This window comes from Durio zibethinus, chromosome 5 (genome assembly GCF_047325235.1).
Source record: "Durio zibethinus cultivar Kanyao isolate XHJ-2024 chromosome 5, ASM4732523v1, whole genome shotgun sequence".
Taxonomy (NCBI): domain Eukaryota; kingdom Viridiplantae; phylum Streptophyta; class Magnoliopsida; order Malvales; family Malvaceae; genus Durio; species Durio zibethinus.
The window spans coordinates 21,388,948-21,461,036 of record NC_143166.1 but is presented as its reverse complement, the minus strand read 5'-3'; the positions used below and the strand labels follow the sequence as shown (position 1 = coordinate 21,461,036).

General features: G+C 35.9%; 1 protein-coding gene, 1 non-coding gene and 3 pseudogenes across 2 annotated transcripts; 3 read left to right on the top strand and 2 right to left on the bottom strand.

Moving 5' to 3' along the window:
* The first annotated feature begins 27,529 nt into the window (after positions 1 to 27,529).
* On the top strand, positions 27,530 to 29,339 carry LOC149518790 (18S ribosomal RNA; annotated as a pseudogene).
* Positions 29,340 to 29,630: 291 nt separating this feature from the next.
* Positions 29,631 to 29,785, top strand: LOC149518789 (5.8S ribosomal RNA; annotated as a pseudogene).
* Positions 29,786 to 30,004: 219 nt separating this feature from the next.
* Positions 30,005 to 31,863, top strand: LOC149518788 (25S ribosomal RNA; annotated as a pseudogene).
* Positions 31,864 to 32,923: 1,060 nt separating this feature from the next.
* On the bottom strand, positions 32,924 to 36,171 carry LOC149518787 (25S ribosomal RNA). Its single transcript, XR_016342525.1, has one exon. It is a non-coding gene; the product is annotated as a 25S ribosomal RNA (ribosomal RNA).
* A 3,934-nt stretch (positions 36,172 to 40,105) lies between these two features.
* Positions 40,106 to 40,666, bottom strand: LOC149518786 (uncharacterized). Its single transcript, XM_089760392.1, has 2 exons — positions 40,635 to 40,666; positions 40,106 to 40,553 (listed from the first exon to the last, which is right to left on the bottom strand). The coding sequence occupies exons 1-2, from the start codon at positions 40,664 to 40,666 to the stop codon at positions 40,106 to 40,108; spliced, it is 480 nt and encodes a 159-aa protein (XP_089616518.1).
* Between the last annotated feature and the right edge of the window lie 31,423 nt (positions 40,667 to 72,089).

Genomic DNA, 72,089 nt, shown 5'->3' with positions numbered 1-72,089 from the left:
TATGCAAGCTTATGTTGAATAAAATAATATAAATTTATTAAAATTTCAAAAATTAATAAGTAAAAATTTAAAAAATAAATATGTTTTCTTAACTAGTTCAAATAGTTGTAACTATTTAAGCAATTATCTATTTCAAATCATTATGATTTTTTGTTTTGTCATAAACAAATTGTTTCTGTTCATACAAGTTTATTCGTAATAAAATAATATTAATTTATTAAAATTTTAAAAGTTAATAAATAAAAGATTTAAAAAAATAAATCTGTTTACCCAGCAAATTTAACTAATTATGATTATTTGAACAGTTATTTATTTCAAACCATTATAAATTTTTATTTTGTCATAAAACAATTATTTCTTTTCAAACAAGTTTATTCAAAATAAAATAATACTAGTTTATTAATATAATAAAATTAATGAGTTGGAAACTTAAAAAATTAGTATGTTTATTGAACAAGTTCAAAAAGTCATATCCATTTGAACTATTATCTATTACAAATCGTTATGACATTTTGTTTTGTCATAAAACATTTGTTTTTATTCATACAAAATTATTTAGAATAAAATAATATTAGTTTATTAATATTTCAAAAATTACTATGAGATTTAAAAACTAACTCTATTTACTAGACTAGTTCAAATTGTTATGGCTATTTAAATAATTATCTATCTTAAATTGTTATGATCTTTGTTTTGTCATAAAGCAATTGTTTATGTTCATACAAACTTATTCAAAGTAAAATATTGCTAAACTAATAATATTCTAAAATTAATAAGTAATAGATTGAAAAATGTGTTTACCAAACCAGTTCAAATAGTTAAGACTATTGAACAATTATTTATTTCAAATCATTTTGACCTTTTGTTTAGTCATAAAATAATTGTTTTAGTTCATAAAAGCTTATCCAAAAGAAAATAATACTACTTTATTATTATTTCGAAAGTTAATATGTAAGAGATTTAAAAAATAAATCAGTTTACTGAATAAGTTCAAATAATTATGGCCATTTGAAAATTATCTATTTCAAATTGTTATTACCTTTTGATTTGTGATAAAACAATTATTTTTCAACATACAAGCTTATTTGTAATAAAATAATACTAATTTACTAATATTTCAAGAATTAATAAAAGATTGAAAAAATAAATCTATTTACAAAACCAATTTAAATAGTTATGACTATTTGAACAATTATCTATTTCAAATTGTTATAACCTTTTGTTCTATAATAAAACAATTGTTTCTATTTATACAAGCTTATTCGTAATAAAATAATACTAATTTAGTAATATTATGCCATTAATAACTAAAAGATTTAAAAAATAAATCTGTTTGTCGAATCAATTCAAACAGTTAAGACTATATGAATAATTATTTATTTTAAATTGTTATGACTTTTTGTTTTATCATAAAACAATTATTTCAGCTCATTCAAGCTTATTTAGAATAAAGTAAAACTAATTTATTAATATTTCAAAAATTTATAAGAGATTTAGGAAATAATTTTATTACTGAACCAGTTCAAATAATTATAATTATTTGAGCAATTATCTATTTCAAATCATTATTACTTTTTATTTTGTCACAAAATAATTGTTTTTGTTAATATAAGTTTGTTCAAAATAAAATAATACTAATTTATTAATATTTAGAAAATTAATTACTAAGAGATTTAAAAAGTAAAACTATTTACCAAACCATTTCAAATAGTTTTGACTATTTGAATAATTATCTATTTCAAATCATTATAACCTTTTATTTTGTTATCAAACAATCGGTGTTGTTCATACTATGTTATTTATAATAAAATAATACTAATTTAATAATATTTCAAAACTTATAACCAAGAAAATTAAAAAATAAATCTAATTACTGAATCAGTTCAAATAGTTGAGACTATATGAATGATTATCTATTTCAAATCATTGCAACATTTTTTTTTTGTCATAAAACTATTTTTTTTGTTCATAATGGTATCCCCAAAATGTTTTGTTAAGAATAAGGATCCATCATAGTACGTGAAAAAGTCTTGTTTTACAATGTATAAATGATGTGAAAATGTACCTTTTTTTACATGCTATTTAGATTAATGGCCTAAGTTTCTGCCATACTATTTTGTACAAACAAGAATTGGTGTTTGGTTTTCAACTCATTTAGACACCCAAAATGGAACCAAAACTTGTTGTCAAATTGGCAAAGAGAAATGGTTGCACTTAATTAGTGAAGAAATGAAAACGTTGAGGCCATAGCTTTACATTTGCAGTAGTATAGCAAGAGAAATTGTGATGCAATTAAACTTAGGATTCCCAATTGCCTTTGCCATCAAAATTTTAGGTTAAATTCAATGTTTAATTTCTACTATGTAAAGATTCTTCAGAATTTCACAATGAAAAGTAATTAACTTATTTTTTATTTAACTAATAATATATAAAATATATTCATTGTCAATGCATCAAATATAATTTCACTATACATGAACTATATGATCTTCAAAAACTATAATTTCACTCTAATTTTTCATTTGTGATCATTCACCACAAGCCTAACAATTTATGAATCTCACAATTAAATGAAAAATTAGGATTAGAATAAAAACTAAATAAAAAAGGAAAAAGTAAATGAAAGCTTTTATACTCTTTAAGGGAGTATTTCACATTGTTCTGACCTTTTGTTTAGTCATAACGATTTGAAATAAATAATTGCTCAAATAGTCATAACTATTTATTAAGTTTATTTGGAATAAAATAATCCAAATTTATTAACATTTGAAAAATTAATAAGCAAAAAATTTGATGAAATAAATCTCTTTACCAAACAAGTTCAAATAGTTGTGACTATTTGAATAATTATTTATTTAAAATCATTATGACCTTTTGTTTTAACATAAAATAATTTTTTCAGTTCATAAAAGCTTATCCAAAATAAAATAATACTAATTTCTTAATATTTCAAAAATTAATAAGTAAGAGTTTAAAAAATAAAATTTTTTACCAAACAATTTCAAATAGTTACGACTATTTGAACAATTATCTATTGAAAATCGTTATAACCTTTTGTTTTGTTACAAAACAATTATTTTAGTTCATACAAGTTTATTTGAAATAAAATGATACTGATTTATTAATATTCCAAAAATTTAATAAGTGATTTAAAAAGTGAATCTATTTACCAAGTGAGTTTAAATAATTATGGTCATTTCAACAATTATCTATTTTAAATCATTATTACCTTTTGTTTGGTCATATAACAATTGCTTTTGATCGTACAAGTTTATTTGGAATAAAATAATAGTAATTTATTAATCTTTCAAAAATTAATAAGTGATAGATGTTTATCGAACCAATTTAAATAGTTATAACTATTTGAATAATTATATACTTCAAATCATTATAATCTTTTATTCTGTCATAAAACAATTATTTATGTTCATACAAGTTTATTTGAAATAAAATAATACTAATATAATAATATTGTGAAAATTAATAACTAAGAAATTTAAAAAATAAATTTGTTTGTTGAACTAGTTCTAATAATTAAGACAATATTAGCAATTATCTATTTTGTTTTGTCATAAACAATTTTTTTCAATTCATACTAGCTATTTGGAATAAAGTAAAATGAATTTATTAATATTTTGAAAAATAATTTTTTTTGCTTAACTAGTTTAAATAATTATGACTATTTGAACAATTATCTATTTTAAATCATTATAATCTTTTGTTTTGCCATAAAACAAATGTTTTTGTTCATATAAATTTGTTTGGAATAAAAAATACTAATCTATTAATATTTCAAAAATTAATAAAAGATATAAAAAGTAAATTTGTTTACCAAACCAATTCAAATAGTTATGATTATTTGAGCAATTATTTATTTCAAATTGTTATTTTTTTCTATTATAAAACAATAGTTTAAGTTCATACAAGCTTATTAAGATTAAAATAATACTAATTTATTAATATTTTGATAATTAATAAGTAAAAAATTTCAAAAGTAAATATGTTTATTGAACTAGATCAAATAGTCATGACTATTTGAATAAATATCTATTTGAAATCGTTATGACATTTTGTTTTATCATAAAAAATTATTTCAGTTTATATAAGCTTATTCAAAATAAAATAATACTAATTTATTAATATTCTAAAAATTAATAATTAAGAGATTTAAAAAATGAATCTGTTTACCCAACAAGTATAAATAATTATGACTATTTTAATAATTATCTATTTGAAATCGCTATAACTTTTTGTTTTGTCATAAAATGATTTTTTCTATTCATACAAGCTTATTTATAATAAAATAATATAAATTTATTAATATAAACACAATTAATAAGTAAAAGATTTAAAAAGTAAATCTGTTCATAAACAAGTTCAAATCTTTATCACTATTTGAACAATTATTTATTTCAAATTACTATGACTTTTTATTTTATCATAAAACAATTATTTCTATTTATACAAGCTTTTTTGGATTAAAATAATATTAATTTATTAATATTTTGACAATTAATAAGTAAAAGATTTAAAAAATAAATTTGTTTTATGAACAAGTTCAAATAGTCATGACTGTTTGAATAATTATCTATTTCAAATCACTGTAACCTTTTGTTTTCGTAATTTCAAGCTCCTTTAAGGCATTATTAGCAATGTTATTAGTAGTGACTTTTGTTGCTTTATGTTATTGGCTGTGAAAATGTGGTTTAGTGCAATACATTCAACTGCAATATGCAACTAGAAAGTAATATAAGGCAATCTAATAATATAGGCAATCTTATAACAAAGCAATTTAATGAATGTCAACATAAAGTGTTCTTACACAACATTTAGCGCAAAAAACATTCAGCCAATAGAAGGCTGAATAGAATGTGTTCTTACAAAATTAACAAGAAAAAAATACAGTTAACATCAGTAGCTAGCAACAATAGTCAACAGAACAGAATATCAACTTCTCAAATTTTGTGTTTAGCCTTATTTCTTTAAGAAGCAAGAACTTGACTTTCTTAAGTACCAATTACATCATTAACAATCTTCCTCTTGCCTCAGCTTGTCGCAACTACCATTAGTTTCTAACTTCTTAGTCTAAGCTATTGAGTGACATTTATCAAGTTGTAATTGGTAATATTTAAAGAAATAAAATAAACAATATTTATGTTTCATAATAATTATGGCTATTTCAACAATTATCTATTTTAAATCACTATTACCTTTTGTTTGGTCATATAACATTTGTTTTTGATGATACAGTTTATAATGAATAAAATAATACTAATTTATTAATCTTTCAAAAATAAATAAGAGATTTAAAAAATAAATGTGTTTACCGAACTAATTCAAATAGTTATGACTACAATTGTAAACTTCAAATCATTATAACCTTTTGTTTTGTCATAAAACAATTATTTTTGATCATATAAGCTTATTCAAAATAAAATAATACTAATCTAATAATATTCCAAAAACTAATAACTAAGAAATTAAAAAATAATTTTGTTTGCCAAACCAGTTCAAATATTTAAGACTACATGAACAATTATCTATTTCAAGTCATTTTTGTTTTGTCATAAAACAATTTTTTCACTAGCTTTAGTTTGGTGCAAAGGAGGTATCCCCAAACTATTTGAACATATTCAGATTAGTTTATTTTGAATTGTAAATAATTATTCTAATAGTTTTGTTGTAAATCGCTCTAACGGTTTGTTTTGTCTCAAAACAAATGTTTTTATTCATATAAGTTTGTTCAAAATAAAATAATATTAATTTATTAATATTTCTAAAATTAATAAGAGATTTAATAAATAAATCTATTTACCAAACCATTTTAATAAGTTATAACAATTTGAACAATTATTTTTTCAAGTTGTTATGACCATTTGTTTTTTCATAAAACAATTGTTTCTATTAATACAATCTTATTCAAAATAAAGTAATGCTAATTTGTTATTATTCTAAAATTTAATAAGTAACGGATTTAAAAAAAGAATCTATTGGCCTGACTAGTACAAATAGTTATAATTGTTTGAATAATTATCTATTATTTTATTTCAAAAGAAAATGTCATAATGATTTGAAATAGATATCAAATAGTCATGACTATTTGAACTTGTTCGGCAAACATATTTATTTTTTAAATCTTTACTTATTAATTGTCAAAATTTAGCTCATTTTATAACAGGTCTATATGCTCTAGACAATTCTTTCTATTCATACAAACTTATTTGAATTAAAATAATTTTGACAATTAATAAGTAAAGATTTAAAAATAAATATGTTTGCCGAACAAGTTCAAATAATCATGAGTATTTGATATCTATTTCAAATCATTATGACCTTTTTTTCTAAAATAAAATAATTATTTCAATTCATATGAGCTTATTTGAAGCAAAATAAAATAATTTATTAATATTTCAAAAATTAATGAGTAAAAGAATTAAAAAAAAAATCTGTTTACCGAACAAGTTCAAATAGTTATCACCTTTTGTTCAAATAGTTATAAAACAATTTTAGTTTAACAAACTAATAAAATAATACTAATTGAAATATCTAAAAAATCTTTTATACTCTTTAGGGGGTGGTTCTTTGGGGCCCTCTCTCCCCCCCCACCGAGGGGAGTAGATGTACGTGATGGGCCTGTTATTCCATGCATCTATGGCAACATCCCTGGAACAAAATCCAAGATGGAGTTTTTGTTCAAATATTGAGTAGACAATAAAGTGTTTGTAATGGGAACACTTTTTTTCAAACAAGCATATCTCGTCCAAGAGTCTGCAGGTGTCGATAGTGGTCGAGGCATATGCCTACACCAAGGCCTAACACATAATGAACAAGAGATGAATAAGTTAGTCTACGGCAACCAGCTTGCCCCTCTATTTTAGCTCTATGACTAAATAAGAATGACATCACACTTTCTATATTGTTTGCACTTTCTAAAATCAATTTAACCAAAACTATACAATAATAATAATTTAGTTCTTTTATCCATACTTTTAAACTAGCTTGTGTAAATTATCAAGTAAAGAAACTTCTTATTACATACCAATATGATCAAATTAATTGTTCTATATTCTGTAAAAGCACGTTGTGTTATGTGTGGTATCAAATGAAAAAAAAAATGATCAATTATACATGTGCACATATTAGTATATGGTTACTTATCTTCATATGCCTATTCTAAACCAACATAATTTAATTAATGATTGTAACATAGTTAATCAATTAATTAAGTCCTATGATTATTTATTTTCCTTTCTTTTTGACGTTTTTCTTAGTTTCTATTACCTATATTTAGCTACACTAAATCGAACAATCTCTTTCAAAACAGAAAACTACAAATTTGCTTTAATGGATGAGAATTTTTGCTTTGAGTTTTGGGTCAAATGGTTTTATCGGTTGGATTATTTAAGTCAATATTCGGTTAATAAAAATATTTAAAAATATTATAAATAAAATTACAGAATAATTAAAAATCAAGCAGATTATTGATTTTTTATTTTCTTTTCTAACATTTACATAAGATAAGGTCAGCTGTCTCAATGACATTAATAAGGTTTGTTTTGAATTGTAGGTATGGTAGCTGCACTTACACCTTTACCTATTATCGGTGTCCCTGTTCGTGCTTCTACATTAGACGAAATCGATTCCCTCTAATCAATTGTATAGGTATGCTCTAACTTGTAAGTGAGATTACATTTTTCGAATGCAGGATGTTTATTCATATTTTGATGATGTAGAAGCCAATGGGTGTATCAGTTGCAACAGATGCTGTAAACAATGCTACCAATGCAGGATTACTAGCAGTAAGGATGTTAGGAGTTGGTGATGTTGATCTATTGGTGAGGTAGGTTCCCCTCTCACTTTATAAACATAAGATGGATAGTTTTGCCATGTTTACTCCTATCTATACAAATTGGAGTATAAGCTTGGGTGGGCGAACATAGTGATTACTTCATAAAAGGTTTCATGCAAATTCATATAAATTTAAAACAAGTTTAGGGTTTTAATTAAATTTGGATTAAAACTTGAAAGAATTTACGAATCTCACTAAAAGTCTCCAACATCTAGGCAGACTTTCGGAGCAAGCTCATTTTTATAATTTTCAAATTTTATTTCTTATACATTTTTAATAAAAACTCATTTTATATAAGTATTTCTAAAAATATATATTTTTGTATTTTTGTATTTCTTTTTCCTTTTTCATTAAAAATTTTATTATTATTTATTACTCTTTTATTATAAACATGATAAAAAATGATATAAGCATGCCAATTTAAAAAACTAATACATACATAATTATTTGAACTGATTTTTTGGGAATACCTCCTTTGCACAAAAAAAAAAAAAAGAGTTTGTATCTATTTCAAATTATTGTAACCTGTTGAAGTTATTGGATTTGATGTGATTAAAGGACTCTATGAGGTAGACACTTACTTTGGCCAAATTTGGGAAAAATGCAAGTAAGGACCACATAACTAGTTTTTGTTGCATGATGGATGCCTCTTCAAGGCTAACAACCTTTGCATTCCCTCATGTTTCTTGAGACTAACCTTAATCAATGAGGCTCATGATGGTACCCTAGGTGGATACTTTGGAAGGGACAAGACGCTTGCTCTTTTGCAAGACAGGTTTTATTTACTGAGAATGAAGAGGGATGTGATGAAACACCTTGAACGATGTAAAGTGTGCCACATTGCCAAGAGTCATGGTCAAAACATTAGATTGTATACTCCATTACCCGTGCTTAATGCTCTTTAGGAGGATATTAGTTTAGACATTGTAGTAGGACTACCGAGAACTTAAAGGAACAAAAACTCTATCATGGTGGTTATGGATCATTTTTCCAAATTTAATTAAAACCCTCCACTACCAAGAACTTAAGGGAACAACACTATGTATAAGAAAATAGGTCTTTTCATAATTATGATATGAGGGCATTGTAGTATATATGGCCACATGTTAATTTTTTTATCATGCAATGAAAAGGGTGTTTTCGTAATTTCAAGCTCCCATGGGGCATTGTTAGTAATCATTTGGCACTTTCTTGTAAATGTTTTGTCATAAAACAATTATTTTAGTTCATAAAAGGTTATCCCAAATAAAATAAAAATAATTTATTAATATTTCAAAAATTACTAAGAAAGAGATTTAAAAAAAAAAATCTATTTTTTGTACATAAATTCAAATAGTTATGACTATTTGAAAAATTGTATATTTAAAATCCTTATGACTTTGTGTTTCATCATAAAATAATTGTTTTAGTTCAAAAAAGCTTATTCGAAATAAAATAATAATAATTTTTTATTATTTCAAAAATTAATAAAAAAGTGATTTAAAAAAGGAATCTATTTACTGAGTCAATTAAAATAATTATAGCCATTTGAATAATTATCTATTTCAAATCATTATGAACTTTTGTTTTGTCAAAAAACTTTTCCTCACACAAGTCTGTGCAAAATAAAATAACACTAATTTATTAATATTTCACAAATTAATAAGTAAAAGATTTAAAAAATAAATTTGTTTACCAAACTGGTTCCTATTTGAATAATTACGTATTTCAAATCATTATAACCTTTTGCTTTATTGTAAAATTTAGTTCATACAAACTTATTTAGAATAAAATAATACTACTTTAATAATATTTTGAAAATTAATAACTAGGAGATTTAAAAAATAAATCTATTTGCTGAAGCAGTTCAAATAGTTAAGACTATATGAATAATTATCTATTTCAAATCGTTATGACCTTTTGTTTTATCATAAAACAACCATTTCAGTTCATACAAACTTACTTGAAATAAAATAATACTAATTTATTAATATTCTGAAAATACGAAAGTGATTTAAAAAGTCTGAAAAGACCTTATCAAATAATAATCCATCACATTCGATTTGAAATACTCTTTTGTCATTTGGTAGTTATGGCTATTGGTTTATTATTAAGGTACCTGCAGAGGAAAAAAACAAAAGTGAGTTAGTGGCTTATAGGATAGTCAACATAAAGGTACCGAAAATGTTTAAAACCATATTAAAAAAATAATACTTATTCATAGTTATGACTATTTGAATAATTATCTATCTCAAGTTTTTACGATCTTTAATTTTTGAAATATTAATAAATTAATATTATTTTATTCTGAATAATTTTGTATGAATAAAAATAATTATTTTATGACAAAACAAAATGTTATAACGATTTGAAATAAATAATAGTTCAAATTGACATGACTTTTTCAACTTGTTCGATAAATAGACTAATTTTTTAAGTTTCCATCCCATTAATTTTATTATATTAATAAATTAGTATTATTTTATTTTGAATAAACTTGTATGAGTAGAAACAATTGTTTTATGACAAAATAAAAATTTAATGATTTGAAATAAATAACTGTTCAAATAATCATAACTAGTTGAACTCGCTCGGTATACAGATTTATTTTTTAAATCTTTTACTTATTAACTTTTGAAATTTTAATAAATTAATATTATTTTATTATGAATAAACTTGTATAAACAGAAATAATTGGTTTATGACAAAACAAAAAGTCATAACGATTTGAAATAAATAAATAGATTCACTTTTTAAATCACTTATTAATTTTTAGAATATTAATAAATTAGCATTACTTTATTTCAAATAAACTTTTATGAACAGAAACAATTGTTTTATGACAATACAAAAGGTCATAATGATTTTTAATAGACAATTGTTCAAATAGTCATAACTATTTGAATTTGTTAAATAAACAAATTTAGTTTTTTAAACTCTTTGAAATATTAAGAAATTAGTATTATTTTAATTTAGATAAGCTTTGATGAATTGAAACAATTGTTTTATATCAAAACAAAAGGTTATAACGATTTAAATAAATAATTGTTCGAGTGTCATACCTATTTAAATTTATTCGGTAAACAGATTCATTTTTTTAAAGTTTTTGCTTATTAATTTTTTGAATGTTAATAAATTTGGATTATTTTATTCCAAATAAGTCTGTAAGATATGAAAAAAATATTTTATGACTAAACAAAGGTTCAAAGCAATTTGAAATAGATAATTATTCTAATAGTTTTAACTATTTAAACTGGTTTGGCAAACACATTAATTTTTTAAATATCTTACTTATTAGTTTTTGAAATATTATTAAATTAGTATTATTTTTAACTGAATAAGCTTCTATGATTATAAATAATTGTTTTATAACAAAACAAAAGGTTTTAATGATTTGAGATTGATAATTGTTCAAATAATCATAACTACTTGAATCGGTTCAATAAACAGATTTATTGTTTAAATTTGTTACTTATTAATTTTTGAAATATTAATCCATTAATATTATTTTATTTCAAATAAACTTGTATGATAAAAAATAATTGTTTTGTAACAATAAAAAAGGTAATAACAATTTGAATTAGATAATCATTCAAATGGCAATAATTATTTTAACTAATTCGGTAAACATGTTTATTATTTAAATTTATTACTTATTAATTTAGGAAATATTAATAAATTACTATTATTTTATTCTGTCTAAGCTTGTATTAACTGAAACAATTATTTTATGATAAATAAAAAGGTTATAACGATTTTAAATAGACAATTGTTAAAATAATAATAACTATTTAAACTTGTTTAGCAAATAGGTTTATTTTTTAAATCTCTTTCTTATTAAATTTCTGAATGTTAGTAAATTAGTATTAATTTATTCTAAATAAGCTTTTATGAACTAAAACATTTGTTTTATGACTCAACAAAAGGTTAGAAGAAATCTCTTACTATTAATTTTTGAAATATTATTAAATTAGTATTATTTTAATTTGAATAAGCTTCTACGAACAAAACAATTATTTTATGACAAAAGAAAATGTCATAACGATTTGAAATAGATAATCATTCATATAGTCTTAGCTCTTTGAACTGGTTGGGTAATTAGATTTATTTTTTTAATTTTCTTGGTTATCAAGTTTCGAAATATTATTAAATTAGTATTATTTTATTTCAAATAAAATAGTATTAACAGAACCAATTATTTGATGATAAACTAAAAGGTTATAATGATTTGAAATATATAATTATTTAAATAGTTAAAACTATTTGAAATAGTTTGGTAAGCAGATTTACTTTCTAATCTTTTACTAATTAATTTTTTAAATATTAATAAATTAGTATTATTTTATTTTGAACAAACTTATATTAGTTTGTTTAATTAAAATTGTTTTATAACTATTTAAACAAAAGGTCATAATTATTTGAACTTGTTCGGTAAATATATTCTTTTTTTTAATTCTCTTACTCATTAATTTTTGAAATACTAATAAATTAGTTTTATTTTACTTCAAATAAGCTCATATGAATTGAAACAATTGTTTTATTACCAAAAAAAAAAGGTCATAATGATTTGAAATAGATAATTATTCAAATAGTCATGATTATTTGAACTTGTTTGGTAAATATATTTATTTTTTAAATCTTTTACTTATTAATTGTCAAAATATTAATAAATTAAAATTATTTTAATCCAAATAAGTTTATACAAATAGAAAGAATTGTCTGGGGCATCATAGACTTGTTATAAAATGAGCTAAATTTTGACAATTAATATGTTATAATAGGTAAAACATATTTGTTTAGCAAACATATTTATTTGTTTTATAAATTGTTTTATAAACTTATATTAGTTTCGAAATAGATAATTATTGAAATACCAATAATTATTTGAACTGACTTGGTAAATAGATTCATTTTTTAAATCACTTATTAATTTTTAGAATATTAATAAATTAGTATCATTTTATTTCAAATAAATTGTATGAACTGAAACAATTGTTTTGTAACAAAACATAAGGTCATAATGATTTTCAATAGATAATAGTTCAAATAATCGTAACTATTGAATTTATTCGGCAAAAAAAATTATTTTTTTAAACTCTTGCTTATTGTGTTTTGGTGCAAAGGAGGTATCCCTAATAAATTTGGAAAGATTCAAATTTTCAATAAATTATTTTAATATAACAAAAAGCCTTGCCAACATATTGAAAGGCAATTTGATTTTTAAAATAAGGTTTTACACATTGAACCAATTATTCTAATTATCAATTTGAAACAAATAATTATTCTAATATAATACATATAACATTTATTTATTCTTTTATTAGAGGTTTATAACTGTTTTAGCACTATTATGGTCATGTGCTTATCTTATCCATAAATATTTATAAGAGAGACCCCAATTCTTTTTGTTGAAATGACATCACTTCTATGCTTATATAGATAGAGTTTCTATTATGTCTCCATTGCTTTGACATTTAAATAATAAACTCCATTAAAAGTATAAAAACTCATCCTTCTCACATAATGGATTATAATAGTTTCTAAAATTTGAATGGATTTCACTACTGTTTAACAAACACATAACAATAACTTGTTCTCCATTAATTTCATAACACTAGTACTAATAGTTATTATTACACCCCTCGAAACCTAAAGACTTTGATTTCTCATAAGGTGCCGGTAAAGTCCTAAAAGTAACATCAATCAATCCTTGGTCAGCATCATTTATGGTTGAGATTAGTATGATATCTGATTGTTTTCGAGCCCCCAACTTTTGTTATAACCTATTGTTTTATTATAAAATAATTGTTTCAGTTCATATAAGCTTATTCGGAATAAACAATACTATTCCAAAAATTAATAAGTAAGAGATTTAAAAAATAAAATTTGTTTGCCAAAGCAATTAAAACAGTTAAGACTATATTAACAATTAGTGAAATTGTTATGGTAGAATATTAAAAAATAAATTTCTTTGTCAAACTAGTTCAAATATTTAAGACTATATGAACAAGTATCTATTTCAAATCATTATGACATTTTATTTTGTCATCAAATAAGTTTTTTTTGAATTCATACTAGCTTTGAATAAAATAAAATAAATTTATTAATATTTTAAAAATTAATAAGTAAGAGATTTAAAAAATAATTCTGTTTACCTAACCAGTTCAATTAATTATGACTATTTAAATAATTATCTATTTTAAATCGTTATGACCTTTTGTTTTGTCATAAAATAAATATTTTTGTTCATATAAGTTTGTTCATAATAAAGTAATATTAATCTATTAATATTTCAAAAATTAATAAGTGATTTAAAAAATAAATCAATTTATTAAACTAGTTCAAATAGTTATGATTATTTGAGTAATTATTTATTTCAAATCGTTATGACTTATTGTTCTGTTATAAAACAATTGTTTTTCAACATATAAGCTTTTTTGAAATAAAATAATATTAATTTTTTAATATTTCAAGAATTAATAAGACATTTAAAAAATAAATTTGTTTGCTAAACCAGCTCAAATAGTTATGACTATTTGAACAACTATCTATTTCAAATTATTATAACCCTTTTGTTCTATCATAAAAAAATATTTCTGTTCATACAAGCTTATTCAGAATTAAATAATACTAATTTAGTAATATTCAAAAAATTAATAACTAAGATTTAAAAAATGAATCTGTTTGTTGAACCAGTTTAAACAATTAAGACTATATGAATAATTATTTATTTCAAATTGTTATTACTTTTGTTTTGTCATAAAACAATTATTTGAGCTCATATAAGCTTATTGGAAATAGAATAAAATTAATTTATTAATATTTCAAAAATTTATAAGTAAGAGATTTAGAAAATAATTCTATTTACTGAACCAATTAAATAATTATAACTATTTGAACAATTATCTATTTTAAATCATTATTACTTTTTGTTTTGTCATAAAACAATTGTTTTTGTTAATACAAGTTTGTTCAAAATAAAATAATACTAATTTATTAATATTTAAAAAATTAATTAGTAAAAGATTTAAAAAGTAAATATGCTTACCAAACTATTTCAAATAGTTTTAACTATTCAAATAATTATCTCTTTCAAATCATTATAACCTTTTATTTTGTCATCAAACAATTGGTTCTGTTGATACTATTTTATTTGGAATAAAATAATATTAATTTAATAATATTATGAAACTTAATAGCCAAGAAAATTAAAAAATAAATCTAATTGCTAAACTAGTTTAAATAGTTTAGACTATATGAATGATTATCTATTTCAAATTGTTATGGCTTTTTCTTTTACCGTTAAACAATTGTTTTGTTCATACAAACTTATTCAGATTAAAATAATACTAATTTAATAATATTTCAAAAATTAGTAAGCAAAAGATTATTTTGGACCTTTTGTTGAGTCATAAAATAATTGTTTCAGTTCATACAAGCTTATTTAGAATAAATTAATACTAATTTACTAACATTCAAAAAATTAATAAGAAAAAGATTTAAAAAATAAATATATTTACTGAACAAGTTTAAATAATTATTATTATTTTAATAATTGTCTATTTAAAATTATTATGACCTTTTGATTTGTCATAAAACAATTGTTTCAATTAATACAAGCTTAGATGGAATAAAATAATACTAATTTATTAATATTTCCTAAATTAATAAGTAATAAATTTAAAAAATAATCATGTTTACCAAATTAGTTAAAATAATTAAGGCCATTTGAATAATTATCTATTTCAAATCATTATGACCTTTTTTATTGTCATAAAACAATTGTTTTTAATCATTCAAGTTTATTTGAAATAAAATAATATTACTCGATTAATATTTCAAAAATTAATAAGTAACAGATTTATACAATAAATCTGTTTATTGAACGGATTCAAATAGTTATGATTATTTGAACAATTATCAATCTCAAATCATTAAAACTTTTTGTTTTGTTATAAAACAATTATTTATAACCATGGAAGCTTATTCGGTTAAAAATAATACTAATTTAATAATATTTCAAAAATTAATAAGAGATTTAAAAAATAAATGTGCTTGTCGAATCAGTTCAAATAGTTAAAACTATTAGAATAAATATCTATTTCAAATTGCTTTGACCCTTTGTTTAGTCATAAAATATTTGTTTCATATCTTATAAACTTATTGGGAACAAAACAATCTAAATTTACTAATATTCAAAAAATTAATAAGCAAAAGATTTGAAAAAATGAATCTGTTTATCGAATAAATTCAAATAGCTATGACTATTTGAATAATTATTTATTTAAAATTGTTATAATCTTTTGTTTTGATATAAAACAATTGTTTCAGTTCATCAAAGCTTATCCAAATTAAAATAATACTAATTTCTTAATATTTCAAAAATTAATAAGCAAAAGTTTAACTAAATTTATTTATCAAACAAATTCAAATAGTTACGACTAAATAGTTGTTTATTTAAACTTGTTATGACATTTTATTTTGTCATAAAACAATTGTTTTAGTTCATACGAGGTTATTTGAAATAAAATAATACTAATTTATTAATATTTCAAAAATTAATAAGAGATTTAAAAAGTGAATTTGTTTACTAAATCAATTCAAATAATTATTGCCATTTCAATAATTATCTATTTCAAATTGTTGTTACCTTTTGTTTGGTCATATAACAAATGTTTTTTTATTATACAAGCTTATTTCGAAGAAAATAATACTAATTTATTAAATTAATAAATAAGATATTTAAAAAAAATCTATTTGAACTTGTTAGGTAAATAGTTTAATTTTTTAAAACTCTTACTAATTAATTTATGACATATTAATAAATTAGTATTATTTTATTTCGAATAAGTTTATATGAACTAAGAAAATTATTTTATGATGAAATAAAAGGTCATAATGATTTTAAATAGATAATTACTCAAATAGTTATGACTATTTGAACTTGTACAGTAAACATAATTATTTTTAAAATCTTTTACTTATTAATAAATGAAATATTAATAAATTAATATTATTTTAATTTGAATAGGCTTGAAAGGAGAAAAACAATTATTTTATAATAAAACAAAAAGTCATAACGATTTAAAATAAATAATTGTTTAAATAGTCATAACAATTTGAACTTATTCGATAAACAGATTTATATTTTTAATCTTTTACTTATTAATTGTCTGAATATTAATAAATTTGTATAATTTTGTTTTAAATAAACTTATTTGGATAGAAAAAATTATTTTATGACAAAACAAATGGTTATAGCGATTTGAAATAGATAATTGTTTAAATAGTCATAACTATTTGAACTTGTTCGGTAAACAGATTCTTTTTTTAAATCTCTTACTTATTAATTTTTGGAATATTAATAAATTACAATTATGTTATTTTCGATAAGCTTGTATGAATAGAAACAACTGTTTTGTGATAAAACAAAAGGTCATAATGATTTGCAATAGATAATTATTTAAACAATCATAACTATTTGCACTAGTTAGACGAACAAATTCATTTCTTAAATCCGTTACTTATTAATTTCAGAATATTAATAAATTAGTATTACTTTATTCCAAATAAGACTATATGAATAGAAACAATTCTTTTATGATAAAACAAATGGTCATCATGATTTGAAATAAATAATTATTCAAATAGTTATAATTAATTAAACTGGTTTAGTAAATAGATTTATTTTTTAAATCTCTTCTTAGTTTTCAAAATATTAATAAATTAATATTATTTTATTCCAAATAAACTTATATGAAAAAAGTCATTTGTTTTATGACAAAATAAAAGGTAATGACGATTTGAAATAGATAATTGTTTAAATAGTCATAATTATTTGAACTGGTTCGACAAATATAGTTATTTTTTAAATCTCTTACTTATTAATTTTTGAAATGTTAATAAATTTGTTTGATTTTATTTTGAGTAAGTAACTAAGAACTGAAAAAATTATTTTATGACAAAACAAAAGGTCATAATAATTTGAAATAAAGAATTGTTCATATAGCCCTAACTATTTGAACTGGTTTAACAAATAAATTTATTTTTCAAATCTCTTAGTTATTAATTTCTAGAATATTGTTACATTAGTATTATTTTATTCTGAATAAACTTGTATAAATAGAAATAATTGTTTTAAGACATAACAAAAGGTTATAACAATTTGAAATATATAATTGTTCAAATATTCATAACTATTTGAACTGGTTTGATAAATAGATTTATTTTTTATATCTCCTACTTATTAATTTTTGAAATATTAGCAAATTACTATTATTTTATATCAAATAGGCTTATATGATGAAAAACAATTATTTTATGACAAAACAAAAGTTCATATCGATTTGAAATAAATAATTGTTCAATTGGCCATAATTATTTGAACTGATTCAATAAACTAATTTATTTTTTAAATCTCTAACTTATGAATTTTTGCAATATTAATAAGTAATATTATTTTATTTTGGATAAGCTTTTATGCACTGAAACAATTGCTTTACGATAAAAATAAAAGGTCATAACAATTTTAAATAGATAATTGTTCAAATAGTTATAACTAAATGAACTTGTTCAATAAACAGATTTATTTTTTTTAATTTCTTGCTTATTAATTTTTTGAATGCTAATAAATTAGTATTATTTTATTTTGAATAAGCATATATGAACTGAAACAATTATTTTATGACAAATAAAAGGTCAGAATGATTTGAAATAGATAAGTGTTCTCATAGGCTTAATTATTTGAATTGATTCAGCAAACACATTTATTTTTTAAATCCTTATTAATTTTCAAAATAGTAATAAATTGGTATTATTTTATTCTAAATAATTTTGTATGAATACCAATTATTTTGCGATAAAACAAAATTTCATAACGATTTGAAATAGATGATAGTTCAAACAGACATGACTATTTGAACTTATTCGGTAAATAGATTTAATTTTTAAATCTCTAACTTATTAATTTTTAGAATACTAATTCCACATAAACCTTTATGAATAGAAACAACAGCTTTATGAAAAAACAAAAAATCATATTGATTTGAAATAAATAATTATTTAAATAGTCATAACTAATTGAACTCACTAGGTAAACAGATTTATTTTTTAAATCTTTTGCTTATTAATTTTTAAAATTTTAATAAATTAGTATTATTTCATTTCAAATAAGCTTGTATGAATATAAACAACTGGTTTATGGCAGAATAATTGGTCATACTGATTTGAAATAGATAATTGTTCAAATATTCATAACTATTTGAATGTGCTCAGAAAACAAATTTATTTTTCAAAATTTTGCTTATTAATTTTTGGAATATCAATAAATTTATATTATTTTATTTGAAATAAGCTTGGATGAATAGAACCAATTATTTTTTGACAAAATAAAAGGCCATAATGTTCTGAAATAAATAATTGTTTTAGATAGTCATAACTAGTTGAACTTTTTGGTAAACAAATTCATTGTTTTAGTTCTCTTACTCACTAATTTTTGAAATATTAATAAATTAGTATTATTTTATTTCAAATAAGCTTATATTAATTGAAACAATTGTTTTATTACGAAACAATTGTTTTATTACAAAACAAAAGGTTACAATCATTTGAAATGGATAATTATTCAAATGGTCATGACTATTTGAAATTGTTCGGTATACGTATTTATTTTTTAAATCTTTTACTTATTAATTGTCAAAATATTAATAAATTAATATTATTTTAATCCAATAAGATTGTATGAGCAGAAATAATTGTTTTATGATAAAACAAAAAGTCATAACAATTTGTTGTTCAAATGGTCATAACAATTTGAACTTGTTTAGTGAACAGATTTATTTTTTAAATCTTTTACTTATTAATTGTCTTAATATTAATAAATTTGTATTATTTTATTTGAAATGAGCTTGTATGAATGGATGAAATCTTTTTATGACAAACATTGTCTTTTGTCGTAAATAATGGTCATCACATAATTGGTCGTCGCACAATTCAGAATAAACTAATATGAATACATTCAAATAGTTATCACTATTTAAATAATTATTTATTTCAAATAATTATGACCTTTTGTTTTGTCACAAACCAATGGTTTTTGTTCATACAAGTGTATTCAAAATAAAATAATAATATTTTATTAATATTCCAAAAATTAATAAGTAAAAGATTTAAAAAATAAATCTATTTATTGAATAAGTTCAAATAATTATAACTGTTAGACCAATTATCTATTTTAAATAGTCATGATCTTTTGTTTTGTCATAAAGCAATTGTTTCTATTCACACAAGTTTATTTAGAATAAAATAATACTAATTTATTAATATTTTAAAAATTAATAGGTAGAAGATTTAAAAAATAAATCTGCTTACCGAATAAGTTGAAATAGTGATGTCCATTTAAACATTTATCTATTTCAAATCGTGATTACCTTCTGTTTTGTCATAAAACAATTGTTTCTGTTCATGAAAAATTATTCAGAATAAAATAATACTAATCTATTAATATTTTGAAATTAAGAAGAGATTTAAAAACTAAATCTATTTACTGAAACAATTCAAGTTATGACTATTTGAATAATTATCTATCTCAAATCGTTGAGATCTTTATTTTATCATAAAATAATTGTTTCCTTTCATACAGGCTTATTCGGATTAAAATAATATTAATTTAATAATATTCCAAAAATTAATAAGTAAGAGATTTAAAAAATAAATGTGTTTACCAAACTAGTTCAAATAGTTAAGGCTATTTTGTCATAAAATATGTTTAAATAATTATGACTATTTCAACAGTTATTTATTCTAAATAGTTATGACCTTTTATTTTGTCATAAACCAATTGTTTCTGTTCATACATGCATATTCGAAATAAAATAATAGTTTATTCATATTCCAAGAATTAATAAGTAAAAGATTTAATAAATAAATCTATTTATCGAGCAAGTTCAAATAGTTATGATAGGTTGAACAATTGTTTATTTTAAATAGTTACGATATTTTGTTTTGTCATAAAATAATTGTTTTTATTCATACAATTTTATTTGAAATAAAATAATATTAATTTATTAATATTCTAAAAATTAATAGGTAGGATATTTAAAAAATAAATCTATTTATCGAACAAATTCAAATAGTCATTTCCATTTGAAGAATTATTCATTTCAAATTGTTATGACTTTTTGTTTTGTCATAAAACAATTGTTTCTATTCATGCAAAATTATTCAAAATAAAATAATATTTATTTGTTAATATTTTAAAAATTAATAAGAGATTTATAAACTAAATCTGTTTTCCAAAACAATTCAAATAGTTATGACTATTTGAATAATTATCTATCTCAAATCGTTATGATCTTTATTTTGTTATAAAACAATTGTTTCTTTTCATACAAATTTATTCGAATTGTTAAGACTATTAGAACAATTGTCTATATTAAATCGTTTTGATCTTTTGTTTAGTCATAAAACAATTATTTCAATTCATATAATCTTACTCAGAGAAAAATAATACTAATTTATTAACATTCAAAAAATCAATGAGCAAGAGTTTTAAAAAAAAAATATTTACCAAACAAGTTTGAATAGATTTGACTATTTAAATTCGTTCTGACCTTTTGTTTTCTCATAAAATAATTGTTTTAGTTCATAAAAACTTATCTGAAATAAAATAATACTACTTTACTAATATTTCAAAAATTAATAAGTAAGAGATTTAAAAACTAGAACTATTTTTCGAACTAGTTCAAATTTATGACTATTTGAACAAATACCAATCTCAAATCATTATGATCTTTATTTTCTTATAAAATAATTGTTTATGATTATCCAAGCTTATTCTAATAAAAATGAAACTAATTAATAATATTTTGAAAATTAATAAGAGATTTAAAAAATAAATGTGTTTGTTGAACCAAATTAAATAGTTAAGACTATTAGAATAATTATGTATTTCAAATCATTTTAACCTTTTATTTAGTCATATAATAATTGTTTCAGTTCATACATGCTTATTCAAAATAAAATAATACTAATTTATTAACATTTCCTTATTTTAAATTGTTATGACCTTTTATTCAACAGTTAAGATTATATGAATAATTATTTATTTCAAAGTGTTATGACTTTAATTTTAGCTCATACAAGTGCATTCAAAATAGAATAAAACTAATTTATTAAAATTTCAAAAATGTATAAGTAAGAGATTTAGAAAATAATTCTATTTACTGAATTAGTTCAAATAATTACAACTATTTGAGCAATTATCTATTTCAAATCATTATTACTTTTTGTTTTCTCATAAAACAATTGTTTTTGTTAACATAAATTTGTTTGAAAGAAAATAATACTAATTTATTAATATTTAGAAAATTAATCAATAAGAGATTTAAAAAGTGAATCTATTTACCAAACCATTAGTTTATTTGAGGACAAGTCTTTCCCAACCATTTGAGCTTACTCAGTAAACATATTTATTTTTTTAAAAAATATTTTACTTATTAATTTTTAGAATATTAATAAATTAGTATTATTTTATCTCAAATAAGCTTGTATGAATAGAAACAATTAGTTTATCACAAAATAAAAGGTTATAACTAATTGAAATAGATAATTTTTAAAATAGTCATAACTATTTAAATGGTTTAAAAAAATAGATTTATTTTTTTAATTTTTACTTATTAATTTTTTAAATATTAATAAATTTAATTATTTTATTTAGAATAAGCTTGTATGAATAGAAACAATTATTTTATGACAAAATAAAAGGTCATAATGATTTGAAATAGATAATTGTTCAAATAGTCATAACTAATTGAACTTATTCGGTAAACTGATTCATTTTTTTATATCTCTTACTCGTTAATTTTCAAAATGTTAATAAATTAGTATTATTTTATTTAGAATAAGCCTATATGAACTAATACAATTGTTTTATAATGAACAAAAGGTCATAACGATTTGAAATAGATAATTATTCAAATAGTTATGATTATTTGAACTTGGTTGGTAAACATATTTATTTTCAAATCTTTTACTTATTAATTGACAAAATATTAATAAATTTATATTATTTTAATTCGAATAAGCTTGTATCAAGAAAAACAATATACAACAACTTAACAATTGTTTTTTATAACTATTTGAACAATTATCTATCTCAAACAATTGTTTTTGAATGCAAAAAATTAGAAAAAATTGGAAAGATTCAAATTTTCAATAGTTATTTATTTCAAATAGTTATAATTGTTGTTTAAAATAATCCAAATTTATTAACATTAGAAAAATTAATAAGCAAAAGATTTAAAAAAAAAAAAATTGTTTACCAAACAAGTTCAAATAGTTATGACTATTTGAATAATTATTTATTTAAAATCATTATGACCTTTTGTTTTGACATAAAATAATTTTTTTTAGTTCATAAAAGCTTATCCAATATAAAATAATCCTATTTTCTTAATATTTCAAAAATTAATAAGCAAGAGTTTAAAAAAATAACAAATTTAATAATATTAAGACAATTAAAGTCTTTCCCAACCATTTGTGCTCATGAAATTATGAGATTTATAAATTGTTTCGTTTTGTGGTAGATGATCACAAATGAAAAATTAGAGTGAAATTATAGTTTTTGAAGATCATATAGTTCATGTATAGTGAAATTATATTTGATGCATTGACAATGAATATATTTTATATATTATTAGTTAAATAAAAAATAAGTTAATTACTTTTCATTGTGAAATTCTGAAGAATCTTTACATAGTAGAAATTAAACATTGAATTTGACCTAAAATTTTGATGGCAGAGGCAGTTGGGAATCCTACTGACCATAAGGTAAGCCTTAGATTAAATGTTGTAGGGTAGCTCAGCTGCATGGGAACACTTTGCTGCAATTCCATAGGCAACTAATACTCTATTAGATTAGAAATTTGATCCTCCTTCACTTACCAATAAGTTCTTGAAGATATACTTGTAGAGATGCCTCCATTCTCGTTCCACATTAATTGCATCACAATTTCTCTTGCTGTACTACTACAAATGTACTGTTATGGCCTCAATGTTTTCATTTCTTCACTAATTAAGTGCAACCATTTCTCTCTGTCGATTTGACAACAAGTTTTGGTTCCATTTGGGGTGTCTAAATGAGTTGAAAACCAAGCACCAATTCATGTTCGTACAAAATAGTACGGTAAAAACCTAGGCCATCAATCTGAATAGCATGTAAAAAGCGGTGCATTTTCACATCATTTATTCACTGTAGAACAAGACTTTTTCACGTACATGATGGATCCTTATTCTTAACAAAACATTTTGGGGATACCATTATAAACAAAAATAATTGTTTTATGACATTACAACAATTTGAAATACATAGAGTCTCAACTATTTGAATTTGCTTGACAATTAGATTTTTTTTAGTTTTTTTGGTTATTAAGTTTTGAAATATTATTACATTAATATTATTTTATTTTGAATAAAATAGTATGAACAGAATCAATTGTTTGATGATAAAATAAAATATTATAATGATTTAAAATAGATAATTATTCAAATAGTCAAAACTATTTGAAATGGTTTGGTAAACAATTTTATTTTTTAAGTCTCTTACTAATTAATTTTCTAAATATTAATAAATTCATATTATTTTATATTGAGCAAACTTATATTAATAAAAACAATTATTTTATGACAAAATAAAAAGTAATAATGATTTGAAATAGATAATTGTTCAAATAGTTATAATTATTTGAACTGGTTCGGTAAATAGAATTATTTTCTAAATCTCTTATAATTTTTTGAAATATTAATAAATTAGTTTTACTCTATTCTGAATAAGCTTGTATGAGCTGAAATAATTGTTTTATGACAAAATAAAAGGTCATAATAATTTGAAATAAATAATTGTTCATATAGTCTTAACTGTTTGAATTGGTTCAACAAACAGATTTAATTTTTAAATCTCTTAGTTATTAATTTTATAATATTACTAAATTAGTATTATTTTTTTATGAATAAATTTGTATAAACAAAAATAATTGTTTTATTATAGAACAAAAGTTATAACAATTTGAAATAGATAATTGTTCAACTAGTCAAACTATTTAAATTAGTTTGATAAACAGATTTATTTTTTAAATCTCTTGTTAATTTTTGAATAATTAGTAGATTAGTATTATTTTATTTCGAATAAACTTGTATGTTGAAAAATAATTGTCTTATGACAAAACAAAAGGTAATAACAATTTGAAATAGATAGTTGTTCAAATGACCGTAAGTATTTGAACTTATTCAGTAAACTGATTTATTTTTTAAATCTCTTACATATTAACTTTTGAAATAATAATAAAGTAGTATTATTCTCTTTTGGATAAGCTTTTATGAACTAAAACAATTATTTTATGACTAAACAAAAAGTCAAAATGATTTGAAATAAATAATTGTTCTAATAGTCTTAACTATTTGAATTGGTTCAGTAAACACAATTTTTTAAAATCTATTACTTATTAATTTTAGAATCTTATTAGTTTAGCAATATTTTACTCTAAATAAGTTTGTATGAATAGAAACAATTGTTTTATGATAAAATAAAGATCATAACAATCTGAGATAGATAGTTGTTCAAATAGTTATAACAATTTGAACTGATCTAGTAAACAGAGTTAGATTTTAAATCTCATTAATTTTAGAAATATTAATAAATTAATATTATTTTATTTTGAATAATTTTGTATGAATAAAAATAATTATTTTACGATAAAACAAAATGTCATAACAATTTGAAATAGATAATAGTTTAAATGGACATGATTTTTTGAACTTATTCGATAAACAAACTAATTTTTAAGTTTCCAATTCATTAATTTTATTATATTAATAAATTAATATTATTTTATTTTGAATAAACTTGTATGAGTACAAAAACAAATGTTTTATGACAAAACAAAAGTTTATAATGATTTGAAATAAATAACTGTTCAAATAATCATAACTAGTTGAACTCACTTGGTAAACAAATTTATTTTTTAAATCTTTTACTTATTAACATTTGAAATTTTAATAAATTAATATTATTTTATTACAAATAAACTTGTATGAACAGAAATAATTAATTTATGACAAAATAAAAAGTCATAATGATTTGAAATAGATAATTGTTCAAATAGTTATAACTATTTAAATGAGTTAAGAAAACAGATTTATTTTTTAAATTTTTACTTATTAATTTTTGAAATATTAATAAATTTATATTATTTTATTCTAAATAAGCTTGCATAAATAGAACCAATTGTTTTAAAACAAAAGAAAACGTCATAATATTTAGAAATAGATAATTGTTTAGATAGTCATAACTATTTGAACTTGTTCGATAAACAGATTCTTTTTTTAATTCTCATACTCATTAATTTTTGAAATATTAATAAATTAGTTTTATTTTACTTCAAATAAGCTCATATGAATTGAAACAATTGTTTTATTACAAAAGAAAAGGTCATAATGATTTGAAATAGATAATTATTCAAATAGTCATGACTATTTAAACTTGTTCAACAAATATATTTATTTTTTAAATCTTTTACTTATTAATTATCAAAATATTAATAAATTAAAATTATTTTAATCTGAATATGTTTGTATGAATAAAAACAATTATTTTATGATAAAACAAAAAGTCATAACAAGTTGAATTAAATAATTGCTCAAATAGTCATAATGATTTGAATTTGTTCGGTAAACATATTTATTTTTTAAATCTTTTACTTATTAATTATCTTTATATTAATAAATTTGTATTATTTTATTTGAAATAAACTTGTATTAACTAAAACAATTGTTTTATGACAAATTAAAAGGTTATAAGTTTTAAATAGATAATTGTTCAAATAGTAATAACTATATGAACTTATTTGGTAAACATATTTATTTTTTTAAATCTCTTTTTTTTAATATTAATAAATTAATATTAATTTATTTTGAATAAACTTGTATGAACTGAAACAATTGTTTTATAACTAAATAAAAGGTTAAAATGATTTGAAATAAATAATTGTTCTCATGGTCTTAACCATTTGAACTGATTTGATAAACAAATTTATTTTTTAAATCTCTTACTTATTAATTTTTGAACTATTATTAAATTACTATTATTAAAATAATATTTTAAAAATTAATAAGAGATTTAAAAAATAAATTTATTTTTCGAATCAGTTCAAATAGTTAAAACTATTAGAATAATTATCTATTTGAACAATTGTTTTATAACAAAACAAAAGGTTACAATGATTTGAAATAGATAATTATTCAAATCGTCATGACTATTTGAACTTGTTTATAAAACATATTTATTTTTAAAATCTTTTACTTATTAATTGTTGAAATATTAATAAATTAATATTATTTTAATCCAAATAAGCTTATATAAATAGAAAACAATTGTTTTGTGACAAAATAAAGAGTCATAGCAATTTGAAATAAATAATTGTTCAAATCATGATAAAGATTTGAACTTGTTCAGAGAACAGATTTATTTTTTAAATCTTTTACTAATTAATTGTCTTTATATTAATAAACAATTTCAAATGCATGGGCTTGCCGTACGATTGTCGACCCATAGTTGGGCCCTATGGCCCCCAAGGGCATGTGTTATGGGTACAGCCCCTGCATTGAGGCCCATACGATGCCAACATCCCAAAAGAGTCGAAGGAATGCTACTTGGTTGGTCCTGCCAGTAGTCATATGCTTGTCTCAAAGATTAAACCATGCACGTGTAAGTATGAACTAATTTAAACTGTGAAACTGCGAATGGTTTATTAAATCGGTTATAATTTGTTTGATGGTATCTACTACTTGGATAATTGTCATAATTCTAGAGCTAATACGTGCAACAAACCCTAACTTCTAGAAGGGATGCATTTATTAGATAAAAGGTCAATACGAGCTTTACCTGTTGCTTTAATGGTTCATGATAACTCGATGGATCACATAAACTTTGTGCTAACAACGTGCCATTCAAATTTTTGCCCTATCAACTTTCGATGGTAGGATAGTAGCCTACTATGGTGGTGATGGGTGATGGAGAATTAAGGTTAGATTCTAGAAAAAAGAGCCTAAGAAATGACTACCACATCCAAGGAAGGCTATAGGCATGCAAATTACCTAATCTTGACTCGGAGAGGTATTGACAATAAATAGCAATATTGAGCTCCATGAGTCTAGTAATTAGAATGAGTACAATCTAAATCCTTTAACGAAGATCCATTAAAGGGCAAGTTTGGTGCCAGTAGCCATGATAATTCTAGCTCTGATCACTTATATTAAGTTGTTGCAGTTAAAAAGCTCGTAGTTGAAACTAGGACTAGGTCATTTAGTCTGCCTCACAGTGAGCATCGATCTATTTATCCCTACTGTTGGTGATGTGCTTCTGGCTTTAACTAGTTGGGTTGTTCCTCTAATGCTGTTATTTTAAAGAAATTAAAGTGCTCAAAGCAAGCTTACACTTTTACACATTAGTATGGGATAACATCATATTATTTCGATCCTATTGTGTTAGCCTTAGGGATCGAAGTAATGACTAACAAAGACAGTCAAGGGCATTATTTGTATTTCATAGTCAGAGGTGAAATTCTTAGATTTATGAAAAATGAACAATTGTAAAAGCATTTGCCAAGGATATTTTCATTAATCAAGAATGAAAGTTAGGGGCTCAATGACAAATAGATACCATCCTAGTCTCCACCATACATGATGCCAATTAGGGATTGAAGGATGTTACTTTTAAGACTCTGTCAATGCCTTATGAGAAATCAGAACTCTATGGGTTTTAGGGGGTTATGGTCACAAGGTTGAAACTTAAAAGAATTGATGGAAGGGTACCACCAAGAGTAGAGCCTACGGCTAAATTTGACTCAACACGAGAAAACTTACTAGGTTGAAACATAGTAAAGATTGATAGACTAAGAGCTCTTTCTTGATGCTATGGGTAGTGGTGCATGGTCGTTCTTAGTTGGTAGAGCAATTTGTCTAATTAATTCCATTAACGAATAAGACTTCAGCCTACTAACTAGCTACGTATAGGTGATCATTCATAGCTAGCTTCTTAGAGGGACTATGGCCACTTAGGCTAAGGAAGTTTAAGGCAATAACAAATTTATGATGCCTTTAGATGTTCTGGGCTACACACGTGCTACACTAACATATTCGATGAGTTTACAGCCTTGGATGACTAGCTCGATAATCTTCGAAATTTCATCATTATAGGGATAAATCATTGCAATTATTAGTCTTTAACGAGGAATTCCTAGTAAGTGCGAGTCATCAGCTCGTGTTGACTACATCCTTACCCTTTGTACACATTACTTGTCACTTTTATCAATTGAATGGTTCGGTGAAGTGTTCAGATTACGATGATGTGGATGGTTCACCACCTGTGACATCGTGAGAAATCCATTGAACCTTATCATTTAGAAGAAGGAAAAGTTGTACCAAGGTTTTCATAGGTGAACCTACAGAAGGATCATTATTGAAACCAACTCAATGAATGACCTGCGAATGTGTTAACAATACACTGAGTGGGTGAGGGTATTTTCGTGCCCTAAGCCTTTTTCGACCTTAGGTGTGCAAGATGATTGTTTAGTTCTACCACCTAGGTAGACAAAATGATTGGCATCATTTCTCGTAGTTGAATAACAAACCTTTTATGTGAATCGCACGAAGGAATCAAAATGAAAAAGAACGTGTGTGCTATTGCCATCCCATTTATGGTACATACGCAGGTAGCACTATGGCTATTTTTTTCATAAAAAACAAAAATAAATTTTGGCAACTGATATATCATCTCTCACATTGATGAAGAACATAGTGAAATATGACGCTTGGTGTGAATGCAGAATCCCATGAACCATTAAGTTTTTGAATGCAAGTTATACCTTAAGCCACCAAGTTGAAGGCACGTTTACCTGGGTGTTATGCATCATTACCCCAACCTCCTGCCCATCAGGTTAGGGGTGAAGATGGCCTCCCATGATCTCATTGATAGTGGTTAGCCCAAAAGCAAGTCCCTAGCAACAATAGCACCATGACCTTTGATGGTAAAGCTCACTTCATGCCTTGTCTCTGGTGACGTAAGTTCATTGTCCATTTGGACCCCATCGAACCCCTCACATGACTTAATCTATGCTTTCATCATGACTCTAGGTTAGGCAGGATTACTTGCTGAGTTTAAGTATATCAATAAGTGGAGGAAGAAAAATCTTACTAGGATTTCCCTAGTAATAGTGAGTGAATTGGAAAGAGCCCAGCTTGAGAATTAGGGGCCTTCGACGTCTGAATTGTAGTTTGAAGAAGCATCCTCAGTGATAGACTGAGCCTAAGTGCTCTGGAAAGGGGCACTAAAGAGGGTGAGAGTCCATTGTGCTTGGACCTTATCGCACTATAAGCTACTATCTGTAAGTCAGGTTTTTTAAGAATACAGCCCTAACCTGGCAGTAAATTTTATCCAAGGCTAAATATGGGTGAAAGACATATAACGAACAAGTTTCACAAGGGAAAGATGAAAAGAAAGTCAAAGAGCACTTTAAATTGTTGAGAGGGAAGCAAATAAGGGTTGAGAATACACCTTGATCAAATGTGAAATGACGAGAGCCGGTCTTTTAATCCGCTTAAGGCATGGATCGACGTGGGTCACGACAGTAGCCCAAGCCTAAGCTTTTGATATGCCCAAGAAGACATCATTGCTATGATTATGGAATGTAGCACACACTATCTTAGCATGCCTTGACACTTACGTGCTCTCGCCATTGGCTTGCGGGCTCTCTATTCAGCCCATCTTTAAATATGAACCTAAGAGTCTAACATGTGTGTGAGTCATTAGGCTAGGAAACCCATAAGGTGTAAGGAAGTTGATTGGCAGGATCCCTTATAGGTGCACTGGTAATCAATTTTGATCTTTTAAGAAGGGTTCGAGTGCGAGTAATGCTTGTTGAGACTAAAAGATGGTGATTTATGCTTGAGCAGAGTGAAGCCAGAGGAAACTTTGGTTGAGGCCCATAGTGATACTGACATGGAAATCATTTGTCAGACTTGGGTATAGAGACAAAGAACTAATCGAACCATCTAGTAGTTGATTCTTTTTGAAGTTTTCGTCAAGTTAGTTAGAGCCCTTAGCAAATGATTAGAGGTATTGAAAGTGCAACACCCTCGACTTATTCTCAAACTTTAAATAGGTAAGATGGCACGGTTGCTTCATTGAGCCTCACTACAAAATCAAGAGCTCTAAGTAAGCCATTTTTGGTATGCAAAACTAGTGATGCAGGATGAACTGAAAGCCAAGTTATGGTGCCCATTTACGTGCTAACCTAGAACCCACAAAGGGTGTTGGTCAATAAAAATAGGAGGATAATGGTCATGGAAGTTGAAATCTACTAAAAAGTGTGTAACAACTCACCTGTCAAATCAACTAGCCCTAAAAATAGATGGCGTTTAAGTGTGTAACCTATACCCAATAGTCAGGGTAAGGGCTATGCCTCAATGAGTAAGAAGGCATGACGGTCACCATAAAACTTGAGGCATGAGCCTAGACAGAGTGGCCATCAATTCAGATTTTGGTGGTAGTAGCAAATATTCAAATAAGAACTTTGAAGGCCAAAAAGAGGAAAGGTTCCATGTGAATAACACTTACACATAGGTTAGTCGATCATAAGAGGCAGGGAAAGCCCATCTGACAGTATGTATTGTGTGAGCTTCAAAAGGAAATTAGGTTAAAATTCTTGAACTGAGACACAATGGCAGACGATAACATTAAGGAGTCTGAAAATGTTAAGGGGGCCTCGGGAAGAGTTATCTTTTCTATTTAAGAACCTACACACCTAAGACACAGCTCAGTCAAAAGTAGGGTCCAATAATAAGAAGAGCATTGCAGGCCATACGATATCTTATCCACCCTCAGTGGCCTTTGAAATTCTAAGGGATCGAATACCATTCGTGTTTGGTTGTACTCATAATTGCATCAAGTTTTATGCGTCGTATCGGGTGACACACACTATCTTAGGCTCATTTCCTTTTACAATTTTGACCTGGTAATAACCTGACCTCAAATCTAGCTTGGTGAACCACCTTGCACCTTCAAGTTGGTCGAACAAGTCTGTAATGAATGGGATAGAAGTATCTTCCTACTCTCTTTGAAGTGCTTGACATGACATTCTCCTTTGGGGTGAAGCTTTTCATACTCTAATGGAGGCCCACTGTCCTCGGTGGTACATCACTTGTACCTATAAAGCTAGCTTTAATACCACTTATAATAGGCCTCTAACCTAAGATTCAGAATCTATACGACCTTAGGTTTGGAATCATCTCTTTTTAGCCTAAGTAAGCCTAATATGCAAGCGTACTGACACTAGAACAACTGGAAAGGTAAAATGCATAAATTTTTAGGTTTGGAATCATCTCTTTTTAGCCTAAGTTAGCCTAATATGCAAGTGTACGGGCACTAGAACAACTGGAAAGGCAAAATGTGCAAGTTTGAGAAAGATAAGAAAATGTTGAAATATGCATGTATATTACTGAAACAAAGTGTTTGATGATGTACAAATGAGGGTGGGGCAACCCTCTATTTATAGTTGAGGCCCTTAACTCTACTTATGGCTAAATCTTAAAATCAAGGGATTACAAGATCTTTTAAAAATCAAGGATTACATAGATTACACAATAATACAGAAGGCTCATTCGATTTTTAGGCTAGATCCTTCTAGAGGCTCTTGCTGATCCTATTTATTTCTGAAAGATTTTGGATCTGTCCTACTCCCCTAGGCCTCTTTGGTGCAATATGGGCATCTTGCAAGCCTAGCTAGCGTTTGAGGCAATGACCTACAACAACCAAGGGTTAGCATGTGTTGATGGAATTTAAGGTAAGTGCCCGCACCAACCAAGGGTGAGCCCTCCCCATAATGAATACTGATGGCATTTGGTTACTCAAACACTCAAGGGAAGGATGTCATCACTAAGTCGAATTGGTCACAATAGAGAACATCGTTCATCCCCAACCCTAGAGGTGTACGGTGTAAAAAATAAAGTGAAAGGACTTCGGTGGGTATGTATGAAGGGAGAGGGACAAATCGAAGTGACAAAAATCTTAGTGGATTATGGTAGCAAAGCCATTTTGCCACTTACAATACCCATTCACATATTTTAGTTGTTTGCAAAGCATTCTACCTGTTGCTCAGTGGGAATTAAGCTCCAAAGAGGCTTGTGCAGTTTGTCCCCTGTGAGGGTTGCACCTACGACACATGCCCTTGAAGGCCATGGCCTTTACTATGGGTCGACAATCGAGTGACGGGCATGTGCATCACTTTTAGCATAGATTCTGACTTAGAGGTGTTCAGTCATAATCCAACACACGGTAGCTTTGTGCCACTGGTTTTTCAACCAAGTGTGATAACCAATTGTACGAATCAATGATTCCTCTTGTACTAGATGAAATTGCTATTAAGACCCTACCATCAGTAAGGTAAAACTAACCTATCTCATAATGATCTAAACCTAGCTGACATTCTCTATTAGTGGGTGAACAATCCAACACTTGGTGAATTCTGCTTCACAATGATAGGAAGAGTTGACATTGAAGGATAAAAAAATAACGTTGCTATGAACGCTTGGCTGCCATTAGCCAATTATCCCTAAGGTAACTTTTTTGACACCTCTACCTTCAAATTTTAAAGGTCTAAAAGATCGATAGGCCACACTTTCATGGTTTGTATTCGTACTGAAAATCAAAATCAAATGAGCTTTTACCTTTTTGTTCTATATGAGATTTCTATTTTTGTTGAGCTCATCTTAGGACACCTATATTATCTTTTAATAGATGTGCCACCCTAGCCAAATTCCCCACCTAACAATGTTTTCACTTGGATCAACCGATCGAAGTTGGCTTTAGGTTAAAAAAAAAGGTCGTGCCCCACCTCTGATTCATGAAATAAGTAAAATAATGTTAAAAGTAGTGGTATTTTATTTTCGCTCGTGGGCTCCCACTTATCCTACACCTCTCAAGTCATTTCACAAAGTTAGACTAGAGTCAAGCTCAATGGAGTCTTCTTTCCCTACTGATTTTGCCAAGCTCATTCCCTTGGTTATGGTTTTACTGGATAGTAGACAAGGATAGTGGGAATCTCGTTAATCCTTTCATGCTCGTCACTAATTAGTTGACGAGGCATTTGGCTACATTAAGAAAGTAATAGTTATTCATGCCATTTACCTGTGCTTGGTTAAATTTTTTCACTTTGACATTCAGAGCACTAGGCAAAAATCACATTGTATGAGCATCCGCAGAGATCGTCGCAATGTTTTGTTTTAATTAAACAATTGAATACACCTTATCTATACCAGTTTTGAATTGGCTATTTGTACCCAAGAAAGGTCCTCGAGGGAGCTATTCCCAGTCCATCCTTCGATCGGGATGTAGTGACCCACTCTCATCATAGGAGTAGCTTGAGTAGTACACCAACAGTCAACGGGTTTGGGATTAGGACCCCTATGTCCAGCTTTTAGAGCCAATCCTTTTCCCAAGGTTACAGATCCATTTTGTCGACTTCCCTTACCTATATTATTACATCGACCAGAGGCTATTCACCTTGAAGACCTGATGCGATTATAAGTATGACTCGACATGGATGGCACTCGATCTTCTGAATTTTCAAGCACCACCAGGGGCACATTAGACACCATGTGACATGTAGTGCTCTTTTGGCTGCTGGACCCTACCTCTTGCTGAACCATTTCAAGGGTAGGTAGGTCATTAAATAGAAAAGATAACTATTCCTAAGGCCCTTACTGATGTCTCTGAACTCTTTAATGTTGCTGTTAGCTGCCATGTCCTGATTCAAAAATTTTAACTCGATTCCCTTTCAAAGCTCACGCCAGATGCACTATCGGATAGGCTTCCTCCATCTCTTAGGATTGACTAACCCATGTGCAAGTGCCATTCACATGGAACCTTTTCCTTCTTTGGCCTTCAAAGTTCTCATTTGAATATTTGCTACTACCACCAAGATTTGCATCGATGGTCACTTCGCCCAGGCTTGTGCCTTGGGTTTTGCAATGACCATCATGCCTCTTACTCATCGAGGTATAACCTTTACCTTAATGGCTGGGTATAGGTCATGCACTTAAGCACCATCAATTTTCAGGGCTAGTTGATTAGGCAGGTGAGTTGTTACACACTTCTTAGCAAATTTTAACTTCCATGACCACTGTCTTGCTGTCTTAATCGACCAACACCTTTTGTGGGTTCTAGGTTATCGTGTAGTTAGGCACTATAACCCGACTTTCGATTCATCTTGCATCACTAGTTTTGCTTACCAAAAATGGCTTACTAGAAGCTCTCGATTCCATGGTGGGGCTCAATGAAGCAGCATCATGTTCTACCTATTTAAAGTTTGAGAATAGTTCAAGGGTATTGTTCCCCTGATACCTCTAATCATTGGCTTTGCCCAATAAAACTCTCTAAAGGCTTAGCTATCCTAAGGGAAACTTAAAAAAAAAACTAGCTACTAGACGATTCGATTAGTATTTTAGCCTTATACCCAAGTCAGATGAACGATTTGCACGTCAGTATCACTACGGGCCTCTACCAGAGTTTCTTTTGGTTTTGCCCCACTTAGGCATAGTTCATTATCTTTCAAGTCTGGGTAGACATGCTTGCACTTGAACCCTTATTAGAAGATCAAGGTCAGTCGATAATGCACCATGAAGGTCCTACCAATCAACTTCTTTATGCTTTATGGGTTTTCTAGCTTATTGACTCACATATATGTCAAACTTTTTGGTTCGTGTTTCAAGACAGGTCAGATGGAGAGCTTGTAGGTTGATGCTAAGAGCACACTGATGCTAGGGCATGACAAGATGGTGTGTGTTGCATTCCATAATCACAGTGATGATGTCTCCATGGGCATATTGAAAACTTAGGCTTAGGCTAATGCCATGGGCCATGTCAATCCACATCTCGAGCAGATTGGTGGACTAACTCTCATTGTTCCACATCTGACTAGGGTGCATTGTTGACCCCTATCCACTTTTCTTTTGACAATTTCAAGCACTCTTTGACTCTTTTTTCAAAATCCTTTTCATTTTTCTCTCATGGTACTTGTTTGCTATTAGTCTCTCACTTAGATTCAGCCTTGGATGAAATTTATCGCATGATTAAGGCTGCATTTCCACACAACCTGACTTGTAGATAGTGCCTTGAGGTAGGATTGGAATACCCTATCTACCTTTCTTTTATGTCTGATATGGGATTAGAGTACCCTGTCTACTTTCTCTTGGAGTGCTTGGCGTGACATTCTCTCTCGCTCAACCTCATGACACTCTTATCACCAAGGTCGCCACCTTGCTTACCCTTTCGAGGTGTTTGGCATGGGTCAATAATCCAAGGCTTGCTTTGATATCACTTGTTATGGGTTGATACTCAACTTTGAGGCTTGTACGGCTCCAAGACTTGGACATGTACTCATCTGACATTCCAAATTAGCCTATCTACCAAGATTCATACCCTTGTGAGGTATTGTCTGCTTTGCTTCCTCTGGCCCCTCTAGCCTCATGATTTTGTCCCACAAAAGGTGCCTTACAAGGAGGAGGTGGTGTGAACCTTTTTATACCATAATGACCCCCTTTTCATGTCTGATATGGGATTGGAGTACCTTGAAGCGCTTGGTGTGACAACTGCACCAAGGGCTAACATGTGCTGATGGTGTTTGAGGTAACTGCCTACACCAAAGGCCATTTTTTATCGATGTTGATTGAGGCATGTGCCCACACCAGTTCTAGATTGTGCTAATGTCAATTGAGGCATGCATGTGACAATAGTAGTTGAGACATGTGCTCATGTCATGAGCTTCAACCTTTGACTCAATATCCATGTGGTTTTAGACTAGGGATGTGTTCCTTAAGTCTAAGTTAGCCTAAAAACCAAGCATGTAGGCAAAAAAACAACTAGAAAGGTAAAATACACAAGTTAGAGAGAACACAGAGAATGTTAGAATAAGTAGTGTATAACTAAAAAATAGTGTGTCTATTGTTGTACAAATGAGGGTGGGGTGACCTTTTATTTATAGTTGAAGCCCCTAAATCTAACTATGGCTACCTACTAAAATAAAAAGATTAACAAGATTCTTAAAAATTAAGGATTACACATTAATACAAAAGGCTCCCATTGATTTTTAGGGTCAACCAAATCCTACTACTGAATGCTGCCAATCTTGGATGCTCATAGAAGTTTTTGGATTAGCCTAACTCCCCTGAGTCCACCTAGGTATGGTGCAGGCATGTTACGATCCTGGTTCTGACTATGTGGGTAGGCCTGCATGCTGTGCGGGTAGTCTAGACTTATCTTTCATGCTTGCTGCTCTAACTTCCATAACTATCCCTAGTGCTCGAAACTTGGCATTTGGTGCTCAAGCTTGTGTGCCTGGTGCACCCACCCAGGGCTTGTCATGGGTAGTTGCCTCGAACTATTGGCACATGTTGGCCTTTGGTGCAGGCACATGCCTCGACCACCATTGGTACCTATGGACTCTAGGTATGGGATATGCCTATTTGAAAAAAGTGTCTTCATTTCAAACACTTTAATATCTACTGCTAGCATATCTATAAAATCTCTAATGCTCTTTAGGGGGTGGTTGTTTAGCCCCCCTCTCCCTCTCAAGGGGATAGTAGGTGTGCATTATGGGCTTATCATCATATACATCCATGACAATGTCCCTCAAGTAAAATACAAGCTGTGCATGCCTTCTAACCATTTTGTCCGATGATTGGTTGCTTTGGTGACTCACAGGCACCCATGGCCTCAATTGATTGTGTGCATGCAAAAAAGGAGAGTTGAGCTTAAGCTCGTGCCTATGGCTGATATTGGCCTAGACCCCAAACCAAGTCCCTGAATCGAGCAATGGCTCCCTAGGGTGGTGCAAACAAAAGTTATAGTTTCAAGCTTGGCTTGGCCGAGTCTCTCAGGTATTTGGTGCTCCTGTGGTCTTTTCTCATCGATAACAAAAATGCCTTGGCCTTGATAAGGCCATGCACATAGCTGATGTTGCCCAAGACCTTAAGAACAAGTCCTTTAATTAGGCAACAACCCCTTGGGGTGGTAACAATAGAGTTTGCATGTGTAGTCTTGACCAGACCAAGCATTGGCGGTGTCATGCCATTATTGCATGTTGGATGGCAAGGGCAATCTCGTGGCCTTTGCTTATGTTTTTCCCTTACCAAGCGGTTATGGCATGGCCTTATATGTCATTTTCTCTGCTTGCTCATCGAGTAATCAATCAGATGGGCTGTGGACTGGTGTGTGTGGATGCTGCCACTTGTACACAATGGGCATATGAGTGGTGCTATGGTTGTGTGTGTTGGTAGGCTCCATGTTCAATACATCAAACTATCAACCTATCATCCATTTCAATCTACCCCCATATGGTCATTGTACCTTGGGGGCACAATTAGGATCTTGTGCTGTATACCTAAATCGATGGAAACCAGATGTCTTGCCATCTTTTATCAATCTTGTGTCATTAGAGGCTATGCATCAAACCTTAATCATGCCCCCCATGGTCCAAGTGTGCCACCCAAACCGTCATGGCTGTATTGGTACACTGATGCTCGATCATGCTCTCAGATGTGAAACATTCTATGGGTGGGGCTCTCAGCCTTTGGTTATTCAATGCTATACATTTCACGTGCTTGATACGCATGACACTTGTGCTCCACGTTGGCTTTCTCTACCATTCAATTGGTGTATTGAGGCCCATACAATGCCAATGTCTCAAAAAAATGCTACCTGGTTAACCTACCAGTAGTCATATGCTTGTCTCAAAGATTAAGCCATGCATGTGTAAGAATAAACTAATTTAGATTATGAAACTATGAATGGCTCATTAAATCAGTTATAGTTTATTTGATGGTATCTATTACTCGGATAACCATAGTAATTCAAGAGCTAATATGTGAAATAAACCCTAACTTCTAGAAGGGATGCACTTATTAGATAAAAGGTCAATGCGGGCTATGCTTATTGGTCTGATGATTCGTGATAACTCGACGGATCACATTACCTTTGTGTCGGTGGCCCATCATTCAAATTTCTCCCTATCAACTTTCAATGGTAGGATAGTGGCCTACTATGGTGGTGATTGATAACAGAGAATTAAGGTTTGATTCCAAAGAAAGAGTCTGAAAAATGGCTACCATATCAAAGAAAGGCAACAGGCACACAAATAACCTAATCTTGACACGATGAGGTAGTGACAATAAATAATAATAGCATGCTCTATGAGTCTGGTAATTAGAATGCGTACAATCTAAATCCCTCATGTGTATTTGAGAGTAGAAAGCTCAATGAGATCGAGTATAGGTACATGGTCTAAGAGGAAAAGATGATAGCAATGGTAGCATTACCTATTAGGGTTAAGGTTCGTGGTTAGAATGAATAATATGGCAACTGGCTACTTTCAGACATAGAAGAAGCTATCCCCAAAGCAAGCTTGTTGGCAAGTTTTTTTACAAAATTTGATTACAGGTTAAAGTACAAGCTAGGGCGGGCAAACACCTTGGCTGATGCCCTAAGCAGAAAAGTGAACTTTGTTGCCATTAGCCAACCAGAGGGGTTTTTAGTGCCACACATCAAGGAAGGGCTCCTGTATGATCCTATAGCCAAGGCTCTTATCGAGCATGCCATGCAAGGTAAGACTAGGCGGTTTCAAGATGGGCTGGACATCCAGGGGTGAGCCACACCTTAGACTTGCTAGAGGATCGGTACTATTAGTCGCACATAAAGGATGATGTGGAGGCCTATGTGAAGACTTGTCTTGTGTGCCAATAGGACAAGGTGGAGCTTAAAGAACCAGGTGGTCTTTTAAAGCCATTGTCGATACCAGAGCGACCATGGGAGAGCATCACTTTGGATTTCATAGTTAGTCTACCCAAGACAAAGAGGTTTGGAAGCATCATGGTAGTGGTGGACAAGTTTTCCAAATATGGGATTTCCATTATAGCAACTAAGGAATACCCAGGCAATGAAGTAGCTCGATTGCTCCTAAAGAATATGGTGAAGTACTAGGGGGTATCGATGACCATTGTCAGTGATTGAGATGGGTAATTCAAGGGGATGTTTTGCACTAAGTTGTTCAAGTTGTTAGGATTAGACTTGACCTTTTCCACTAGCATGCATACATAGACCAATGGGCAGATTAAACGAGTGAATAGATTATTAGAGATTTACCTCAGGTACTATGTGAATGCCATACAAAGGGACTAGCTAAAGCCACTATGTGAGTGCCACACAAAGAGACCACATGGTGGCTTGAGCTTTACCTTGTCGTGTTGACACACAAGACAAGTCCTCACATAGGCCTCCACATCTTCCCTCATGTGTGGCCAATAGTACCAATTTTCTAGCAAAGCCAAAATATGGCTCACCCCTGGGTGTCTAGCCCACATCGACTCATGGCACTCGTGCAAAACTTCCTTGTGAAACTTCCCATGATATGACATAAACAACCTACTACCCTTGGTAAGCAATAAATCATCTTGCACCCAAAATCGTCTAGTCTTACCTTGCTTGGCATGCTCGATTATAGCTGTGGTTGTAGGATCATGCATGAGCCCTTCCTTGATGTGTGGCACTAAAAACCCCTCTGGTTGGCTAATGGTAGCTAGGCTTGCCTTCTTGCTCAATGCATCAACCACTAGGTTTGCCCACCTAGGTTTGTACTCTAACTTGTAATCAAATTCTATAAGAAAATACTGCCATCTCGCTTGTTTGAGGGATAGCTTTTTTTACTTCTGAAAGTAGCTAGTCATCACATTATCCATCTTAACCATGAAGCTCGACCCCAATAGGTAATGGCACTATGTGCATAAGCAGTGCACCATTGCTATCATCTCTTTCTCTTGGATTGTGTACCTACCCTCAGTCTTATTGAGCTTTTAGCTCTCAAATGCAATTGGATGATCCTTATGCAACAATACGCCCCCTATTGCATAGTTTGATGCATCTTTATGCACCTCATACTGCTTGGTATGGTTTGGCAAGGCCAAGATTGGCTCTTCGATCATAGCAAGCTTCAACTAATTAAAGGCTTCCTAGCACCTTATGTTCCATTCCCATGCTCTCCTCTTTTTGAGCAACTCAGTTAATAGCGTGGCTATGGCTAAGTGGCCTTTGATGCAGTGCCTTTAGTAGTTAACTAGCCCAAGGAATGTCCTCAACTTAGTGACCTTGGCTAGTAGTTCCTACTTTAGGATGGCATGCACCACGTCCTCATCCATGCATATCTTGCCACATCCCACTATGTGGCCTAAGAATGGGATCTTTTACTAGGCAAATAAGCACTTTTTCCTATTAACGTATAGTTTGTTCACCCATAACACCTCAAACACTTGTTTCAAGTGATTTACATGGCCCTCCAATGTTTGGCTATACACCACAATATCATCAAGATAGACCATAACAAAACAATCAATGAATGATTAAAGTACCTTGTTCATTAGAGTGCAAAATATGGCTAGAGCATTGGTGAGTTCAAATGGCATGATCAAGAACTTATATGAACCATAGCGGCTGACACATGCTATCTTGGCCTCATCTCTCTTCGTGATCCTAACCTAGTAGTAACTCGACCTCAAATCCAACTTGGAAAACCACCTTGCACTTTCAAGTTGATCGAACAAGTTCGCAATGAGTGGGATAGGATACTTGTTCTTCATGGTCAGCTTGTTTAATGCCTGGTAGTCTATACATAACTGTAGTGACCCATCATGCTTACGTTGGAACAACACTGGAACACCATATAGGGCCTTGGATGGCCTGATGTACCTTATATCAATCAACTCCCTGAGCTGCTTCCTTAACTCCTTTAATTTTAGGGGAGACATTTGGTAAGAGGCCTTAGCTAATGGCTTGGCTTTGGACACCAGCTCAATCCTATGGTCCATCTCTCTCTTAGGTGGCAGCCTACTTGGCAACTTTGTGGGCATCACATCTCTAAAGGCCTCTAGCACTTTTAGCACCTCCAAAAGTGTGTTGGACCTTGCCTTCCTTGGTTCATCATACTTGAGGGTAGCTAAGAAGGTGTTTTCATCCTTACTTACCACTTTGGCAAACTGTATGGCCAATAGCACCTTGGACTCAAGCCCTGCTTTGTGCCTCAATGGTATAAGCCATTGGCACTGTGCATCTAAAATGCATAAATAATTGGCAAAAGGCTCAAGAAGGGCCTTAATCCAAACAAGAAAATCTAACCCAATCATAAACTCACAGTCCTCTAAAGGTATTACCTCAACGGTCTCGTTGCCCTTCCAATCTTTGAGTTGTAGCTCTACCCCTCAAGCTAGTCCAATGGTTGGAACCTTCTTAGTGTTTACTGTCTTGATGGTACCAGCCTTCTTCTACCCTTTCAAGCCTAGTTTATGGGTTCTTTCACCTCAAATAAATAAGTGTAAGGCCCTTGTGTCCACCAAGGCTTTCATTTTCTTGCCTGTAACTAGCAGATCCACCAACATCTACCTCTTTGGCTTGTGGCTTGCCTTACCTTAGATAGCACTAAACACTATTGACCCAAGCTTTACTGTCCTCATCTTTGGCTCCTCATCCAATCTTTGCCTATGGTACTAGCTTGCCCCTCTTTAGGCAATTGCATGCTATGTATCTTTAACCACATAGGTGGCATGAGATTGGCTCACGCTCTCCCTTTGCCTTCCACTTCCCTATTGGTGGCTTTCTTTGGCCATCTTTGTCTGAATGGTCTTGATCCCTATCCTTGGACTATCAGTCATGGCCCTTTCCCTTGGACTATCTCTCTTAGTCCCTCTTATCCTTGCTCTTTCATTGGGGCTTGGAAGACTCGAACTTGTTTTATGGTATGAACTCCATCAAGGACTCAACAGTAGTCATGGCTTTAGCCTAGTTATGAACTCCCCTCCGTTGTAGCTTATGCTTTACCCATGGCTTTAGCCTATCCATGAAGGCAAATAGACCCTTTGTCTCACTCAAACATGAGATTTAAAGCATCAGTTTAGAGAATTTTTAGATGTACTCTCTCATGTCTTCTTACTGGTTAAGCCAACATAACTTTGCCTATGCCTCATCATTGGCATACTCTGGGTAAAACTATTGCTTAAACTCATTTTAAAACTCCTATTAGGTCATAATCATGGCACCCTTATATTGGATATCATCACACTTATGCCTTCACCATAATAAGGCAACATTAGTAAGATTCATTGAAGTGGTGCTTACCTTGGTAGCATCATCTTGCATGCCCGTGGCTTGGAAGTATTGCTCCAACCCCCATAGGTAGTTATCTACTTCCTTTGCCACCCTTATCCCCCTAAACTTTTTGGGCTTGTGAATCTCCACATAGGTCTTAGACACTCCAGCAAACATGCCATTCCCAATGGTAGTCTTACAAGTAACGAGCTCTCCCTGAGCTGCTCCATCTCTTTGTGTATGGCCTCCATCCCATCGCACATGGTCTTCTTCTAGGCCTTCAAGACTTCATTCCTTTGGGTGACCATGTTGAGACCTTCATTAAGAGCAGCTTACAACTCACCTTTGAGTTTGTCATTCATGGAGTCTAGCGCTTCAACGTGAGTTTCCACGTCATTAAGCTTTTTCTTCATATTGCCCACGGTCACCTTGATCTGGATAGCCTCCCATCCATGGTAGACCAGATGTCTCTCAAACTAGCTTTTTTCCCCTTCATGGCCTTGCTTTTGGGCCTTTGGCTATTGACTAACCACATCACTCTAGGATGCCATCTCTTCTACGGCAATCTAACCTACACACAAACATAAGCAGAACCTGAACTGAGCTTGCTTTGATACCAACTGTCACAGGCTTTGACCTAAGACTCAGAATCTATGTAGCCTTAGGCTTGGAATCACCTCTTTTTAGCCTAAGTCAACCTAATACACAAGTGTGTAGGCACTAGAACAACAGGAAAGGTAAAATACATAAGTTTAAGAGAGCAAGAGAATTGTTGGAATATGTATTGTATATTACTAAAGTAAAGTGTCTGATGATGTACAAATGAGGGTGGGTGATCCTTTATTTATAGTTAAGGCCCCTAGTCCACTTATGGCTAGCTTTTAAAATGAAGGGATTACAATGTCTCCTAAAAATCAAGCATTACACATTATTACGTAGATTACATGAGGCTCATTTTGATTTTCAAGGTCAACCAAGTTCTCCTAGAGGCTCATATCAATACTGGTTGCTTTTGGAAGATTCTACTTTAGTCTTACTCATCTGGGCCCTCCTAGGCATGGTGTGGACATCTTATGGGCTTAGCCCTCTGTGCAGGCAAGCATGCATGCTGTGTGGGTGGTCTGGACTTTTTTCCAAGGCCTAATATGCAAACCCCCGTTAGTGTCCTTAGTGCTTAAGCCTTGGCCTCGAGTGTTCAAGCCTCGATGCTTGGTGCACCCACCCTAGGTGTGACACCCGCACCAAGGGCCAGCTTGTGCTAATGGTGGTCAAGGCATGTGCCTGCACTAAGGCCTAACATGTATCGATGGTGTTTGAGGTAACTGCCCACACTAAAAGCCATCATGTGTAGATGGTGTTCAAGGCAACTGCCCTCACCAAGGGCCATCTTCTACTGATGCTGATCGAGGCATGTGCTCACACCAAGGGCCAGCTTGTGCCAATGGTGGTTAAGGCAATTGCCCACACCAAGGCCTAATATGTGCCGATGGTGTTTAAGGTAATTGCCTGCACTAAGGGCTAGCATGTATGGATGGTGTTTGAGGAAACCACCCCCACCAAGGGCTATTTTGTATCGATGCAGATCAAGGCACGCATGTGTTGATGGTGGTTAAGATAAGTGCCACGCTAGGGACTAGCTTGTGCCGATGGTGGTCAAGGCAAGTGCCCATACCATTAGCCAGCTTATACTAATAATGGTCAAGGCATGTACCCATACCATGCGCCAGTATGTTTTGTTGATAGTCGAGGCCTTGGTTAATGTTTGATTTTGGGCCATAGTGTACATGCTGGGCTCGATCATGTACTGGTGTCATATTTTTTTCTGGGGTACCATTGCCGGAGCATTGTCACAGTGTTGTCAGAGAACTTGATAGACAACATTGGGGGTTTCGAGGATTAGGGGTGGGGGTAAGGGGTGTGCACACATGATGTGCAATAGGTATTGATGCTTGGCCCTTATACTGGCCCTTTATCCCCCAATGAACCTCGACGACTCACACCTCTTTAAAGAGCATAAGAGCTTTTATAGGTTTGCAGCCAATAACCATTCAAATGTCTAAATTTGGGACACTTTTTTCAAATGGCCATAAAATCTTCTACATTTCAATTTTTTAGCTAAATTTTTTTGTGCAAGCTAATGAAAATACAAGGATTTTGTATACCAAATTTGGGGCTAAAACTCTTAAAAAAATTTTAAAAAATCTCGAATCAAAATTTTTTTTAAAAATCATGAAAAATAAAAAACAAGTCATCTTGTTATGAAATTTCACATGAAGGCTTAAGGGACCATTATATCATTTACAAGCCATAAAAATGGCATGGCATAGCATAAATAGGAAGATGTGCTTGAACCCACCTACTGCTTGGTCATGGTGCATATGGTGCTTAGCTTGGCTCAAGATCCCTATGGATGGTGCATGGCCCAGCATGTGCCGATGGTATTCTAGGGAACTACCCACACAAAGGGCCAGCATATGCTAATGTTGGTCAAACCATGTGTCAAGATCAAGGGCCAACATGTCCTGATGATGGTCGAGGCATGTGCATATGTCAAAGTTAGCAAACAAGCTAGTCTAGGCCCAAGTGTTCTAGTAGGATAGGGTCTAATAACCTAGGGGACAAAGCCTGGATGCCTACTGGAGGCCAAGGTCTCAGGGAGCTAGCCTGTAACAATGATATGTGTAGTGATCAGGACTGAAGAGGTAGACGTGGTGCTCATGTGTGGTAGAATTAAACCAAGCTTAGGTGTGGGTGTTGAGGAGTGCTCGTATGAATTTACAAGCCATAAAAATGGCATTGGCATGATAGAAATATGAAGATGTGCCTAAACCCACCTACTACCTGGTCTTGGTGTGTGGCCTTGGCCTATGATACCCGCGTTTGGTGCCTGATCCTATATGTTCCAATGATGTTCAAGGGAACTGCCCGCACAAAGGGCCAACAAGTGTCGAGACCAAGGGCCAACATGTCTTGATGGTGGTTGAGGCATGTGCATGTGTCACACTCTGTAAGCTGGGATAGGCCAAAGGGTTCTAACAAGATAAGGTTCGACAGATAGGGGGACTAGGCCTTGAGGCCTACTTGAGGTGCAAGTCATGGGGAACTAGATTGGGATAGTGGTTCAGGTAGTGGTCAAGACTTTAAAAGCTCAGGCACAATGCTCAGGTTTGGTAGAATTGAGCCAGGCTAAGGTGCAAGTGCTGTTGAACAGTGCATGGGCACATAGTCATTCCTAGGTACGGGCTCTAATGATCAAGGTGTGAGCACATAGTCAAATCCAAGTGCCTTAAACATAGTCCTGGTTCAGAGCTTTTTTGTGGGCTTATAGAAGGCACAAAGTGCTTGTGTCACGCCCTAGGCGTGTGCACCAAGGGCTGAGGACCATACCCTAACGGCGAAGACTCGAGCACTGGGGACAGAGGTAGGCATTTATGCAAATTAGCATGGTAGAAGCATCCAGACCACCCACTTGATAGTTAGGCCTACCCGTAGCACCACGGCTAGGCCCTAACATGCCCGTGCCACACCCAGGTGAGCCTAGGAGAGCTTGGCTGACCTAAAACCATCTAGAAGCCTCTAGGATCTATAGCTCACAGAGGAGGATCTAACTAATCCTTAGGATTAAGATGTGATCTAATGAAATCTATATTTTGAATTTGAATTTGAATTTGTAATCGTTGGATATTTGAATTTGAAATTTTATTATGTTGTTTTCTTAGCTTGCGTATTCTGCCTTTCTAGTTGGTTTAGTGCCCACACGCCTATTTTGTAGGTTGACTTAGGCATATGAAGTTCATTCCCAGTTTAAGGCCACACAGTGTTTAGTTTAATACTAGAGGCCATGACACCAGCATCTACCAAAAATGTGTCCAAGGCAACAACTTGCACCAAGTGCCAAACACCTACCAAAGAGGTGTCTGAGGCAACATACTGAGGTAATATACCGAGGCAATATATCGACGCAACTGAGGGGCTAGCACCTTTCAAGGAGGTGTCTGAGGTAATAATAGGCCAGCATCCATCGATGGCATTATATGCGATTGCCCACACCAACCAAAGGCCAGATGTTATTTATGGTGTTTAAGGTAATGACCTGCAACAACCTAGGGCTAGTGTGTGACGATGGAGTTCAAGGTAAGTGCCCACACCAACCAAGGGTGAGCCTTCCTCGTAATGAATACTGATGGCATTCGATTACTCGAATGCTTAAGGGCTCACCTACTTGAGGGATAGCTTTTTTTGTATCTGAAAGTAGCTGGTTGCCATATTGTCTGTCCTAACCATGAACCTCAACACTAACAGGTAATGGTGCCATGTATGCAAGCAGTGCACTGCTACTATCATCTCTTTCTCTTGGACTGTGTACCTATGCTTAGTCTTATTGAGCTTCCAACTCTCAAATGCAACTAGATGATCTTCTTGCATCAACATGCCCCATATTATGCAGTTTGATGCATCTATATGCACCTCATATGGCTTGGCATGGTTTGGCAAGGCCAAGACTAGCTCCATGGTTACAACTTGGTTTAACTAATCAAAGGTTTCTTGGCACCCTATGCTCCACTCCTATGCTCTCTTTTTTTTGAGCAAGTTAGTCAATGGCGTGGCTATGGCTAAGTGGCCTTTGATGAAGCACCTGCAGTAGTTGACTAGCCCAATGAATGACTTAACTTAGTGACCTTGGTTGGCGGTTCCCACTCTAAGATGGCTCATACCTTGCCTTTATCCATGCGTATCTTACCACCTCTCACTTTGTGGCCTAAAAATGGGATCTTTTACCAAGTAAATAAGCACTTCTCCCTCTTGACATATAGTTTATTCACCCACAACACCTCAAACACCTATCTTAAGTGATCTACATGGTCCTCCAATGTCTAGCTATATACCACAATATCATCAAGATAAACCATAACAAAATGATCAAGGAATGACTAAAGTACCTTGTTCATTAGAGTGCAAAATATGGCTAGAGCATTGGTGAGTCCGATTAGTATGACTAAGAACTCATACAAACCATATGGGTGACCCATGCTATCTTGGGCTCATCTCCTTCTGTGATCTTAACATGATAGTAACCCGCCCTCAAATCTAGCTTAGAAAACTCTTCGCACTTCCAAGTTGATCAAACAAGTCCGTAATGAGTGGGATAGGATACTTGTTCTTCACAGTCAGCTTGTTCAATGCCCAGTAGTCTACACACAACTACAGTGACCCATTATGCTTATGTTGGGACAACATTGGTGCACCATATAGGGCATTGGATGGCCTAATGTACCTTACATTAATCAGCTCCTTAAATTGCTTCCTCAACTCTTCCAACTCTAGAAAAGACATTTGATAAGAGGCTCTGGTTGGTGGCTTAGCCTTGAACACTTACTTAATCTTATAGTCCACCTCTTTTTTAGGTGGTAGCATATATAGTAGCTTTGCAGGCATCACATTGCTAAAGGCCTTTGGCACTTTTAGCACCACTAAGGGGGTGTCGGACCTTGCCTCCCTCGATTAATCATACTTAAGGGTAACCAAAAAGATGTCTTCATCTCTACTCACTGCCTTGGCAAACCATATGGTCGATAACACATTAGACTCAAGCCCTACTTTTCACCTTAATGGTACAAGGGATTGGCACCATGTATCCAAAATGTATAAACAATTGGCAAAAGACACAAGGAGGGTATTAATCTGAACAAAGAAATCTAACCCAATCATAAACTCATAGTCATCTAAGGGTATTACCTCGATGGTCTCCTTGCCTTTGCTATCTCTGAGTTATAGATCTACCTCTCGAGCCATTCTAATGGTTGAAACTCCTTGATATTCACTGTCTTGGTGGTACTAGCCCCCTTTTGCACCTTTAGGCCTAGTTTTTAGGCTCTTTCACCTGAAATAAACAAGCGTAAGGCCCTTGTGTCCACTAGGGCACTCACCTTTTTACCAGCAACTAATAGATCCATGAACATCTGTCTCTTTGGCTTGTGCTTTACCTTACCTCAAATAGCACTAAGCACTATCGACCCATGCTTTGCTATCCCTATCTCTATCTTTTCATCTGACTCATTGTTTACGGTAGCCTCTCTTTGGGTAATTGCATGCTATGTGTCCCTCACTACATAGGTAGCCTAGGATTGGCTCATGGTCTCTCTTTGCCTTCTATTTCCCTGTTGGTGGCTTCCTCTAGCTAGCATTGTCTAAATAGTCTTAATCCCTATCCTTGGACTATTGGTTACAATCCTTTCCCTTGGACTATCTTTCTTGGTCCCTCTTGTCCTTACCCTTCTCTTTGGGCTTGGAAGACTTGAACTTGTTTTGTGGTTTAAACTCCACCAAGGACTCAATAGTAGTCATGGCTTTAGCCAATTCATAAACTCCCTTCCATTGTAACTCATGCTTCACCCATTACTTTAGCCCATCCATGATGGCAAATAGACCCTCTGCCTCACTCAGATCTGAAATATGAAGCATTAGTTCAAAGAAGTTTTAGATGTACTCTTTCATGTCCCCTTACTGGCTAAGTCGATGTAACTTGGCTCATGCCTCATCATTGACATACTCCTAGTAAAACTGCTACCTGAACTCATTTCGGAACTTCTTGCAAGTTTTAATCATGGTGCCTTCATGCTAGACATCATCACACTTACGTCTTTACCATAATATGGCAATATCAGTAAAATCCATTGAAGTAGTGCTTACCTTGGTAGCATCGTCTTGCATGCCTATGGTCTGGAAGTACTATTCCATCCCTTATAGGTAGTTGTCTACTTCCTTAGTTGTCCTTGTCCCTTCAAACTTTTTGGGCTTGAGAATCTTAACATGGTTCTTGGACACTCCAGCAAACATGTCATTCCCATTGGTAGTCTTGCAAGCAGCGAGCTCCCCCTTGAGTGTCTCCATCTCTCTGTGCATGGCCTCCATCCTATTACACATGGTCTCCATTTGGGCCTTTAAGATTTTATTCCTTTAGGTAATCATGTCAAGGCCTTTATTGAGAGCAACTTGTAACTCACCCTTGAGTTTTTCCTCCATGAAGTCTAGTGCTTCAATGTGAGTCTCCATATCGTCAAGCTTCTCTTTTACATTCCCCATGGTCACCTCCATCTTGGACAGCCTCTCATCTATGGTAGACTAGATGTCTCTCGAATTGGCTTTCTTCCTTCTTCCACGGCCTTGCTCCGAGCCTCTAGTTGTTGACTAGCCACATCACTCTAGGATGCCATCTCCTCAACTATGATCTAACCTGCACATAAACACATGCAAAACCTGGACTACGTTTGCTTTGATACCAACTATCATGGGCTCTAACCTAAAACTCAGAATCCATGTAGCTTTAGGCTTGGAATTAACTCCTTTTAGCCTAAATTAGCCTAATATGCAAGTGTGCGGGCACTAGAACAGTTGGAAAGGTAGAATACACAAGTTTGAAAAAGTAAGAGAGTTGCTAGAATATGCACTATATATTACTAAAGCAAAGTGTCTGATTATGTACAAACGATGGTGGGGTGACCCTCTATTTTCAGTTGAGGCCTTTAGCTCTACTTATTTCTAACTCTTAAAATCAAAGGATTACAAGATCTTCTAAAAATCAGGCATTATGCATTGTTATATAGATTATATAAGGCTCTTCTTAATTTTTAAGGTCAACCAAATCTTCTTGGAGGCTTCTGCCAATCTTGGCTACATCTGAAAGATTTTGGATCGATCCTACTCCCTTGGGCCCTCTTAGGTGTGATGCGGGCATCTTGCAGGTCGGGCACTAGCTGTGTGGGCAGGCCTACATACTGTGCAGGCAGTCTGGACTCCTCTCCAAGGCCTAATGCATAAACCCCTGCAAGTGTCCCTGATGTTCAAGCCTTGGTCTTGGGTGCTTGGGTGCTTGGGCTTGGGTGCTTGGTGTGCCCATCTAGGGTGTGATACCCACACCAAGGCCTAGCATGTGCTAATGGTGTTCAAGGTAACTAACTGCATCAAGGGCCATATTCTGTCAATGCTAATCAAGGCATATACTTACACCAAGGGTCAGCTTCTGCCGATAGTGGTTAAGGCATGTGCTTGCACTAAGGCCTAGCATGTGCCGATGATGTTTGAGGTAACTACCCACACCAAGGGCTAGCATATGCCGATGGTGTTTGAGGTAACCACTCACACTAAGGATAATCTTCTATTGATGTTGATTGAGGCATGTGCCTGCACCAAGGCCCAGCATAAGCCGATGGTGTTTGAGGCAACTACCTGTATCAATGGCCAACATGTGCTGATGGTGTTCGAGGTAACTGTCTATACTAAGAGTCATTTTATGCCAATGTTGATTGAGGTTTGCATGTGTCAAGGGTCATTGAGGTAAGTGCCCATACAACAGGCTAGCTTATGCCAATGGTGGTTAAGGTATATGCATGCACCAAGGCCCGACATTTGTCGATGGTGTTCGAGGCAACTATCTGTACCAAGGGCCAACATGTGTCGATGGTGCTTGAGGGAACTGTTTGCACCAAGGGCTATCTTTTATCGATGTTGATCAAGGCATGTGCCCGTATCATAGGATCTAACCTCTGACTTATAATTTGTGCGACCTTGGACTAAGGATGTGTTCCTTAGGTCTAAGTTAGGCTAAAAACTAAGTGTGAGGACAAACAAACAATTGGAAAGGCAAAATATGCAAGTGAGAGATAGCATAAAGAATGCTAGAATATGTAGTGTATCACTAAAGAACAGTGTGTCTGATAATGTACAAATGAGGGTAGGTGACCTTTTATTTATAGTTGAGAACCCTAACTCTAACTATGTCTAGCTCATAAAATAAAGGGATTTACAAGATTCTTAAAAATTAAGGATTAGACATGAATACAAAAGGCTCCCCCTAATTCTCAGGGTCAACTAGATCCTGTTACTGAATGCTGCCGATCCTGGATGCTCTTGGAAGATTCTAGATTAGCCCAACTCCCTTAGGTCCACCTAGGTGCAGGGTAGGCATGTTACGAGCCTAGTCCTGGTAGTGTAGGTAGGCTTGTATGCTGTACGATCGGTCTAGACTTATCTCCCATGCATATTGCACCAATCCCTACAACTATCCTTGGTGCTCAAGCCTTGGCCCTTGGTGCTCAAGCCTTGGCCCTTAGCGCTCAAGCCTGTGTGCCTAGTGCACCCACCCAGGGTGTGACATTCTCCCTCACCTGATTGCATGACACCCTCATTGCATCTTTGGCATGGAGCTACCTGATCTAGTCTTGGAACTATAATAAGTCTTTTACTGTTTCCCAGCTCGCCTTATTATTTGGAAGTCCCTTCTAGCATACCAAGTACTCTTGCCTTGGCTTGTAGTTCTTTTGTCTCATTTTTCGGTTAGCAAGAATGCTATGGACCTCTTTTTCATATGAGGCCCTAGCTTCCAATGGTGCACGTTTTGACTCTACCATCCTAGATTTCCCTCATCCTCATGGAACAGCTTAAGCATGCTAACAAGGAACATCGAGTATAGCCTCAGCTTGGGTGGCATATCCAGCTTGTTGGTAACCTTGTCTACCCTATTTAGAACTCTAAAAGGTTCTTTGTACCTTTAGACTAAACCTTTGTGCAACCCTTTGTGCAACCCTTTGTGGCATACAACCAGGTGTAGCTTCACCAAAACCAAGTCTCCTACTTGAAACTACACATCTGCCCTATTTTGGTCTGCTCACTTCTTTGACCTCTTATGGCTTTGTGTAGATAGACTCTGGCCAAGTCGGCTTGCTTCAACCAAGCCTTGGCAAACTTGTATGCTACTTGATTAGGCCCTATATAACCTGTAATAATTGAATTGGGTGTTCGTAGTTACTGACCTATCACAATCTCAAATGGACTCCGATTTGTTGCTTCACTCATCTGTAAGTTGTTTTAAAATTAGGCAACATCTAATAGCTTTGGCTAGTTCCTTTGTGTGGCACTCACAAATGTGGCTGAGGTAGACCTCTAATAGTCCATTCACTCATTTAGTCTACCCATTGGTTTACAGATGCATGCTGGTGGAAAAGTTTAAGTTTGACCCAAATAGCTTGAACAACTCAGTCTAGAACCTCATTGTGAATTGCTCATCTCGATCACTAACATGGTCCTCGATACTCCCTACTACTTCATGATGTTTTTCAGGAACAAACTAGGGCATTCCTTGGTTGTTGGAATGAAAATCCTATACTTGGAAAACCCATCTACCACTACCATGATGCTTTTGAACCCCTCTGCCTTTGGTAAACTGACTATGAAATCCAAAGTGATGCTCTCCCATGGTCGCTCTAGTATTGGCAATGGCTCTAAGAGACCACCTAGTTTTTTAAGCTCCATCTTATCCTATTGGCACACAAAACAAGTTTTCACATAGGCCTCTAACAAGCAATCCTAATGTGGGTTGATTTGGTCAAGGGGATGCAAAAATAGTACTTCAAGATCCATTACGTGTCCAAGGCCTTTCGTTCTTCTTAGCATCTATTGTCTTTGCACAAATCCTTTTGGTTCTTAAAAAGAAATAATTTAAAAAGGTTCAAGTGTTTGAAATGAATTTCTAGATCTGTGGATTTATCAACATCAAATTTGTAAAAAAGAACAAATTCTTCCTGGCAATTAGGTTAGCTATGATGAAAAAAGTATGAAAAGTCTTTTGCTTGTTTATATTCTTTCTCTAAGAATTACCACATCATCTTTCATGTGTGGCCAATAGTACCGATTCTCTAGCAAGGCTATGATGCAGCTCACCCATTGGTGTCCAGCCCACCTTGAATCATAGAACTCTTGCAAAACTTCCCTGTAGAGCTTTTCATGCTGCAGTACAAACAACCTACTGCCCTTGGTGTACAACTAGTCATCCTGTAACCAAAACTACCTAGTCTTACCTAGCTTGGCATTCTCGAGGAGAGCCTTGGCTATAGGATCATGCACAAGCCCCTCTTTGATGTGTTACACAAAAAACCCCTCTGCTTGGTTAATGTTAGTAAGGTTTGCCTTCCTGCTCAGGGCCTCAGCCACTGTGTTCGCCCGTCCTGACTTATATGCCAACCGCTAATCAAATTCTGTAAGAAAATCTTGCCAATGGGTCTACTTGAGGGATAGCTTCTTCTGTGTTTAGAAATAGCTAGTTGCCACATTGTTCGTTCTGACCACAAACCTTGACCGTAATAGGTAATGTTGCTAAGTGCGCAAGCAGTGCACTGTGGCTGTCATCTCTTTCTCCTGGACCATGTACCTGTGCTCAATCTTATTAAGCTTCTTGCTCTCAAACACAATTGGATAGTTCTCCTACGTCACGCTGCCTCTATCACAAAGTTTGATGCATCTATATGCACCTCATATGGCTTGGCATGGTTTAGTAACGCCAACACTGGCTTTTCGATCATTGCCTTTTTAAACCGATCAAAGGCCTCTTGGCACTCGATGCTTCACTCTTACGTTCTTTCCTTTTTGAGCAAATCTGTCAATAGTGCAACTATGGCTAAGTGGACTTTGATGAAGCACCTGTAGTAGTTGACCAGCCCAAAGATTGACCCAAACTCAGTGACCTTGGTTGGCTCCACTCCAGGATGGCATAGACCTTGCCTGCATCCATGCGTATCTTGCCACCTCCCACTATGTGGCCTAAAAATGGTACCCCTTGCTAGGTAAATGAGCACTTCTCCTTTTTGACATATAGTTTATGCGCCCATAACACCTTAAACACTTGTCTCAAGTGGTCTACATGCTCTTCTAATGTTTGGCAGTAGATCACAAAATCATCAAGATAAACCACAACAAAGTGATTAAGGATTGACTGAAGTACCTTGTTCATGACTGTACAAAATATTGCTAGGGCATTGGCGAGTCTGAATAGCATGACCAAGAACTCATAAGAGCCATATTGGGTGACACATGCTATCATGGGCTCATCTTTCTTTGTGATCTTAACCTAGTAATAACCTGACCTTGAATCCAGCTTGCTAAACCACCTTGCACCTCCAAGTTGGTCGAAAAAGTCTGCAATGAGTGGGATAAGATAATTATTCTTAATGTTCAGCTTGTTTAAAGCTCGGTAGTCAATACACAATAGCAAAGACCCATTATGCTTGCATTGGAATAGAATTAGGGCACTATATGGCACTTTAGATGGCCTGATGAAGCTAAAATCAATCAATTCCTTAATCTATTTCCTCAACTCCTCTAACTCTAGTGGGGACATTTGGTAAGGGGCTCTAACTAGTAGCTTGGCCTCGGGCACTAGGTCGATCTTATGGTCTACCTCTCTCTTGGGTGGTAGCTTTGCTAGGTAACTTTGTAAGCATCACATCAGTAAAGGTCTTCAGCACCTATAGCACCTTTAAAGTGGTGTCAATATTTTTTTTCCTCGATTTCTCATACTTCAAGGCAGCCAAAAAGGTGTTTTCATCCCTGATCACCACCTTGGCAAATTGAATGGTCGATAACACCTTGGACCCAATATTGGACTTGTGCTTTAGTGGTACAAGGCATAGGCACTGAGCATCCAGAATACATATAAAGTTAGCAAAAGGCACAAGAAGTGCATTAATCCGAAGAAGGAAATCTAACCCAATCACAAACTCATAATCATCTAAGGGTATTACCTCGATGGTTTTCTTGCCCTTCTAGTTTCTAAGCTATAACTCCACTCATCGCACTACTCTAATGGCTGAAACCTCCTTGGAGTTTAGTGTCTTGATGGTACCAGTCCCTTTGTGCACCTTCAGGCTGAGTTTGTAGGCTCCATCACCTAAAATAAACAAATGCAAGGCACTTGTGTCCACTAGTGCACTCACTTTCTTACTTGTAACCATTAGATCTGTAAACATCAAGCCCTTTGGCTTACGATTCCCTTTACTTTAGACAGCATTAAGCACTAGCGACCCAAGCTTTGCTATCTCAGCCACTGGCTCCTCATCTGATTCTTTGTCTATGGTAGCTAGCTTGCCCCTCCGTGGGTAATTTTACACTTTGTGGTCTTCTCCACATAGGTAGTATGAGATTGTCTCTCGGTCACTCTTAGCCTTTCATTTCCTTGCTGGTGGTTGACCTTGGACACTTTTGTCTGAATTATTTCAGTCTCTATCCTTAGATTGTCAATCACAGTCTTTTCCCTTGGATTGTTTCTTTTGGTTTCTCTTGTCCCTACCTTTTCCCTTGGGCTTGGTAAACTCTAACTTGTTTTACAGCTTGAATTCCACCAAAGACTTAGTGGTGGTTATGACCTTGGTAAACTCATGAACTCTCTACCTTTGTAGCTCGTGCTTCACCCATGGCTTAGGCCCATCCATAAAGGCAAATAGACCCTTAGTCTAACTCAAATCTAAAATTTGAAGCATCAATTTAAAAAACTTCTAGACATACTCCCTTATGTCCCCCTACTGATTAAGTCATGTAACTTTGTTCGTGCCTCATCATTGGTATATTTCAGGTAAAATTACTCTCTGAACTCTTTTTAAAATTCATCATAGGTTCAAACATGGTGCTTTCACACCTGACATCATCATACATGCACCTTCACCATAATAAGGCAGCATCAATAAGATACATTGAAGCAGTGCTTACCTTAATAGCATCGTCCTGCATACCCATGGCCTAGAAGTATTGCTCTATCCCTCATAGATAGTTGTTTACTTCTTTAGCCACCCTAGTCCCTTTGAACTCCTTAGGCTTGAGAATCTCTACATGGGTCTTAGACATTCCAATGAACATGCCATTCCCATTAGTAATCTTGCAAGCAATAAGCTCGCTCTTGAGCTCTTTCATCTCCTCATGCATGGTTTCTATCTAGGCCTCCAAGGTTGTATTCTGTTGGGTGATCATGTTGATACCCTCATTCAAAATAGCTTGCAACTCCCTTTTAAGCTTTTCTTCCATGTAATCTATCACCTCAAAGTAAGCATCTACCTTGTCAAGCTTCTCCTTCACATTGCCCATGGTCCCTTCCACCTTAGCCACATGCCTCTCTAGGGTAGACCATATGTCTCTCAAACTAGCTTTCTTACCCTTTCCATAGCCTTGCTTCTAGGCCTCTGGTTGTTGGATAGCAACATCACTCTAGGATGCCATTTTCATGAATGCCTTGAGTACGATCTGAACACCATTGCACAGAACCTGCATAAAACTTACTCTGATACCAATTATCACGAGCTCTGACCTTTGACTCAGAATCTCTATGGCCTTAGACTAGGGATGTGTTCCTTAGGTCTAAGTCAGCCTAAAAACAAATTGGAAAGGTAAAATATGCATGTTAGAGAGAACACGAGGAATGCTAGAAATGTAGTGTATCACCAAAGAATAATGTGTTTGATGATGTACAAATGAGGGTAGGGCAACCCTTTAGTTATAGTTTAGGCGCCCAGCTTTAACTATGGCTAGCTCCTAAAATAAAATGATTTATAAGATTCCTAAAAATTAGGTATTACACATTAATATAGAAGGCTCATCATAATTTTTAGGGTCAAATAGATCATTCTACTGAATACTATTGATCTTGGATGCTCCTAGAAGATTCTGGATCAACCCAGCTCTTTTGGGTCCAGCTAGGTGTGGTTTAGGCATGTTGTAGGCCTGGTCCTAGCTGTGCGGGTAGTCTGAACTTATCTCCCATGCATATCATTCCAACCCCTACAACTATCATTGGTGCTTGAGGTTTGTGCGTCTGGTGTGCTTGTTTAGGGGGTGACACCTGCACCAAGGGTCAACTTATGCTAATGATGGTCAAGATATGTGCTTGCAGGAAGGCCTAGCATATGCCGATGGTGTTTGAGGTAACTGCCTGCACTGAGGACCAATATTTGTTGATGGTGTTTGAGGCAACCACCAGCACTAAGAGTTATCTTCTGTTAATGTTGATTAGGGCATGCATTTACCAATGTCGATCGAGGTAAGTGCCCATACTAGGTGCTAGCTTGTGTTGCTAGTGGTCAAAAAAAGTGCCAATACCATTGGCCAGCTTATATCGATGATGATTGAGGCATGTGCTTGCACCATATGCTAACATGTTTCGTTGATGGTTGAGGCCTTGGTTGAAGTTCGATGTTGGACCACCGTGCACATGCTGAGGTCGATCATGTGTCGGTGTCACATTTATTTTCCTAGGACACCATCATCGGAGCATCATCACAACATTACCAGAGAACTTGATTGGCAGCATCGTGGGGTTTGATAATTACTGGTAGGGGACCAAGGGGTGTGCACACATAATGTGCGATGGGTGCTGGTGCTTGGCCTTTATATTGGCCACCTATCCCCTAAGGAACCTTGACAACTCACACCCCTTTAAAGAGCATAAAAGTTTTTACAATTTTGCAGTTAGTAGCCATTCAAGTGTTTCAAATGGGGACACTTTTTTAAAATGGCCACAAAATCTTCTACACTTTGAGTTTTTAGCTAAAAGTTTTTGTAAATGCTAAAAAAAATACAAAGATCACATATACCAATTTTGGAGCCAAAACTCCTTCTAAAAAAATTTAAAAAAATCTCAAACTAAAAAATTTTTCAAAAATCATGAAAAATAAAAAATGAGTCATGTTGCCATGAAACCTTATGTGAAAGCTTAAGGGACCATTATATGAATTTACAAGCCATAAAAATGGCATTGGCATGGTAGAAATATAAAGATGTGCCTAAACCCACCTACTATCTGATCATGGTACATATGGTGCTTAGCTCGAGCTCAGGATACCTAAGTGTAGTGCATGACCCAGCATGTATTGATGGTATTCAAGGTAACTACCCACATAAAGGGCCAGCATGTGCTAATGCTAGTCAAACCATATGCCAAGACTAAGGGCTAACATGTCCTGATAGTGGTTAAGGCATGTGCATGTGTCACAGTCAGTAAGCAAGTAGGTCTAAGCCCAGGTGTTCTAATGAGATAAGGGTTTGACAACCAGGGGGATTAGGCCTTGAGCCCTACTGGAGGCCAATGTCTCAAGAAACTAGCCCGTAATAGTGGTAAGGGTAGTGATTAGGACTCAAGAGGCAAGCACGATGTTCATGTGTGACAAAATTAAGCCAGGCTCAGATGCAAGCACTAAGGAGTGCTCATATGAATTTTTAAGCCATAAAAATGGTAATGGCATAGCAAAAATATGAAGATGTGCTCGAACCTACCTACTACCTGGTCCTGATACGTATGGTGTGTGGCCTTCACCTAGGACACCCATGCTTAGTGCTTGACCCAGCATATGCCAATGGTGATTAAGGGAACTGCCCAACAAAGGGTTAGGATGTCTTAATGGTGGTCAAGGCATGTGCATGTGTCATGGTCTGCAAGCTTTGATAGGCCCAAGGGTTCTTGTAGGATAAAGTTTAACAGGCAGGGAAACTAAGCCTTGAGGCCTACTTGAGGTGCAGGTTATGGGGAACTAGATTGGAACAGTGGTGCGGGTAGTAATCAGGACTCTAAAGGCTTAAACATGGTGTTCAAGTATGATAGAATTGAGCTAGGCCTAGGTGTGGGCACTAGTGAGAGGTTTGCAAACACATAGTTAAACCTAGATAAAGGCACTGATGATCGAGGTATGGGCACGTGGTTAGACCCAGGTGCCCTGAACATAGTCTTGGTTTTACGCTTTGTTGTGGGTTTCTAGAAGTGCACACCTTAGGTAGGTGCACCAAGGGTCGAAGACTGCACCCCAGCAATCTAAACTCGAGCACCAGTGATAGAGTTGGGCATTGTGCAATAAGCATGGTAGAAGTATCCAGATCGCCTACCCAATAGTCAAGTCTATCTGTAGCACTAGGGCTAGGCCCGTAACATGCCTGCACCATACCCAGGTGAGCCTAAGAAAGCGTGGCTGACCTATAAGCATTTAAAAGCCTCTAGGATCTATAGCACATAATGGAAGACCTAGTCAATCCTTAGGATCAAGATGTGATATGATGTAATCTATATTTTAAATTTGAATTTGTAATTACATTCTCTTATTTTCTTGGCTTGTGTATTTTACCTCTATAGTTGGTTTAATCTTCGTATGCTTGTTTTGTAGGTTGACTTAGGCATATGGATTTTATTCTCAGTCTAAGGCTACATGGTGTTTGGTTTAAGACTGAAGGCTTGGGGTAAGGTATAGGGGTAAGGGTATAGGTAGGGGTTGGGATGGGGGTGGGGGTGGGGGTGGGGGTAGGTATACTATAGTGGGGGGGGAGGTTAGTGTAAGGGTAGTGGTATGGGTAGGGTTAGAGGTGGGGTAGGGGTAGGCATGGGTGTATGTATTGGATTGAGGTAGGGGAAAGGGCAGGGGCAAGGGTCGAGTAGTGGTGGGGTAGGGGTAAGGGTAGGGTTAAGGGTGAAGGTAGGGTAGGGGTGAGGGTAGGGGCACGGGTAGGGTTGGGGTAGGTATGGGTTAAGGGTAGGGTAGGGTTAGGGTAGGGGAAGGGGTAAAGGAGGGAATGGGGGTAGAGGTAGGGGTAGGGGTATGGATAGGTATGGGGTAGGGGTAGGGATAGGTATGGGGTAGGGGTAGGGGTTGGGTAAAGTGGGGTAGAGTTATTGGTGGGGGTCAGGGTAGGTGTGAGGTAAGGTATGGGGTAGAGCTTAGGGTAAGGGTAAGGTTAGGGGTAAGTGTTACGGTGGGTGTATGTATGAGGTAGGGTTAGGGTAAGGGTAGGGGTAGGGGTGAGGTAATGGTATGGGTAGAGATAGGTATGAGGTAGCGGTCGAGGTAAGGGTAGAGGTTGAGGTAGGTGTAGGGGTAGAGGTAGGGTATGGGTGGGGGTAAGGTGAAGGATGGAGGTAGGGTAAGGGTAGGTATTAGTAAGGGTGGGTGTAAGGGCATGGATAGAAGTAAGTTTAGAGGTAAGAGTAGGGGTGGGGTTAGGTATGTGGTAGGGTTATAGTAGGGATGGGGTCAAGGTACGAGTAGGGATAGGTATAGGGTAAAGATGGGTGTAAGAATAGGGGTAAAGATGGGGGTAAAAGTAGGGGTAAGGGTAGGTTTACAAGTAGGGGTGGGGGTATGGGTAGGATAAGGTGAGGGTAAGGTTAGGGGTAGGCATAGGAGTAGGGGTGAGGGTAAAGGTAGAAGTAGGTATAAGGGTTGAGGTAAGGTGCGATAAAGTGTTGATAAGGGGTAGAGATAGGGTAAGGTAATCGGTAAGTGTAGGGGTAAAGGTTGGGGTTGAGGTAAGGGTAGGGGTGGGGTAAGGGAAAGTATGGGGTAGTAATGGGGTAGGGTTGGGGTAGGGGTGGGAGTAGAGGTTAGGGTACGATATGGGTAGGGTTGTGGGTAGCTATGAGGTAGGAGTAGGGGTAGGGGTAGGGGTAGAGGTGTGGGTAGTGTAAGGGGTAAGGGTAAGGTACGTATGAGGAAGGGTTAGAGTAAGGATGGGGTGGGGTAGGGGTAGGTATTGGGTAGGGGTGAGGGTATGGGTATGGGTAGGTGTAGGGTTTAAGGGTTGGGGTAGGGGTCGGAGTTGGGATAGAGTATCGTATTGGGTAAGGGTAGGGAGTAGAGGTAGGGGTAGGGGTCAAGCTAGAGGTAGAGGTAGGGGTGTGATTAGGTATGCTGCAATGGTAGAGTAGGATTAAGGTTTTGGTAGGGGTGAGGGTATGGGTTGTGGTAGGGTAAGGGTCGGGGTGAGGGTAGGTTTGGAATAAAAGTGGTGGTACAGTTAGAGGTAGGGGTAGGGATTGGGGTATGGGTCGGGTAAGGTGGGGTAAGGGTTGAGGTAGGGTCCAAGTGGGGGTAGGAGAAAGGGTAGGGGTTAGGGTAGGTATGGGGTAGGGTTAAGGGTTGAAGTGAAGGTAAGGGTAGGGGTTGGTTTGGGGTATAGGTAAGGGTAGGTATGAGAGGGTGGGGGTGAAGGTAGTGGTAGGGGTTAGGGTTAGGGTTGGTGTAGGGGTAGGGGTGAAGGTATGTATAGGTAGGGTGGGGAAGGGTTAGGGTAGGGGTGGAGGTAAATATGGGGGTGGGTTAGGGGTAGGGGGGGAGTAGGTATGTGGTGGGGGTATGGGTTGAGGTAGCAGTATGGTAGGGGTAGGGGTAAGGGTAAGAGTAGGTATGGGGTAGGAGTGGGGGTGGGATAGGGGTAGGGGTAAGGGTGGGGTATGGGTAGTGGTAGAGGTGGGATTTAGTGTAGGGGTTAGGGTGAGGGTAATGGTTGGGTAAGATGGGGGTAGGGCTAGGGGTGAAGGTAAGGGTTGGGTAGGGTAGGGTAGGTGTTGATAGAGGTGGGGGTAAAGGTAAGGGTAGGGGTAGGGGTAAGGTTGGGGGTAGGGCTACGGTAAGATGTTGGTAGAGGTGGGGTTGGGTTAGGGTTAGGGTTAGGGGTGAGGGTAGGGGGTTGGGGTGAGGGTAGGGGGTTGGGGTACGGGTAAAGGTATTGGTGGGGATATGGATAGAGGTAGGGGTAGGGGTTTGTATAGGGTAACGATGCGATAGGGTTTGGGTAGGGATGGGGTTGGGGTATGGCTTGGGGTAGGTATGGGGTTAGAGCTTGTAATGTAGGGTTAGGGCTGGGGATAGGTATGGGGTAAGAGTGGGGCTAGGGTTAAGGGTTGGGGAAGGGGTAGGGGTAAGGGATCAGGTAGTGGTAGGGTAAGGTGGAGGGAGGGTTAAGGGTAAAACTAGGGGTAGGGGTAAGCGTAGGGGTGGGGGTAGGGTAAGGGTAGGGGTGGGTGTACATATGAGGTGGGGTTAAAGTAGGGGTAGAATGGGGTAGGGGAAGGGATATGGGTAGGGTAGGGTAGGGGTAGGGTGGGGTCGGGGGTGAGGGTAAAGGCATGTGTAGCGGTAGGGGTAGGTGTAAAAATAGGGTTAGAGGTGCAGCAAGGTGGTTATAGGGTGAGGGCAGGGTGAAGGGCAAGTTTAAGTGTAGGGGTAGAGGTCTAAGTAGGGATGAGGTATGGTATGGAGTAGGGGTAAGGGTAGAGGTAGGGGTGGGGATAGGTATAAAGTAAGGGTAGAGATTGGGTAAGGATCAAGTAGGGGTGGGGTAGGGTGGGGGCGAGATTACGATGGGGTTAAAGTTTTGGGTAGGAGTAAGGGTAGGGGTCAAGGTAGGTATGGGGTAAGGTTAGGGGTTGAGGTAGGGGTTGAGGTAATGGTAGTTGTGGTGTCAAAGTGGGGGTAGTGTTAGGGGTGGGGGTAGGGGTGGGGTAGTATTGGGGGTATTGGGTTGGGGTTGGTGTAGGGGTAAGTGTTAGGGTAGGTATGGGATAGGGGTAGGGAAGGGTTAGGGTAGGGGTGTAGGTTAGGGTGAGGGTGGGTTAGGGTATGGGTGGGGGTAGGTATGTGGTGCGGGTGGGGGTTGGGATAGAGGTAGGGGTGGGGTAAGGTTAGGGTAGGTTTAGGGTGGGGGGTAGTGGTAGGGGTATAGGTTGAGGTAGATATGGGGTAAGGTATGGGTAGGAGTAGGGGTAATGGTAAGGGTAGGGGTAGGTGTGATGGCGCGAGTAGGTAAAAGGTAGGGTTAGGGTATGGGTAGGGGTAAAAGAGGGGGTGGGGCAAGGGTATGGGTAGGGATAGGTGTGGCATGTGGTTGGGGTAGGGGTAGGGGTAGGGGTAGAGGCATGGGTAGGGGTATGGGTATAGGTTGGGTAAGGTGGGGGTAAGGTTAAGGGTTAGTGTAGGGGTAAGGATGGGGGTAGGTTTTAGGTAAGAGTGGTGGTAATGATGGGGTCGAGTTCAGGGTAGAAGTGGGGGTATATGGGGTAGGGGTCGAGTAGGGGTAAGTGTGGGGTTAGGTATGGGGTAGGAGTAGGGGTCAGGTAAGAGTTGGGGTAGAGGCAGGGGTTGGGGTAGGAGTAGGGTAGCTGTGGGGTTGGGTTAGGGTAGGGTTAGGGGTAGTGGTAGGTATAGGGTAAGGGTTAGGGTGTGGTAGGGGTAACGGTAGGGGTAACGGTTGTATAAGGGTAGGGTAAGGTGGGGGTTGGGGTAAGGTTAGTTGGCGGGGTAAGGGTGGGTTTGATATATTATAGGGGTAGGGTATTGGTAAGGATGGGTATGTTGATGGATGTGTGTAGGGGTTGGGGTAGTTATAAGGTTAAGCATGGGGTAAGGGTGAGGTAAGCTTGGGGTATGGGTAGAGGAAATGGTATAGGTAGGGTGTTTGGTTGGGGTAAGGCTGAGGTAAGCTGGAGGTATGGGTGAGGGAAAGGGTATGGTTGGGGTAGGGGTGGGGTATTGGGTTAGGGTAGTAGTAGGGGTAGGGTTGTTGTATGGGCAATGGTTGGGGTAGTGGTAGGGGTGGGGTTATTGTAAAGGAAAGGGTTGGGATAGGTATAGGGTAGGGGTGAGGGAAGTTGGGTAGGGGTATGGGTTAGGGTGGGGGTTTTGGCAGGGTAGTGGTACGAGTGGGGTAAGGGTGGGTGTGGGTTAGGGGTAGGGGCAAGGGTAGGTATGTGGTACGGGTGAGGGATAGTCTAGAGGTAGGCGTAGGGTAAGGTTGGGGTGGTGGTGGGGGTAGGGTTAGGGGTGAGGGTGTGGGTTAAGGTAGATTTGGGATAAGGTATAGGGTAGGGGTTGGGGTAGTGGTGAGGGTAGGTCTAGGTGTAACGATGCGGGTAGGTATCAGGTAGGGGTGTGGGTATGGGTTGGGTAAGGTGGGGGTAGGTTAGGGGTTGGTGCATGGGTAGAGGTGGGTGGGGTAGGGGTAGAGGTAGTGGTGGGGGTAGTTTTTGGGTAAGGGTGGTGATAATGGTTGGGGTAGGGGTAAGGGTGGGGATAAGGGTGTGGTAAGGTGGAGGTATGGGGGGGTCGATGTAAGGGTTAGGGTGAGGATGGGGCAAGGTATGTGGTGAGGGTCATGGTAAGGGTAGGGGTAGGTGTGGGGGTAGGTTTGGGGTAGGAGTGGGGACAGAGATAGGGGTGGAGTATGGGGTAAGTACGGGATAGGAGTGGGGGTAGGGTATGGGGTAGGCATAGAGGTAAGGGTTGGGGCAGGGGTTGGTATAGGTAAGGGTTAGCTTTGGGGTTAGGTTAGGGCAGGGTTGGGGGTAGGGGTAGGTATGGGGTAAGGGTTTGGGTGGGGTAGGGGTAATGGTAGGGATAACGGTAAGGGTAAAGGTCGTATAGGGGTTAGGTAAGATGGGGGCAAGGGTAGGGTTAGTTGTTGGGTAGGTATGTGGTAGGGTATGGGGTAGGGGTCTAGGTTAGACTAGATATGGGGTATTGGTAAGGGTAGGGATGAGGGTAGGTGTAAGGGTATGGGTAGGGGTAGGTATAGGGTAGGGTTAGGGTAGGAGTAAAGGTAGGGAAGGGGGTGGTATAGGGTATTAATAGGGATAGGTATGGGATAGGGGCAAGGGTAGGTATGGGGGTATAGGTAGGGGTATAGGTTGGGTAAGGTGGGGGTAGGGTTAGGGTGGGGGTAGGGGTAGGGGTAGGGGTAGGGATAGGTAGAGGTAGGGGTAAGGGTAAGGGTTGGGGTAAGAGTAGGGGTATGGGTGGGGGTGGGGGTATGGATAACGGTGCGGTAAGGTTTTGGTAAGGGTGGGGGTAAGGTCGAGGTAGGGGTTGGGGTAGGGATGGGGTAAGGTATAGGGTAGGTTAGGGGGTAGGGGTAGGCATAGGGGTGGGTAGGTAAGGGGTAGTAGTAAGGTAGTGTTAGGGTAGGTGTGGGGGTAGGGGTTTGGGTGGGGTAGGGGTAAGGTTGAGGGTAGGTGTGGGGTATAGGTAGGCCTAAGGTTTGGGGTAGGGTTGGGGTCAGGATAGGTATGGGGTAAGGAATGGGTTAGGGGTCAAGGTAGGTTTTGGGTAAGATATGGGGTTGGGTAATGGTAGGGGTGGGTTTAGGTATGTGGTAGCTGTGTGTTAGAGTTAAGGTAAGGCTAGTGGTGTGGGTGAGGTAGTGATAGGGGTGAAGGTTGGTATGGATAGGGGTGGGGGTAGGGGTTAGGGTGGTGGTATGGGTAGGCTTGGGGTAGGGGAGAGGTAAGCTGGAGGTATAGGAGGGGGAAGGGTTAGGGGTGTGGGTAGGGGTAGAGGTATGGATCAAGGTTGGTATGGTGTAATGTATGTGGTAAGGGTAAAGCAAGGGTGGGGGTAGGGGTAAGAGTGTGGGTATGGATGGGGTAAGGGTTAGGTTTGTGGTGTGGGCAAGGATAGAGGTAGGGATTGGGGTAGTGGTGAGTGTAGGGGTCAGGGTAGGGGTGGGGGTAGCGGTAGGGGCAGAGCTAGTGGTCGGGTTAGGTTTGGGGTAAGGTATGGGGTAGGGATAGGGGTAAGAATATGGGTGGTGGTAGGGATACGAGTAGGGTGGGGGTAGGGCTGAGGGTAAGGATGCGGATATGGTAAGGGTATGGGAAGGGGTAGGGTAACGGTTATGGTGTAAGGTGTAAGGTGTAAGAGTACGGTGTAGGGGTAATGCTATAGAGGCTAAGGTAGGGTAAGGGGTAGTGGTGGGGATACTTATGTGGTAGCGTTAGGATAGGGGTGCAGGTAGGGGTCGTGGTGGGGTTGGGTTAAGGGTGGGGATAGGTATTAGGTAGAGGTTGGGTAAGGGTATGGGTAGGGATGGGGGTAGGGGTAAGGGTTGGGGTAGGGGTGTGGTAAGGTTGGGGTAGGGGTGGGGTAGGGGAAAAAGTGAGGGTACGGGTAGGGATGGGAGAAAAGGTAGGGGTAGGGGTAGGTGTTGGGGTGGGGCTATGTGTGGTTTAATGGTCAAGTAGGGTGCGGGTTAGGGTAGGGGTGGGGGTAGGGCTTATGGTGGGGTAAGGGTATGGGTGACAGTAGGTATGGGGTGGGGGTAGGGGTGGGTTTAGGGTTAATGATCGCGGTAGTGGTCGGGTAAAGGTGAGGTAAGGTGGGGTAGGGGTTGTGGTTGGGTTAGGGGTCGGGTCAGGGTTAGGGCGGGTATGGGTTAAGGTTAAGGGTTGAGGTGATGGTAAGGGTAGGGGCAGATATGGGGTAAGAGTGGGACTGGGGTTAAGGGTAGGGTAGGGGTAGGGGTGGGGTATTGCGTAAGGGTAAAGGTAAGGGTGGGGGTAGCTATGGGGTAGAGGTCAGGGAGGGTTATGGTAGGGGTGGGGGTTACGGTAAGGATAGGGTAATGTGGGGGCGGTGTGTGGGTAGGGTTAAGGGTGGGGGTAGGGGTAGGGGTCGAGGTAAGTATGGTGTAGGGGCAAGGAAAGGGGTGGTGGTTACGGTAGGTGTATCGGTGGGGATAGGGGTAGAGGTGGGGTAGGGGTAAGGGTATGGTTAGGTATTGGGTAAGGGTTGTGGTAGGGGTGTGGTATGGTGGGGTTATGGTTATGGGCAAGGGTCGGGGTAGGGGTTGTGGTAAGGATGGGGTAAGGGTGGTGGTAGGGGTAAAGGTAGGGGTAGGGGTGGGGTATAGGGTAGAGGTAGGGGTTATGGTAGATATGGGGTAGCGATGGGGTAGGGTTATGGTAGAGGTGAGGGTAAAGGTAAATATGGGGCAGGGGTTCGGGTAAGGGTAGGGGTAAGGGTAAGGGTAAGGGTCTGGTTGGGGTGGTGTAAGGTGCTGGTAGGGGTGGGGTTATGAGTAGGTTTAGGTGTCGTGGTAGCTATGGGGTAAGGTATGGGTAGGGGTAGGGGTAGGGGTAGGGGTAGGTAGGGGTAGGGTGGGGTGGTGGTTTGTATGGGGATGGGTTAGGGTTGGGGTAGGGACAATGGTAGGGGTAGGTCTGGGGTAAGGGTGAGGTAAGCTAGGGGTATGGGTGGGGGAAAGGTTATGGGTGGTGGTAGGGTAGGGGTCGGGATAGATGTAGGTACTGGGTAAGGTATGGTGTAATGGTAGGGATAGTGGTGGGTTAGGGGTAAGGGTAGGGGTGGAGGTAGAGGTAGGAGTAAGGGTTGGGGTAAGGTTAAGAATCTAAGGTAAGGATAGTGGTAGGGGTAGGGATGGTGGTAGGGTAAAGAGTAGGTATGAGGTAAGGGTTAGGCCCTACCCCCACCTACTGCAACCCTACGCCTACCCGTTAAACTTTCTCGTTACCTCATACTTACCCTACCCCCACCCCCACCCCCACCCTACCTTATCCTTACCCTTTTACCCTTACACCCTAACTTACCCCTACCCTATCTACAACTCTACCCCTACCCTTACCCCTAATACATACCTATCCCTTAACCCATGCCCACTCTTGCCCCAACCCCTTAACCCTACCCCCACCCTTTTACCCCTACACAATATCCTTGTCCCTTTCTTACCCCTTACCTTTACCCCAACCCTACCCTTACCCCTATCCATTGCCCTTACCCCATACCCTTTACCTCATAGATACTCCACCCTTGCTCCTACACTTACCCCTACCCTAGACCCGCCTCTTACCTTTTACCCCATATTTACCTATTTCCATACCACCATCCTTACCTTGCCCCTACCACTATGCTTACCCTTACCACCACCCCCCCCACCTTACCCCTACCCTACCACTATGCTTACCCTTACCACCACCCCCACCCTTACCTCATATCTAACCACACCTCTTCCCTTACCCCATCGCTACCCGTACCCTAAACCTACCCTACAGTTACCCAATACCTACCCCACACCCACCCCTACCCCTACCTCATACCTTACCCCATACCTAACTTGACCCTTACCCTTACCCTTACCCCCACTTTACCCCACCACTACCCCTACACCTAACCTTACCTCGACCTTTACCCCATACCTACCCCCACCCACCCTTACCCTAACCATACCCCATATCTACCTCCACCCTTACCTCGACGCCATCCCAACCCCGATCCAAACCCTTCCCCCCCACATACCCCAACCCTTAACCCTACCCTTTACCACCACCTTACACCACTCGTACCCCTAACCCAGCCCCTACCTCTACCCCTACCCTACCACCACCCCTACCCCATACCTATCCCAACCCTACCCCTACCCATACCTTATCGTACCCTATCCCTACCCCCACCCTTACCCCTACCGTACCCTATCCTACCCCTACCCTTACCCTTACCCTTGCTCCATACAAACCCCTTGCCCCAAACCTACCCCCTACCCCCTACCCCATGCCTACGCATACCCCCACCCCAACCCTTTATCCCTACACCCTACCATTACCTTTACCCTTAACACCTTATCCCATACCGTACCCCCATCCCTGCCCCTACCTCTTCCCCTACCCATGCCCCTTACCTTTACTTATTACCTTATACCTATCCCTACCTCTACCACTACACTTGGCCCCTTTATTGAAAAATCTATTCTTTACATGAAGAACTGAGCAAAATAGATAGTCTCTATAGGGATAAAAGATATTTTCATTTTCGTTTACCAAAATAGCATTTCTCCATTTCATTTTGCTCGATATCAAAGCTAGTCCATCAACTCATTCAAACTTCCACCATTGTAAAAGTATAAGAATTTTTGGAAAGTACCAAACAAAATCGATAGTTCCCATTATGATACAAGATATTGTTGCATTCATTTATTGATAAAAAAACATCTTTTCATTTCATTTTCTTTGGTTTGAAAGTTAGTCATTCAACTAGTTCAAACTTCATCCACTGTAGGGGTAGGGGTGGGGGTAGGTATGGGGTAACGGTGGGGTAAGGTTAGGGTTAGGGTAGGGGAAGGTAGGGTTAAGGGTGGGGTAAGGTGGGGGTAGGGGTAAGGGTTGGTATAGGGTAGGAGTGGGAGTGGGGGTAGAAGTTGGGGTAGGGTATTGTGAATAGGTAGGGGTAGGGGTGGGGGTTAGTTTAAGGGCAGAGGTGGAGGTAGGTGTGGGGTAGGGGTAGGGGTGGGGGTTAGTTTAAGGGCAGAGGTGTGAGGGTGGGAAGGGGTAAGGGCGGGGTAGGAGTAGGTGTTGGGGTCGAGGTAGGTATGCGGTAAGGTAGGGGTAGGGGTAAGGGGTAGCTTAGGGGTAGGAGTAAGGGTAGGGGAAGGGGTAGGGGTGAGAAAGGGTGACTTATGAGATAGGGGTAGGGGTAGGCGTAGGGGTAAGCATAGGTATATGGTAGGGGTGGGAGTAAGGGTGGGGTGGGGTAGGGGGCCTCACCCCTACCCTACCCCATACCGACTACTAACCCTACCCCTATCCCCACCTTACCCAACCCCTACCTGACCCTTAACCCGACCCCTACCATACCCCTTCCCTAACCCCTACCCTATACCTACCCTTACCACCACCCTTACCCTAGCCCTACTCCACCGATACCCCTTATCTACCCCAACCCCTACCCCATACCCCACCCTTACCTCACCTTCACCCTGACCCCTACCCCAAACCTACCCCCACCCTAACCCTACCCCATACCTTACCCCATCCCTACCCCAACCCCTGCCACCACCCATACCCCTACCTTAACGCACCCCTAACCCTACTCTTACCCATACCCCTACCCTTAGCCTTACCCTTAACCCCAACCTTACCCAATACCTACCCCCACCACTACCCCTACCCTCACCCCTAACCCTACCCCTACCCCCACCTTACCCCACCCTAACCCTAACCCGTACCCCTACCCAAGCCCTTACCCCATACCTATCCCTACCCATACCCTTACCCCACTTCCTCCCCTACCTCGACCCTTACACTAACCCTATCCCATACCTACCCCCACCACTACCCCAACGCCTTTGCTCGCCCCTACCCCTACCCCATACCTTACCCTGCACCTCCCTTAACCCTTACTACTAACCCCACCCCCACCTCACCCCACCCCTACCACTACCCCCACCCTCACCCTAGCCCACACCACATACCTACCCCCACCCCTACCCCTAAGCCACCCTAACCCTAACCCCCAACCCTACCTTAACCCTTTCCCTCCCCTAACTCATACCTACCCCCACCCCTACCACTAAACCAACCCCCACCCCTACCCTTACCCCTTTACAATACCCTACCCCTACGCCAACCTTACACCTACTTCTACCCCCATTCCCACTCCTACCCTATACAAACCCCTACCCTTACCCTTACAACTACCCCACCTTAATCCATAACCCTACCCCATACCTATCCCTACCTCGACTCCACCCTTAATCTTACCCCAACCCCTACCCCACCTTACCCCACCCCTACCCAACCACAACAACTATCCTTAAACCCACCCCTATCCCATAACTACCCTTTCCTTGACCCCTACCCCGACCCCAGCACAACCCCTACCCTAACCCATACCCTACCCCACCACTACACCATACCTACCCCCACCCCTACCCCGAACCCTACCCTTTTACCCCCTACCTCCTACCCCATACCTTGCCCCACCCTTAACCCTACCCCTAACCCTACCTCTACCCTTACCCCTGTATTATCGCACCTTTACCCCACCCTTAACCCTACCACTACCCTTACTCATTCCTTTACCCCCACCCCTACCCAATACCTATTCCCACCCCTACCACAACCCATCCTATATCCCTACCATAACCCTACCCTTACCCTACGCCATACGAACCCCTTCCCCTACCCAAAACCTATTCCCACCCCTACCACAAACCCTACCCATACCCCTGCCCTAACCCTACCCCATATGAACCCCCACTCCTACCCTTGACCCTACCCCTACCCAAACCCACCCTTTTACCCCTACACTCTACCCTTACCCCTTACACCTTAACCTTTACCCTACCCTCACCCTATCCCCATCCCCATCCTTATAGTCACCTTAACTTAACCTTACCTAACCACTACCCTATACCTATTCCACCCAAATCCCTAACCCTAACCCTAACCCTACCCTTACCCCTACCCCTACCACATACCTTACCCTATACTTACCCCAACCACAACCCCTGCTCCTACCCTCACCCCTAACACGACACTGACCCTCACCCCTACTCCTGTACACCTACCCCCACCTACCCACACCCTTACACATATCCTTACCACTACCCCTACCCTTACCCTATACCTACCTCTCATCCCACCCCTACCCTTACCCATACCCAAACAGTACTCTACCCCAACCTCATACCGACCCCCACCCCTTCCCCTACCCTTGCACCTATAACTACCCCTACCCCTACCCCATACCTTACACCATACCAACCTTAATCCATACCCTTACCCTAACACTTCCCCCTCCCCTGCCCCCAGCTTACCTCTCCCCTACCCCACGCTTACCCTAACCATTACCCCTACCCCTATCCCTACCCCCACCCTTCCCTATACCTACC

Excerpts from the sequence above, each read along its gene's own strand:
- LOC149518786 (XM_089760392.1), bottom strand. The coding sequence starts at position 40,666 with ATGGATAATGTGATGACTAGCTACTTTCAGAA. Across the intron at positions 40,554-40,634 it reads ATGACTAGCTACTTTCAGAA|GTGGGCAAACCTAGTGGTTG; the intron begins GTAAAAAAAGCT and ends GTACAAACCTAG.